General features: G+C 37.5%; 5 protein-coding genes and 2 non-coding genes across 7 annotated transcripts in view; 2 read left to right on the top strand and 5 right to left on the bottom strand.

Annotated features, from left to right (window-relative positions):
- LOC126802186 (uncharacterized) overlaps positions 1–2,988 on the bottom strand; it is a 5,351-nt gene extending 2,363 nt beyond the window's left edge. The window contains exons 1-7 of the mRNA XM_050529766.1: positions 2,804–2,988; positions 2,396–2,450; positions 1,989–2,024; positions 1,854–1,898; positions 1,314–1,397; positions 530–595; positions 295–333 (exon numbers count right to left, since the gene is read on the bottom strand). Of these exons, the coding sequence (XP_050385723.1) occupies positions 295–333; positions 530–595; positions 1,314–1,397; positions 1,854–1,898; positions 1,989–2,024; positions 2,396–2,450; positions 2,804–2,988 (510 nt within the window). The remainder of the gene's footprint in view (positions 1–294; positions 334–529; positions 596–1,313; positions 1,398–1,853; positions 1,899–1,988; positions 2,025–2,395; positions 2,451–2,803) is intronic.
- Positions 2,989–8,904: 5,916 nt separating this feature from the next.
- On the bottom strand, positions 8,905–9,011 carry LOC126804276 (small nucleolar RNA R71). The gene has a single exon (XR_007673230.1). It is a non-coding gene; the product is annotated as a small nucleolar RNA R71 (small nucleolar RNA).
- Positions 9,012–17,368: 8,357 nt separating this feature from the next.
- Positions 17,369–17,994, bottom strand: LOC126803441 (zinc finger protein ZAT9-like). The gene is made up of 2 exons (XM_050531250.1): positions 17,524–17,994; positions 17,369–17,407 (listed from the first exon to the last, which is right to left on the bottom strand). Exons 1-2 carry the CDS (start codon positions 17,992–17,994, stop codon positions 17,369–17,371), a joined length of 510 nt encoding a protein of 169 aa, XP_050387207.1.
- Positions 17,995–23,658: 5,664 nt separating this feature from the next.
- On the top strand, positions 23,659–27,749 carry LOC126802176 (uncharacterized). The gene is made up of 6 exons (XM_050529747.1): positions 23,659–23,950; positions 25,546–25,618; positions 25,719–25,812; positions 26,089–26,211; positions 26,357–26,414; positions 26,754–27,749. The coding sequence occupies exons 1-6, from the start codon at positions 23,918–23,920 to the stop codon at positions 27,225–27,227; spliced, it is 855 nt and encodes a 284-aa protein (XP_050385704.1). The 5' UTR covers positions 23,659–23,917; the 3' UTR covers positions 27,228–27,749.
- A 1,541-nt stretch (positions 27,750–29,290) lies between these two features.
- On the bottom strand, positions 29,291–31,775 carry LOC126803440 (rust resistance kinase Lr10-like). The gene is made up of 2 exons (XM_050531249.1): positions 30,900–31,775; positions 29,291–30,385 (listed from the first exon to the last, which is right to left on the bottom strand). The coding sequence occupies exons 1-2, from the start codon at positions 31,773–31,775 to the stop codon at positions 29,291–29,293; spliced, it is 1,971 nt and encodes a 656-aa protein (XP_050387206.1).
- Positions 31,776–32,491: 716 nt separating this feature from the next.
- LOC126801720 (dihydroxy-acid dehydratase, chloroplastic) lies at positions 32,492–36,555 on the bottom strand. The gene is made up of 14 exons (XM_050529163.1): positions 35,989–36,555; positions 35,828–35,899; positions 35,468–35,515; positions 35,131–35,285; positions 34,826–35,020; positions 34,645–34,756; positions 34,422–34,491; positions 34,282–34,340; positions 34,031–34,154; positions 33,849–33,919; positions 33,504–33,605; positions 33,132–33,212; positions 32,880–33,038; positions 32,492–32,801 (listed from the first exon to the last, which is right to left on the bottom strand). Exons 1-14 carry the CDS (start codon positions 36,505–36,507, stop codon positions 32,751–32,753), a joined length of 1,818 nt encoding a protein of 605 aa, XP_050385120.1. The 5' UTR covers positions 36,508–36,555; the 3' UTR covers positions 32,492–32,750.
- A 10,510-nt stretch (positions 36,556–47,065) lies between these two features.
- Positions 47,066–47,172, top strand: LOC126804271 (small nucleolar RNA R71). Its single transcript, XR_007673225.1, has one exon. It is a non-coding gene; the product is annotated as a small nucleolar RNA R71 (small nucleolar RNA).
- The last annotated feature ends 4,125 nt before the right edge of the window (positions 47,173–51,297 follow it).

Genomic DNA, 51,297 nt, shown 5'->3' with positions numbered 1-51,297 from the left:
TTTAACTTCAACACAAAATATTAGATGGGAAACTTGTCCTGCTTGACTACTTGTAATCTTAGACATGAGACGGATTTGGTATATATAGACTTGTGTCATTCTCATGGTTCATATACATTGAAATTTGAAGGTACATGATAATCAAACTCGGTGGACTTGTATATTAAAGCCAAATGAGCTAACAGAAAGTCGATGCAACTGATATTATGATAAAATGTCTACCACAAGTTTAAATCAAATCTATAATAAAGTTAATGAAATGTCCATTAAAAGATAAACAATAGGACTCATCACCTTCACAATTTTTGCACCAGCATTATAGGCAGACAAAATCTGAATGAGTCAAAACACAAAAATTAAAGAAAATAACATGATACAAAAGAAAATGCTGACAGAGTTATAACTTCTCAGTTTCCATAACAATCCATACAGATCAAGAGACAAAATATATTCAGCATTTGAAGCTGAAGTGAAACTTCATTTAAGCCACGGGGATCACTAGGAGTTCAAGCATAAGAAATTACTTCACCTCTGTGGGAGTCATAACTCCAGGTATGTACAAAACATCCCAGCACCGAAAATCATCCATAATATCCTGAACCACGTTTTGAGTTGAGATTATTAGCTGGAGACATATCCTAATACATTAAGATGCAGGCCATCATGTAATAGCTCGAAAGTACATAAGATGAAGCTAAGAAAAGTTCAGAAATTGGAAGGAGTGGTAATTAAGTGGCATTAATCAAGATATATCTTAATTTCCTTAGGGTTTACCATGGATGACTTAAGTATTGAGGATCTAGGAGACTAGGACTAATGTATGACCAAAAGGAAAAAAAAACAGTCAAAAAATGAGGACTGTTCAAACAAGCACTGTAAGCAAACTTGTAGTGACCCAAAAGCTAAGCTCCAATATTACCACTTATCCCGATAAACCATATGCTGACAGACCTCCTTATCCCCCTATTAGCCCCCAAAAGAAAATTAAAAGGTAGCAGGTGGATCTGCAGTGCAAGGTCGATCATCGTGAACTAAGCTGAACATAAATTTCATCTTTCTGTGACAAGTCAGCAGAAAGGAGAGGGGTATCCTCAGTCCAATAAAAGATGCATCTCCTCACCCAATAATAATTGACTAACTTTAGATAAACTAACTTTACAAGGCCAAACAGTAAGGTTGCCACTCCTGACACGATACTATTGTGTGGTATGTAGAAAATTACAGGTCTATAAGGACTAAACAAAAACAATACACAAAGAAAAGGAGGCAATACTAGAACTAAATGAAGAGTGACAAATTTTGTAAATACTTACCTTCACAATAGCAGGACTCATAAGAAACTTGGCTCCAGCTGTCACTGCCCTTTCCGCATCGACAATGTTGAGTACCGTCCCTACCTGCAAACTTGGCAGGTTCAGAGACTAATTGTAACAGTTCTAATACACAATGGTGTGCTTGACAGTTCTTGAATCAACTAACATTACCGATGCATGAGCCGGAAACATAGTTCTTAGGAATTATTTCAGATTGGTCATTTACAATGCATCTAGTGGGATATCACCAGCGGAGATGTGATTGCATATTTAGAAAGAGTAGTTAATGCTTTCTGCTAAACCCGATCTTGTTGAAGAACACTGATGTTAAACAAGGCGCATATCATGTACATCCCAAGAGATGAGGACGCAAAATTTCCCCATGAACCAATAGTTGTCTTAAGCAATGCAGATACAGCACTATCGATCATTTTTATAAAATATTGGCTCATTCTTGTATCATATACCCTTGACATATAATCAGGAACAAAAACACAATGCATATAAGAGATCAAGATATCAAGAGGTCAGAAGACTTACTCCTAGGACTCTTGTAGGATAGTTATGTACCAGCTGTTGTAGAACCTGTGAATGCGAAAAAACAGAAATGAAAAGTAACACACATAAGCTATGAAGCCAAGCGACCATACAGTCAACTTTGGAACTTCAAACAACCTCAAACACCCCTGGGGTCGACATCACAATCTCGAGCTGCATATCAAATTGTATACAAATTTCAGAAAAGCCATCATTTGTGATCCAAATGAAAATAAACTATCACACTACGCATCTCCTAATTAATGCAACCATATATGTCAGTGTAGCACCCTGGCTCTCATTTGGAAATGTGCTATAACATAATGTAGGTCAGCAATATAAACAAAGGGGATAAGAATTTGAGAACATATGTGGCTTATATATTCTAGAAGGCAAATATCATGTACCAACCAACACCCTTAGATATACAGATGCAAAGCTGAAAATGTAATATTTTACCAATATATGTGAACGTGTTTGTACTTCCAAATTAATGAAAGATCTTTCTTTTAATAACGAAAATTTCTTCGAAAAGGAGAACTCACAACTGAAATGCCACCTTCAAGAGCAGCACAAGCAGCTTCAAATGCGAGCTCCGCACTATACAGAATAGGATGAGACAGTAAGTTCTTAGCAAATATTGGGTAGAACATGGTTTAAATTTACCCAAAATACGAACCCATTCCTAATTAACATCATGGAGGACAAGCTTATAACTTTATAATCATGTTTTTTCATTGTTGATATTTTACAAGGCAAACCTAACCAAATAGAAACTGAAAACAAGGACGAATAAGAAATATATAGTACCATCTAACCATAACGTCGTTCAAATGGCCAGAACAACAATCACTCCAACTATATATTTTTGCACTTAATTAACCCGATTTAAAGTTAGTTTTAGAAGATTGAACATGGAAGCCAGTGCTATAGAGAAACTGAGTTGGAGGAACCTGTTGGCACGAAGACATGCGATGACGCCTGAGCTATTAATTTCCGTCAACGTTTTCTGGATAGACGAGCAGCGAACCCTAAGGCGATGTGACCGGCGCGGGAATGGAGGTGGTGAGGTCTGAGTAGTAATGGCATTACTGAGAGAAACGAAAGGGCTTGTCATCAAACTCGGAGCAGTCGCCATATCTGGTGAACTGAAGAATAGATTTTTTGGGCGGGACGATAACGATAAGTATTCCAATGTTTTCTGCACCTCACGTGACTCACGTAATGGCCTGTTTTGATTTTTTTTTTCTACAAATATGTACTGGTTTCAAAAGGTTAAAGGTTTGTATACGATTGTCTAGACTTTTCATTTATCTCATATTTACTTATTGTTTCTAAGATGTCTCATCACTCTCATGTATTAAATTTGTGTTCGGAATGAGATGAGAAGAAGTTCCTTCCTAACATTCGATTTTTTATATCTCTATTAATTAAGGCAAGTCATATGAAACTGTCATTCACCATATTTCTATAATACCCATCTGAAATAATAATCAACTCAGATAACAGAATAGTAGAAGAGTAAACCTAAAAGTCCACGACAGATAAACAAACAAGAATGCAGTTTTAGTTTCACAAAACAACGTACTCCCACTTTCCAAGAATACCCATGTTGTTGTAGTTAACGCGGTCATCTCTAAAGTGTGGAAATGCGCGCGGACTACGATCATCTCTTTCTCTTGTGGTCTACTTTGTGCACCGCCTGTTATACTTCAAAATACAAAAGTGTTTATTTTTTATTTTGAAAACTACCGAAGTGCTTATTAATGGCAAGTAATTCGTTCTTAATTTTCAAATATAACTTTTTGATATGGGATGTATAGCTCAATGTAGTAGAATTTTCCTTCATGTCATAAGTGTTGCATCAGTTACAATTTTAGCACATGCTAATTCTTTGTTAGATTCAAATAAATTATTTTGACTCCGTATTTTTGTAAAATCTTGTTTATAGTTTTAGCAACAGTAATCAGGAATAGATCTGGCATGAGTAAAGAAAGAATATACAAAAAAAATGCGAGAACTGATAGTCCGGAATGAGCACCATTACCTAGGAAGTGGGCTATTAGGTCTTGCGTTCGAGTTACCACAAGAGAATAGGTTTGAAATCCTTTGATCTCCTCTTTTTTTAAGAAAAAAAAAGATGCAAACAAAAAAAATGAAATGGAAATCTAGTCGTTTAGACGTAAAGTGAGTGAATAAGAGTTGTAATGAGTAACATGAATAGCAATCTCAAGGTTATTTTAGTAATTTGAATGGACGTCTAGAGAACAAATGTTTCTATTAAAAAATAAAATGGATGTATATATAAAAGGCATGTGAGGTCTAGTTATTCCAGATGTGTTCATTTTGATATGCTTGTATCAATGTATATGCTCTTTTTTGTAATGATGCTCTTCTATTAAGCTTCTTTATTGAAGAAAAGAATTTGATCCAGGCAAGTCAATAAATAGATATCTAAGAGAATATTGATCGATTAGGTCAATATCAAAACTGACACAAACCTAGAGTACTCAATTACTCATGCTCGATCGATCTGTTCAAACAATCATAAATACTCATGTGCCTAATCCTTTTGGAGAGCACATCACTATAAATAAATTTGCCGACCATCCTTTATTTTTTCATTTTGTGTTCACTATTCTAAACTCATGTCATATGTCCAATTGCTCAATTATATCTAAATATGAGTTGTGAAAAGACACATGACATAAGTTGAGAAGGGTTGGCACAAGATAGACAAATGAATGGTGATCGGTAAATTTGCTTCCGCACATCACCTGTGCTAAAAAACCATGTGCCGACTATGTGCCGCGAGTAATATTATGCCACGTGTTGTCACAACAATAGAAATTAACCCTGTTACATCTATTTCTTTTTAATATTTTGTATTAAAATAAAAATACCTGGAAAATTTAATTCATTGAAATCCTACATTGAACACTTCGTCTCTCCTCTTTTCTAGTTCTAAAATGAAGTAAGCACAGACAAACAAACCATCCTCTATTTCCTTCCTAGTTCCCTCAATCCTCTTTCTTCAACTTGCATCACGATAGGTGTTTAAATCTGACAATGGTTTAAATTTGAGGTGGTCGAATTTTGTTTGGATTCAATTTTCCATGCCTGAAGGCTGAAGCCTCCATTGCCCAACACTTTTTTCTCCATAGCCATCATATGATTCATATCATCCCCACTATAATTTGGCTATCAGATTTCTTAAACCAATAAAAATCTACCATCAGTTTGAAGAGAACAAAATACATGTGACCAAAATAAATCTGGATTCCTTTGGAAAACGATGATTGCAGCCTCAAAGTTTTTCTTTTATATAAAGCACACGATGGCTTTCCTTTTTCTATGAAGAACATGATCACAATTTGTTATCGAAGAAAACCAGGAGTCTACGTCGCAGACTTTAAAGGTTGATATGCATCCACATTTTAATTTATTTATTTGTTAGTTTTAAACTTTTAATTGAAAAATAATATAAGTTAAACCAACATTAAGTTGACGTTTGTGAGGAGAATACGTGGCACAATATTACTCGTGGCACATTGTTGGCACAGGGTTTTCTGGCAGAGATGATGTGCTCTCCTAATTTTGATGGATTACAAACCCTTAATTAATTGGGAAATAAACACAGAATTAAGACTTTAGATCAAGCCCTGCATTAACAACACAAATCTTTTTGAATTTTTTTTCAGTGTATATTTTGAATTTTATTATGACAAATTTGAAAAGATAAAGAAAGACATTATAAATGAGACCAACAAATCAATCTGATGAAATACATTAATCTAACCCACAACATCGATTATAATCTAAAAGGAGTAAAATGTAATAACTTTCAACATACTCTGTGTATAACTTAAAAATAGAATAACAATAAAGTTATAGCTTAAGCGACAGATCGATTCCAACACCATCTGGTTCACATATAGGAGGCTCTGCTCGCCAGAGAACATTAACACCACTTGTTGGCAGCACCTTGTTGTTTACTGTTGAAAAATTCGAACCACCAAAGTTCTGAAGACCACCAGTACTTGCAGTTCGTGCAGCAGCAAGCCCTAACTCATTGATGCTATTCTGTAGGCCTTGCAAGTTTAGCCTTTGTCGTTCAAGAGTGTCGATGAGGTGATAGGAGCACAAAGTGTGACGTTCTTAATGTTTATATGCCCTATTCTTATGCTTTGTTACTTCTTATTTAGTTGTTTTAGATTCATATTTGTCATATGTATGTTCTAGGTAGAGCTATTTCGAATTTAGATGATTTGATGATGAAATTGTGCTAAGTGTTAGAACTCCTGATTGAGCTAGGATTCCTTACTCGACTAGGACTCTACTTTCCTAATTTCATTCTTTCCTATTTCTTAATCGACGATTTCTTTTCAGGAAAGACAAATCATATTTGGAAAGAAAGGAGAGTTGCCGAGTTGCATTCCTAGTTGAACAAGGAAATCATATTCGAGTTGAACAAGGAGAAGAGGAGGCCGGCCTAGCTACTCCTAGTTGGACCAAGAGATTGCCGTGCAGCCCTTAAAGAGATCTCCCTATTGGACTTGGTTTCCTACATCAAGTTGGATATGGAGTACATAAATCAAATCCATAACAAAGAGGATTTCAGTTTCCCAATTGGATTCTATTTCCTTATGGCACGGCAAGAAGGCTTCCTACACCTCTATATATAGAGGCCGGCCTCTCCATTCAGCAACATCATCAGCCCTACACACAAACACAAGCCATAGCTCTGCCGAATTCATCCTTCACCCTTCCAAGAAATCCTAAAACCGATTCCATCATTCCCCACCTATCAATAGCCTTCAAGCACGCTTGTGAAGGAGGTTTCATCCATAGAAGTCTCGGCTACACTTGTGGATTGCTTGATTTATAAAGTTTAACCATGATTCACTCTTGTTTAATTTCGGTTTTGGTTTTATTCTTGTTCTTGGATGAAGCTTGTGATTTGAGTTGTGCAATCTTGTATCAATTTTGTCTATGAAATAGCTACTTGATTCAATTTATATAGAGGATTTGAAAATTGTTTTGGTTTTATGAATTTCTGTTTTTGGTTTCTGCCGAACCTAGCTATGATCAATTTTCGATTTCTAAGTGTTATGACTATGCTTGTAGCATGATATTTAGGTTGTTGGATTAAAGACTTATGCTAAGAACATGTTTATTCTTGTTTATGTGATTTTCGAATTGCATGGTTGTTGGTTAAGTAAGTGACATACTTGATGAATTCAATGTGCATGGCTTTGAAGTTACATGATTAAGATGAACATGTTAGATTTCGATTATGGCTGCTTGGTTTTGATTGAATGTGTTAAGTGTCTATGTGTTTAGGTTACTGCTTAGAACCCTAAATGCATGATCCATCCTTGGTTGCTCATTACATAGTCTCGGCATGATTCAATAAGAAGTTATAGAACTTATTTCGATTCCCTTTGTATGATTTGTTTTGGTGATTGTTATTGTGTTGGTTGGTTGATCACATGTATATATTAGTTTAGGTTTTATTTACTGTTTTTATGACTCAATCCAAAATCTATATCAAACCTTAAACCCTTTATGAATTCGTGTAAGTATTGTGATCCTAAGCCCTGGCTGGATCCCCGGTTTGTGAACGATACCCTCTTGCTTTATACTACTAACGATGCTTACAGGGTTAAATATTGATGTCGAGTAATCGAGCACTCATCAAATGGCGCCGTTGCCGGGGATCCATTAGAGATGGATCCCTAACTTTTACTACGAATTCATTGTGAATATTGTACATTTGTATATTCTTATTCTTATTTCGTGTAACAAATAGTAATGTAACTTAGGTTGTTGTTTTGGTGCTTGAGTGAATGATTGTTGTAGGTTGTAAATCGAACGGAATAGGTAAAGTCCCTTTTGTTAATATTAGCCTTAACCCTTCATGCTAGCTCTCGAGTTTGCATGAGGTCGAGGGCGGCTTTTATTAACACTTGGAGATTTGTCTAACACATGAGGTTAAGTCCAGCTGAGTAAGGGGCACGCTCTTTTATTACTCTGGTGCATGGGACCAAAATTGGATCTCAGAGAACTACTGACTGACATACATCTCGGTGATGGAGTCGATAGGGAGTTCGCTCTCCGTAGTTCAACAAATGAGTCCTACCATGTTCACTATCTCTGATTGAGCTAAAGGCCTTCTGAAACAAAGACTTGATCTTGTGTCTAGGCATCCATACTTAGGCCGCACGTCCACCTTGATTTACAACTTAGAATCAATCGATCATTCAATCATTGAAATGGCAAAAAGAACTTGTGAATTGTATGAACTTGTGAAAACGTAAAGAACTAACTCTTGTAAACTTGACATAGTTGCCGTGCCCTTCCCCCATAAGTGTGCGTGTATGACTAAGGGAAGACACGAATTTTATGTATCCATCATGTATTCTTCAATGCTAACTCGTTACCTTTCATACAACAAGTACTATGCATGTCCGAATTTTCTAAGAAGACACAAGAGCTCAAGGATCGAATTCAAGCACTTAGAGACTTAAACAACTCTTTCATAAGTAGACCTTTGAATTTCGAAACATCTCCAAGCAATTCAATCTTAAACTCTTCAATTAGATCAGAAGAAGAGGAAGATCTGTCCTTTCCCTTCGTCTTAAATTCAGACTTAGACACAATTGCGGGCCGTGACATAATTCCTGTTGGTGCTCCAATGGCACTTAAGAATGCATTCATTCCCACCACCCCGGAATCACCTTCATGCATTACTTTCACTCCACCTGATGAAGCTAACTTCTCCATTCCTGTTCAATTGCTTGGGCAGCTGCCTAAGTACTCTGGTTCATCAATGGAAGACCCTAATGTTCACCTTAGGGAGTTCTTGGACATTTGCAAGCTCCAATCGATTCATCACCTTTCTCAAGAAGGCTTGAGGTTGCTTTTGTTCCCATTTACCCTTAAGGATGATGCTAAATGTTGGTTATATTCTTTGCCTGCAGGAATCATCACTACATGGGACGAAATGACTAGGAGGTTCTTGAAGCAATTCTTCCCTGCTCAACTCACGAAAAGACTTAGGAGGGAGATTCAGAACTTCACTCAAAAAGATGGTGATTCACTCTATGAGGCTTGGGAGGAATTTCAGGAACTACAAAGGAAGTGCCCTCACCATGGTATTTTGTTGGATGACTTGGTGCAATTCTTCTATGAAAGACTCGACACCACCAATAAGAGCATGGTGGACTCGGCATGTGGCTGCACCTTCATGAACAAGACCGGTCAAGAAGCTTACACCTTGATCGATGACTTGGCTGACAACAATCGCCAATTTAGTTCCAAGGAGAAGAGAGGAAGCAAGAGCCGTGGGGTGTATGATGTTGATGCAAGGAATCAGATGGCAACTTTAGAAAGGAAGCTTGACGTGCTAGTCAAGGCATTCAATGGTTCGAGCATCAACCCTCAAGCATGCGGCATTTGTTCTTTCAAGGATCACACGACTGACAATTGTCCAAATGGTGCAATGACTGAAGAAGAGTTGAACTTTATGGGGCAACAAAGGCCTAGGTACGATCCATACTCGAACACATACAACCCTGGACTTAGAGATCATCCAAATTTTCGTTGGAGCAACAATGCTCAACCATCCAATGCTCAAGGTCAAGGACCTCGTCCTTCAGGTTTGTTTGTGAGGCCTCAGGTACCTCAAGGTTCTGCTCCCTTTAACTCTAATGTTCATGGTTCGAATAATGCATCTTCACCTAATTATGATGAACTTTTGAAGTCTCTTGCTCAAGGGCAACAAAATCTAAACTCTGCTACTCAAGCTTTAGTTACAGGTCAACAAGCTCATTCTAAGGATATAACCGAGCTTAAGAAGCAGATGGGACAAGTGATCGATTTCATAGGCAAGATCCATGAAGGAGGGAAGTTGCCAAGCCAAACTGAGCCTAATCCGAACGTAAAGGCCATGGTGACACGAAGTGGGAGGACCTTGGATGCTCCAATGCAGCAACACAAGAAGGTCGTGCCTTCTAAAGGTAAGGAGGCCGAGAATTACAATGTCAAAGACTTAGAGAAGGACCCTGCCTCCTCTAAGGCTAATGATGCCGTGCCTCTACCAAAGGAAGATCGTGCTTTGCATGACAAAGGTAAGGATCCTAACTCTAGTGGTTTGGTTTCAACTAATGATCTTCCTCGTGTTCCCTTCCCTAGTAGATTTGCAAAGCAAAAGAAGGATAACTCTGATCAAGCCATGCTCGACATTTTCAAGAAGGTGGAAGTGAACATGCCTCTTATTGAATGCATACAACAAAATCCTAAGTATGTTAAGTTTTTGAAAGAATTGTGCACCAACAAGAGGATGACTCGAGAGAAGGAGGTTGTTACAATGAGTGAGACGGTTTCTGCCGTGCTCCAAAGGAAGCTACCACCAAAGCTTAAGGATCCAGGGAGTTTTTCTATCCCTTGTACAATCGGAAACATGACATTTGAAAAGATAATGCTAGACTTAGGTGCATCTATCAATGTAATGCCGCACTATATCTATGAGAACCTAGGTCTAGGTGATTTGAAACGTGATAATGTTGTGATTCGATTGGCTGATTGTTCCAACACAGTCCCTTTGGGCTATGTTGAAGATGTTCTTGTGCAGGTATCGAGCTTGATCTTTCCTGCCGACTTCTATGTCATAGACATGGAGCCAACGGAGGCAGATGACAAGGAGGTTCCTATCTTGTTGGGCCGCCCCTTCATGAGGACTGCAAGAACAAACATAGATGTGTTTAGTGGATCACTCACCTTTGAGTTCGATGGTGAAGTGATTAGCTTCAACATCTTTGAAGCTATGAGGTATCCTCTTTCGGAGTTAAGTGATTGTTTTTCAGTTGACATACTTGATTCCCTTGCAGATAACTATCTAGATACCTTAGCTAATGACGAGTTGGCACTCACCATTGCCCAAGGGGCCGGATTTACAAGTGATGGTTCTAACATTTCGGTGCTAGAAGCTAAGGAGGCCGTGCCATCCTTCATTCATGAAACCGTGACCTCCCTTGAGGTTGCACGTGAGGTAAGCTTTGTCTCTCCTAGTCCAATTCTCTTAACTACTAACAAGAATCTTCCTTCTGTGGTGCAAGCTCCAAAGCTTGATCTTAAGGTTCTTCCGGACCACTTGAAGTATGCGTTTTTAGGAGAAGAGGATACATTGCCGGTGATCATTTCATCTTCACTAAATGAGGAGCAAGAAGAGAGATTGATTGAGGTGTTGAAGAGACACAAGACGGCAATAGGATGGACCTTAGCCGACATCAAGGGGATCAGCCCGACCATGTGTGTGCATCGAATATTGCTAGAAGATGGTGCCAAACCAACCAAGGAAGGTCAGAGACGCCTTCACCCACCAATGATGCAAGTTGTAAAGGATGAAATCACCAAGTTGCACGATTGTGGCGTGATCTACCCCATCTCGGATAGTAGGTGGATCTCTCCCATTCAAGTTGTGCCAAAGAAGTCAGGCATCACTGTGGTGAAGAACAAGGACAACGAGTTGGTGCCTCAAAGGACAGTGACCGGACATAGAGTGTGTATTGACTATAGGAAGCTCAATGCGACAACAAGGAAGGATCACATGCCATTGCCATTCATTGATCAAATGCTTGAAAGGTTAGCTGGTCACTCTTTCTATTGTTTCCTTGATGGATATAGTGGATACAACCAAATAAGTGTTGCGGAAGAAGATCAAGAGAAGACTACATTCACATGCCCTTTTGGTACGTTTGCCTATCGTCGCATGCCTTTTGGTTTATGCAACGCCCCAGGTACGTTTCAACGTTGTATGTATCACATTTTCTCTGAGTATATTGGTTCTAAAATTGAAGTTTTCATGGATGATTTTTCTGTCTATGGTGAAGATTTCGAAACTTGTTTAGAAAATGTTGAACTTGTGCTCAAACGTTGTGAAGAAACTAACTTGGTTTTGAATTGGGAAAAATGTCACTTTATGGTCACGCAAGGCATTGTCTTAGGTCATATTGTTTCATCTAGAGGAATTGAGGTTGATAAGTCTAAAATAGATCTTGTGCGTCACTTACCCCTCCCCACAAGTGTGAGGGATGTTCGATCGTTTCTTGGACATGCAGGTTTCTATCGTAGGTTTATCAAGGACTTTTCCAAGATTGCGAGACCAATGAGTTCATTGCTTCAAAAAGACGTCCCATTTCACTTTGATGATGATTGCAAGCATGCATTCGAGACTTTGAAGAAGCTCCTAACTTCAGCACCGATCATGGCACCGCCGGATTGGTCCTTGCCATTCGAGTTGATGTGTGATGCCTCCGACTATGCAGTTGGAGCCGTGCTAGGGCAAAGGAAGGACAAGCAGCCCTACGCCATCTACTATGCCTCACGAACACTCAATGATGCTCAACAAAACTACACCACAACTGAAAAAGAACTTCTTGTCGTGATCTTCGCTCTAGATAAGTTTCGTTCTTACTTACTTCAATCTAAAGTTATTGTGTACACTGACCATGCAGCTTTGAAGTATTTAATGACAAAGAAGGATGCCAAACCAAGATTGATTCGATGGATTCTTCTACTCCAAGAGTTTGATCTCGAAATCAAGGACAAGAAGGGAAGTGACAATGTTGTGGCAGATCACTTGAGTCGTTTGGTAAGAGATGCCGAGCCCTTGGCCATCCAAGAGAGTTTTCCGGATGAGCAACTCTTTCGAGTTGAGGTAAGTGAGCCATGGTATGCCGATATTGTCAATTATCTTGTTTCTAAGCAATTTCCTGATACATTATCGCATGCTCAAAAGAATAGACTCAAGGCATTAGCTAAGTATTATGTTTGGGATGAACCATACTTGTGGAAACATTGTGTTGATCAAATCATTAGGAGGTGTGTCCCTGAACATGAACATCATTCTATACTTACTTTTTGCCATTCTGAATCTTGTGGAGGACATTTTAGTTCACGTAGGACTGCTCTTAAGGTGTTAGAATGTGGTTTCTTTTGGCCTACGATTTTTAAAGATGCATATCATTTTTGCATGACTTGTGATAGGTGCCAACGTATGGGAAACTTAGGATCTAGAGATCAAATGCCTATGACACCGATTATATATGTCGAAATTTTTGATTGTTGGGGTATTGATTTCATGGGACCTTTTCCTAGCTCAAATGGTTACTTATACATACTCGTTTGTGTTGACTATGTTTCGAAATGGGTGGAAGCAAAGGCCACCCGGACTAATGATTCTCGAGTTGTTGCAGATTTCCTTCGTTCTAACATTTTCTCTAGGTTTGGTATGCCGAGAGTTATCATTAGTGATGGAGGATCTCACTTTTGCAACCGGACCATTGAGGCATTGTTGAAGAAGTATGGAATTAAGCATAAGGTTGCTACGCCTTATCACCCTCAAACAAGTGGACAAGTAAAGCTATCTAATCGTGAGATCAAGAGAATTTTAGAGAAGTCTGTTGGACCATCACGCAAGGATTGGTCTCAACGATTGGATGATGCTCTTTGGGCCTATAGGACGGCATACAAGACTCCCCTAGGCATGTCACCATTTCGATTAGTCTATGGCAAGGCGTGCCATCTTCCCGTGGAGCTTGAACATTGTGCATGGTGGGCTGTGAAGAATTTTAACATGGACATTGATGAGGCCGGATTACATAGGAAGTTGCAATTGCATGAGCTTGAAGAGATTATAAATGAGGCATATGATTCGGCAATGGTTTACAAGGAGAAGACTAAGACATTCCATGACCGCATGATTAGGAAGAAACACTTTGTCGTTGGGCAGAAAGTTTTTTTGTTTAATTCTCGACTTAGATTGTTTCCGGGCAAGCTCCGTTCTAGGTGGCTTGGACCGTTTGTTGTTACTAATGTTTTTCCTTCTGGTGCTATTCAGATCAAAAGTATGGTGCATGGAAAGGAATTCACGGTCAATGGACATCGCTTGAAGCCGTACTATGACAATTTCGTGGAACACAATGTGGAGGAGACGTCTCTCCTTGATCCTACGGCAAGCAAGTGATGCAAATGAAGAAGTCTAGGCTATAGACTCTAAACTTAAGCCAATGAAGGAGCCATCAACGAGTGTTTGCATTTTCTTATCCCTTAACTCTTTCTAATTTCCGTTGTTTATCATATTGTACATTGAGGGCAATGTAAGTTTTAAGTGTGGGGTGGGGTATACATCATTCGTTGAATTCTATTGTTAGATGCTTATGTGTTTCGATTTTGTGTTTTGATTTTCGAATTTTAGTGTCATTTTGGTTCTGTTTTTTGATTTTTAAGTTGTTTAGTTGTTTTGTTTTTGTTTTGAGTCCTAGGTATGCCTTTAACTGTCTAGGATGAGTTGATCTTTGAATTTATGGTTGATAGATGATCATGATATTGGAATGAACTTCATTGTTATTTGATGGTTAATCGATGTGTAGATTTTGTACGAACATGTAGTATATGAGGGTTTTGAAACTTAGGTACAGAATGAGCATGTTCTTTACTTGTTTAAATTCATGTAACCTATGTGAGATTCGAGCCATATAGACTTGTGCTTTCTTTGGAGAGTTTATTCTATCGTTTCTTGGCTATATAACCTCATTACATCTATTTTGATCAATTCATATGCCATAGAATTGCAATGAACTAGAGAATGCTAGAACTTACTTTGTGAAACTTTCGAAGCTTTATGTCATAATATACTCTGATTTTGAAAAGGATTGTTGGATCTTTTTAGGATTTCCACCACTTAAACCAAAAAGCCGTATTCCCTATTTGAGCCCTGCTTGGGACACCTTAGTGTTTACCCCCTTGAGCCTACGTTAAGTCTTTTCTTTCATTACCAACATGTTATATCCTTGCTTAGTATAGTTATATCTCTACCTTGTCTTTGAGGCTTGGCAGAGCCGATTCTGGATGTTAATATGGAGTGATGATTTGATTTGATTCAAGTGTGGGATTATGCTATTGTATGTATGTTATGCCGTGAAAAGAGAATGAAAAGAAAGAAAAATGTATTGATGCCGTGTGAAAAGAAGAAGAAAGAAAACATTCATATACACGGCAAGAAAAGAAAAGAAAAAGAAGAATGGAAAGATCTCGGCATACATACTGTTTTTGGTGAATTTGGAGTTGTGATGTATTTGTTGAAGGCTCAATAATGTTATACTTTAGCCTTTGTTCGTTTTCACGATGTTTAAAGTGAAGAAGGGGTCCAACATGATGATATTTGACCCTAGTTTTATAGAGTATGGCGACATAAGGTGGATGCTTTGCTCTGCTAAGTCTTGAGGATGACCTTTGTGATGCCTTTACCCTGAAAAATTGATATCAATGCCGAGCCTAAGCCTACCCTTTTCTAAAGATCCGCATGATTCTTAAAATGAGTAGCTCTTGATCTGTGGAGTTTGTTTCATGAGTAAGCTTATGGTTTATGTTCATTTGTGCATATGATTGCTATCTTTCATGAGGTTTTTCGATTTCACTATGTTCATAACTCTTGTGTGTGAAAAGCTTTTAAGCATATGCCATGTTCTTGAGAGAAAAGATTTAGAGTGCATATCCCTTGTGAGTTGAATTTGAACTTGTTTTGAACATGTCGAGCTTAATTTCACCTTTGTTTCTGCCATGTCTTACTTGTTGAACGAAATTTCATGTTTATTAACCATTGAATTCATCTTATCTATTTCGATTAAGTGTTATTCTTGATGCTATGAGTTTGAGGATCTCTGAGACAAAATGTTGAAGGCATTAGAATGTTGTGTCGTTAGTTTTAGTGTTTTGATTTTCGTTTTATGTTTTGATTTCTCTTTTTAGTGTTTGCTAAGGGACTAGCAAAGTCTAAGTGTGGGGTTGTTGATAGGAGCACAAAGTGTGACGTTCTTAATGTTTATATGCCCTATTCTTATGCTTTGTTACTTCTTATTTAGTTGTTTTAGATTCATATTTGTCATATGTATGTTCTAGGTAGAGCTATTTCGAATTTAGATGATTTGATGATGAAATTGTGCTAAGTGTTAGAACTCCTGATTGAGCTAGGATTCCTTACTCGACTAGGACTCTACTTTCCTAATTTCATTCTTTCCTATTTCTTAATCGACGATTTCTTTTCAGGAAAGACAAATCATATTTGGAAAGAAAGGAGAGTTGCCGAGTTGCATTCCTAGTTGAACAAGGAAATCATATTCGAGTTGAACAAGGAGAAGAGGAGGCCGGCCTAGCTACTCCTAGTTGGACCAAGAGATTGCCGTGCAGCCCTTAAAGAGATCTCCCTATTGGACTTGGTTTCCTACATCAAGTTGGATATGGAGTACATAAATCAAATCCATAACAAAGAGGATTTCAGTTTCCCAATTGGATTCTATTTCCTTATGGCACGGCAAGAAGGCTTCCTACACCTCTATATATAGAGGCCGGCCTCTCCATTCAGCAACATCATCAGCCCTACACACAAACACAAGCCATAGCTCTGCCGAATTCATCCTTCACCCTTCCAAGAAATCCTAAAACCAATTCCATCATTCCCCACCTATCAATAGCCTTCAAGCACGCTTGTGAAGGAGGTTTCATCCATAGAAGTCTCGGCTACACTTGTGGATTGCTTGATTTATAAAGTGTAACCATGATTCACTCTTGTTTAATTTCGGTTTTGGTTTTATTCTTGTTCTTGGATGAAGCTTGCGATTTGAGTTGTGCAATCTTGTATCAATTTTGTCTATGAAATAGCTACTTGATTCAATTTATATAGAGGATTCGAAAATTGTTTTGGTTTTATGAATTTCTGTTTTTGGTTTCTGCCGAACCTAGCTATGATCAATTTTCGATTTCTAAGTGCTATGACTATGCTTGTAGCATGATATTTAGGTTGTTGGATTAAAGACTTATGCTAAGAACATGTTTATTCTTGTTTATGTGATTTTCGAATTGCATGGTTGTTGGTTAAGTAAGTGACATACTTGATGAATTCAATGTGCATGGCTTTGAAGTTACATGATTAAGATGAACATGTTAGATTTCAATTATGGCTGCTTGGTTTTGATTGAATGTGTTAAGTGTTTATGTGTTTAGGTTACTGCTTAGAACCCTAAATGCATGATCCATCCTTGGTTGCTCATTACATAGTCTCGGCATGATTCAATAAGAAGTTATAGAACTTATTTCGATTCCCTTTGTATGATTTGTTTTGGTGATTGTTATTGTGTTGGTTGGTTGATCACATGTATATATTAGTTTAGGTTTTATTTACTGTTTTTATGACTCAATCCAAAATCTATATCAAACCTTAAACCATTTATGAATTCGTGTAAGTATTGTGATCCTAAGCCCTGGCTGGATCCCCGGTTTGTGAACGATACCCTCTTGCTTTATACTACTAACGATGCTTACAGGGTTAAATATTGATGTCGAGTAATCGAGCATTCATCATGAGGCTCGAGCCTAGCCTCGACCACCCAAGAGCGCCTCCACCACCGAGGCCAAGGCCAAAGTGGCCGTATGTTGAGGACCATGGTGTGTAAGAGGGCTTATGAATCAGGGAGTCCATTCTGACACCAAGAGAGGACCTGTTGTAAGATCCATAGAGAGAGTATGTGGAAAAGCCTGAATATGAGGTGTAATAAGGAAAGTATGAGTGCCCTAATCCACCACCCATAACGAAAGCTTGGCCACGCCGTTTTGCCATCTGGCGCTCCTGCTTGTGGGCGTTCTGGTGCCCTCCCAAGGCTTGGGAGGTCAAAAATGTCCTCCGGCAGAAGTTGCATTTGAAAACCCTAGGCTCCGTCTTCTTATCACTCTCCCCCGGGTTCTCATCCGAGTCCTCCTCCACCTCTACCACCTCCTTGTTGTAAGGCATTGGCTTAGACGATAAAGAGCTGAAAAGCGCGAGTTCTATATTGGATCCGCATGGAGCACCATGATTGGGAGGAACCATATGAAGCAGGAAGGCAGAGCTAGCATATCCACCCATTGCAGCCTCATCCTCCTCCTTCTCTAGTGATTTTTGCGACTCGTCTAATAAGACAATTACTTTCTCCTTCATCTTCATATTTCTCTTAAGGTCGTCATCACCACCTTCTTTGGGGGGTAGTGGTACTTCAGAGGCCGCTGGGTCCTCTGAAGGGGTTGTTTCCACTACATTTGGTTTCTCCATCATCAAACTGAGATTAGTTGGGTTTGATGAAAAGATTGGAACACATGAACTCCTTTTTTTATTAAGGGTTGAATTTAATGTGCATTCATTCAAAAATGGAATGCAATCTCAGATCATAATTCTGATATGGAATTTTAAAGTTGGAGGATTGATTTGATGACAAAGGTTTCCTTGAGATTTGGTTTTTGGACAACCATTTGCCCTCTCAGTTATTGCATTTATCATATAAATATTTTCCAAGTACAATGTGTTTCAACTAATTACTCAAATATTTGTATAACGTAACCTTCCATTCTGAGTTTTCATTTGTTATTAATCAGTGCATCAACTTTATTAAGTAGTTCCATATTGCAATTTGAACATGATACAAATTAGAAATTGAATTAGCGCACAAGGTAAAAACCATTTTTTTTAGAAGTTTAGTTGGTACTTTGATACCTTGTTCCATGTATTGTTCTTATAATGGAAAGTCAGCACAACTATGACTCTGGCTACCTTCTCATATAGGTAAAAAAAGTTGGAGCGGATTCAATCATAAAAACTTACACATGCCCACCAGGGTAAAAGTTTGTTATATGGAAAAGTAGGTATATTTTTTTCTCCTTCAAGTTTATCATAGTTTTTAAGATATATGGTAAATGCAAATTACACGTTCATGCACATTTGTAGATTGATTATTTTGATTAAGTGCGTTAGTCAATGGTTGAGAAAAAGCTATAAACCCAGTTACTGAACTATTGTCAACTTATTGCACACAATTAAGTTAAAAATAATAACATTTGGAATATTCGACATTCTACTACTACTACTACTAATTTACTATATATTATACGTGAGTTTGTTTTGGAACTATATAGCTACAATAGTGAACAGTAGCGGCTTGCTGGGGTGGGTTGTAGTGTGGCTGTTAGGTTACGCGTGGTCATTTGGATACAGTAACGAAAAAAATGAACAGTAACGTCAGTAGTATAGGTGAAGTGTTTTAGCTAGGTCATGAACAGTAACATCATGGGGTGAGTAGGGCCGGTTGTTTGCTGGGGTTTGGGTTAACAACTATTGAGTTTTTCTTTCTCCACGAATCCTCAAGCATCATTGTACTCTCTCTCTCTCTCTCTCTCTCTCTCTCTCTCTCTCTCTCTCTCTCTCTCTCTCTCTCTCTCTCTCTCTCTCTCTCTCTCTCTCTCTCTCTCTCTAATAAGTTCACATAAGAGAATTAACTAAAAACCAATCTAAGATCGTTCATGAATTCAAGCAAGCTTCTTATTTGTTTTAATTGGTTTTATTTCAATCCTGCAATTTTAAAAAGTCTTGAAATCTCAAAATTGATCGAATGAAGTTTATCTATGATTTACAACCCGCAGCAAAGCGCGGGAACATTTGCTAGTGTATTTGAACAGGTTAAATTTAAATCAAAGACAGACTGACTCCGTGCATAAATAGAACATTTAACTTGACTCGATTTAGAGTTAGTTTACCTCTATATAAATAAAGTTTCCCTCTAAGCAAACTTTAAAAGTAAAATTGCTTTTTTTTTTTGCTTAAGGTCGACTGTTTTTTTTCAACGCAATGAGAACTCTCTCACATTTGAGGCTACTGTCAAACCAAGGGTTCAACATCTCGAGGCACCGGATCTCTGATCTCCATCGGAAGGTTCCCCAGTTGGTCTTCCCCAGACCATCTGCTCTCTCTCTCTGATCTCCTTGTGAGATTTGAGATCTCCTAGCATCGACATCTTCCTCACATTGGGCAATGGTGTTGCACCTTGGTGGTCGACGATTTTGCTGGTCAAGGAGCTATGTTTTGGCCTCACTGGTGTGGAGTGGGATCAGATCAGTGGCGCACAAATTTGGGTTCAGGTTTGGTGAATTTGGGATCTCAAAAATCTAGCTTTGGGATCTTGGGCCGCATGTTGTGCTATGCAATGTGGCATTGGTGAGGTGGAGGTTTCTTGTCTTTCCGCCGTGGGTGTGGGCTCTTCCAATTGTTCGGAGTTTGGGGCAGCCTATTGTGGTGGAGGCTTTTAATGGAGTGCAACGGCGACAAGCTCAGGTGTGGTGAACGTCGTCGAAATAAGATGTTGTCGGCGAGAAGCACGAGCGTTAGTTGGCACTACCTTCAAGTTGGGTGCCCAGAGGGGATTTTGGTGCTCCACTGTGGGTTTGGGTCAATATGGGCCTAGTTGGAGTTTGGGCTTCGAGGCCTATTCATAGTTGTATTAGGATATAGGATCCAGGAGGCTAGTTTTGGCAGATCTGGGTTCATTTCTTTTTTAGTTTGAAAGCCCAAAATAATTCGTGGTTCTTATTCTTGACAGTTCGACTGCTAACGGACTCCCTCTCGAGGAGACTTAACACTCTTGGTCGCATCTCGTTTTCCTTTTACATCATATAAAGTAGCCTTGTGACAGTTATGGTTCTGGTTACGGTTATTATCACAAAACTTTCATTGCTTTGACTTATGTAATGCAGCGATGTCGTGCGACATCAAGTCCTCTGGTTACAATCATATTACGACGTTCTTATGCGTCTTCTTATCTATCATTGTTTTTACTAATACACTTGTGCATTTCGTTATTTGTTAAATTAATTTGATATCACTGCATTGCTTTGTGTACTTTCATTTTTAGTTCAATATAATTGTCGTTCTTCCTAAAAAAAAAGGGTCGAATGTTTTTTTAATCGGGAAAATGTTCATTGATAAATGAACAATACAAAGAATTTGGAACGGAAGGTAATCACACAATTCCAGACCAAAGAAGCAGAAAACCTCGTTCAACAAAATCCCTAGGGATGGAGCGAGGAACTAAAGACATGGGGGGCCAGACACAAAAGATTCGTAATAATTTTTTCTTGTATTTTTTTTTCATCGTAAATCCATTAGATACAAACTTTCCTCATGACCAAGCAAATAGCCATAATATTGAAATTTCCTATAGCATAATATATATATATATATATATATATATATATATATATATATAAGGATGGGATGCTAAGAATTCAATAAAAAAATATAAGAAAAACCTCTTAAAATTGAGACTGTAAGTAGCCATTTAACTCCCTGCATCAAATCTTATAGTTATTAGCATGAGTAAAGTCAGCCAAAAGTATCCTAATATTGATGTTACCAAATGGAAACAAAACAAACAATTAATTTGGGGGTGCCAAATTGGATAGTTTTCATTATTTTCCAACAGATTTGTATAATTGATTGAAGAAATCAAATGTGTCATTACATGATTGGGGGGTGCCATGGCACCCTTTGGTCCATTCATAGCTCTGCCTCTGAAAATCTCATATACACAACACAAACTAAACAAATAGAAAACTATTCCAAGAAGACAAGATCCACAAAAACCATAAGCCGAAAAAGGTCCAGTAAACTTAACAAAGTTCACCCAAGAGCCCAATAGTGAAACACAAGCAGATGCAATGATTAGCAGTTGAGCACCACATGGAACAAATTAGGAAAACTTAACAAGTTGTATAATGTGGTGATATATGCGGTGCAAAAGCGATGGTTGATGTTATTTAATCACATGGTCTCCCATTTCAACATTCTCAATATGTGGGCATTAAGTCATTCATTTTTCTTACTATGTTTCACTTTACATTTGATATGTCTACATCGCCCCATGAATTTTAAAATTATATTTAATATAATGTTTTTGTTTCAGTTAAAGAAACATATAAAAAGGCCGATTTGCACCCCAAACTTGGTTATAATTGTCAATTTTCATTTGAACTTGCATTTGAGTAAATTTACTTCCTAAACTTGGTAAAAATTGCCGATTTGCATCTTATCCGTTAAATTTAATGTTTTCCATCCAATTTTAATCACATGTCATGCATTTGAGGAACAATATTGTCATTATATATTTATTCATATTTAATAATGAAATAAATTAATAAAATTACTTAAGATGAACACTTGTTACACTTTATTTTTTCGAAACATGATTGATTTATATATATATTATTTTACGTGATATAATATGTTAAAAGATATTAGAAAAATATAAATAAATACATTGAAAATTAAAAATAAAATGTGTTCTAGGAGAATTACTATTCTACCATTGTGTGTGTCTTAGCCTTATTAGGTTTCCTGTTAGAGATAGATTCACATCTCTATAATAGATTATGACTCCGAATCCTACGAGGTTGTAGTTATGTAATGCCTATATATAGGTCTCATTATCAATAATTAAATAGTTATGTTTTGTTCTATTACGTCGTTATTATTCTCGTTTCGTTCCTCCAACAATGTATACATATAAATATATATATATATATATACACAACACACTATATTTAAATGAGTGAGTATGTTGAATATATAATTCGAAGTAGGGTTAAGTATGTAGAAAAAAGATGTAAATAAATAATTTGATTAAAAAATAATTCTCCTTTTAAAGAATATTTGTATTTATTTTTAAGGAAAATATAAATAGAAAATGACAACATTACCCCTCATGTGCATGACATGTGAAGCAAAATTGAATAGACCAGTTAAATTTAACGAATGTGGTGCAAATCGGTAATTTTTATCAAATTTAGGAAGTAACTTGACTCAAATACAAGTTTGAGGTGCAAATTGACTATTTTAGCTAAATTTAGGGTGTATTTTGGAAATTTTGCCTATAATTAAATATTTGTACTTAAGACTTCATTTTGAATTTGAAACTGTTTTGTTCTCAACGATTTATTTAAGTATAGTTGTTTTGTTTTCAAATTTTGAATGTAAATCTGTAGGCAAGTAAGCATGAATCTCCTAGTCCGACAAAGTCAACTGAGTTTATTAAGCAAGTGTAGAATCGAGATAACCCACCTTTATGAGTTGATAATAAGTAAATGCCATGAGTCGATCATTCAAACTGTCATTGGCGACATCGATCAGACCCTTTATGAAACAACTAACCAAAACAAGGCTACATGCATATTCGTTAGCAAAGCCAAGAAATACTCACTTTTTAAAACCGTTTAAAGCACTAGAACATAAAACAAAATGGTGTAGAAGCTATAATAAAGAGTAACAATCTGCGAGCCGATATAATTCACTACATATCATTAGATGAGGGATCACCCTCACTTATATCTTCTCACCTAAAGCTGAGAGCTCCTATTTCATAGGTTTTTCTACCTGCATACCACCATCATAACCCAATACTTTTCACACTCGTATCTATTATCGAACAAGAAATATTTATACTCCACCGACATAACCGACCTAGTAACAAACATAATCCTAAGAAATAACTTTTATTGTCATCACTTTCAGTATATTTTTGTTCTCACTATTGCTTACCGACTACTTATACATGCATGCATTCGACTTTCGATTAAAAGAATTTCAACATCTCCAAAAATCAATACTCATGGAACTGATAGTAGAAACCAGAAAGGGCTCAAAAAACAAGGCTGGTAAAGAGATTAACTATCACCCATGTGTCAGGATCCTAACGGCTGTAATATTAAACCGGTTAAAATCGATAGGCTAGTATTGCCCGGGGCATAATCCTTTGAATCTGGTCAACTGCCAATCAAAACCGGACACGTGAAACAAAACAGAACAACTCTGAAACTAAATAACCCGACCGGAGTTGGAAGACGACTCCCTCTGTGGTTTTCTGTTTTGTTTTGTTTTGAATTAGAAACTCTCGGATATTCTGTTTTGGTTCCAAAAAACAAGCCCGGTTCTATTTCTTGGTTCGAATATATTCATTTTCATTTTTACTTTTATATATTTTTTATGATTTTGTGAAAGTAATTAAGATTTGGGATCTGAGGAGGAAGGAGAGGAAAACAATGATGGTGTCAACCATTCTGCGATTCTGATTCCCTCTGTTTTATTTTGTTGTTTTTCGCTTTTTTTTTTCTGATTTCAATTAATTTAATGCTTCTTCAATTCTGACCCTCACGCCATGAGGAAGAAGCTCGATACGCGTTTCCCTGCTGTAAGTCTTTTTTTTTTCCTTTTCTTCTCTCTTACTCGCATCCTGCTTTAATTTTGAAGCCCAAAAGCGGATTTGGCTGATTCGAATTGTAATTGGTTTAAGTGTTTGAGTTTGGATTTGGGGGTAGGAATTGGTTTTGGATTTTGAAATTCAATTGGGATATATGGTGGGAATTGGTTCCTCTGCTTTTTCTGATGCATGTGTTTTAACTAGATTGTGATGACCTGTAGTTAAATCTGATCTGGTTTTGTTGATATTTTTTCCGGATGGGGATTTGGTTTAATTGTTGCGGAAATTAAAGGAAAGAATGGGTTTGCACTTACTGTATATGAGTTATTGAATAGCACTTTCAGGATTTTATGTGGATGAGAATTGGGATCGGGTGTGTAGATATTAAGTATAGAATTTTTGGAAAGAAAGAAACATCTTAGTAATTCGGCAATTGCAAAATTCGTGATTGCAAGTAGACATGTGTGAAATACAATTTGGTAATTCGTGCAGTGTTGTTGGTTATTAATAGTTAGAACAAACACAGAGGCCAAGATTGTATCTCTGCTTGAAGTTTTAGAAGTCATTGTTTCGTAACATTTTGCATGCTATTCAATTTTGCAATGTTAAGAGGTATATTGTCACTGAAAAGTTCTTCAATTTGTACTTGATATTTTCTTAAAATTGCTACTAAGGGCAAGAACCTTCCATCATGTCTGGTCGTCAATACTACTCAGTCAAAGTTAGCTCAAACAATTTAGATATCATATTTTTTTTGGGCCGATAGTTCAGTTCGTCTGAACTTGGGGGTTATTGTGATGTAGAATAGACAGGGAAGGGACTAGAGTTTATGCAATAAAATTTAACATAGTAGAAAATGATAGAGAACAACACTGAGAGCAGAAAATATTGGTTCAGCAGAGATCCCCACACCTCTGTTTTTGAATTAATAACACTGTTCATTTTCCAAATGACAGAGTTACATGCTGTAAGTAGGTTGTAGAGACCCACTAGAACATTCTAGTCACCCTGTACAAGACATAAGTTAAATATCAGCTCTAACGACTAATTTATCATCCAAACATGACTTGATTTTTAAGTACATGACACCAAGAATAAACCTCTAGACCTTTGTCAGAACAGCTTTGAAAACTGCTGCAACATTTATGGTTGAATCAAGCTAAATGCTACCAGGGCTGCTGTACCCTCATCCCCCCAGATCCCATATTGACCCGAGCATGCTATCTTTTCTTAGTCTATTTATGAAGTTTGATATGGGACTGGTTAATGTCCTATCCTTTCCATGCTGTAGTGTTTGATTGGAATACTGTAATGTTAATTGTTTCTTGGTGGGGGCTTTATGTCCCATGTATCGGTATTGATTCATTTTGCAGAAAGTTTGTTTCCTATCAAAATATGTACTTGTTTCCTTATGCTTCCTTTGATGGATGATTGACAATTAGGTTCTGTATATTGAACTCCGCAGTGGAATTATTCAGCAGGAGTAGCTACTTGTTTTTTAGTTTTGCTATCTAACGTTTTACATCATTCTAATCTGTGAGGCCTTATCATATAACTTAATCTAATATAATGTTTGAATTTTTCAGGCCCGGATTAAAAAGATTATGCAAGCTGATGAGGATGTTGGCAAGATAGCATTAGCAGTGCCTGTTTTAGTTTGTGAGTTGCTCTGATTTTTTCTAGGGCATGCTGGATCATTTTCTCATATTATTTTTGTTTCTTATGTTGCTTATCATTTTCTTCTTGGATATGGATCCAGCTAAAGCATTAGAGTTATTTTTACAAGACCTTTGTGACCGTACATATGAGATAACTCTGCAAAGAGGAGCTAAGACCATGAATTCAGTGCATCTGTAAGTGAAAGATTAAGCTATACGTTTTCTTGATTTTTTATTTTGACAATTAACAGACAATTTTAAATGAAAAAAATTACTTTGTGTATGAATGAACTGCACACCCGATGCGTTTTAGTAAATTCTATTGGCTACCTGATAATTCAAATCCTATGATCTTACTGTCCCTTGCAATATATGAACTCTGGAACTTGTGGATCTTATGAAACATCAAGTGTCATAAAATTTTACACCGCATCAGACATTTCATAACTGAGTACTCTACATCAACTGCAGAAAACATTGTGTACAGAGCTATAATGTGTTTGATTTTCTACGAGACATTGTCAGTAGGGTGCCTGACTATGGTCATGGTCATTCTGATGCTGCTGCTGATGATCGATCCATCACTAAAAGAAGGTATAGATTATTTATTTTGTTATTTTGCCTTTGGTTATATCTCTATAGATGCATTTGTGGAGTGACTGGAGTCTACTCTTCTGTTTTTTCTTAAGCAAAGTATTCAATCTACTTAATGAATCTATTTTTCATCTCTATCTCTCAGAAAACCACCTGGTGATGAATGCATTGACAGTGACGAGGAGTTGAAGAGGAGCAAGATGGTAACTTATGGCTCGGATACTTCATTTTATTTATCTTTTTAAAAATTCCGTATATTGGCATTCAAAGTTTGTGAGCTCTTTATTTTATATTTCTGGTGCTTGTTAAATTGACTACTCTGAATTACTGAGTGCTCTTTGATTTTATGGTACCTTCTTTTGTTTCATGACCGGAAAAAGTTCAACTGCTATAATATTTCTTTTGTCTTTTTAGGATATATGAATATCTGTAATGAGTTTCTTATGGATTTGCTACTTGGGTTGATTTATCTGATAATTTGCATGCAAGTATTATGTGAAGAATTTGACTCATGGCAGATTCTTCTTTTTTACTTCTTACAGCTTGAGGTGAGCCATGGAAGCAGCAGTGGCAGGGGACGAGGACGTGGTCGGGGACGAGGCCGTGGGCGTGGTGCTCGAACAACTGAAAGAGAGCCTGTGCATCATGAGACTGAATCTGATCCCTGCACATCTCTTCAGCAGAGCAGCAAACCTAATATAAATCCTGCTACGGCAGTGGATGATGTTTCTGAGTCAAAGGAATTGTTGAAGGAAAATGCCAGTGTCCCTGATGAATCTGATCCAACAGTTCGAAATTTTGACTTGAATGCTGATGTGCATGAGAATGAGGACACAAAAGCTGCAGCGGCTGCAGCCCAAGCCTCATCCACTGCTCCTACTTCTGAGACTAAACATGAAGAATACCCAGGGTGGTCTCTTTCAGACGTGGACAAAATGTCCATTGACCCTCTTCAACTGGCGCAGCTGAGCAAAAGGCTGGACGAGGATGAGGATGACTATGATGAAGAGGGATAACCTTCACTTGATGGGGGACTTATTGTCCCAAAATTAGCTGCAGACATCAATGTCAATGGGAGGCTCATGGAGGAAAGTTCAAATAAAAGTATACAAAAGCTCGAATAGTGACTATTCATTGAAGATGAAATGGCCTATGCACTAGTCCTGATGAGGACTTGGAAGTCTTTTCTTATAGCATTTGCTAACATCCATTTCCAGAGGTAGCTTTTGCTGACAGTGGCAGAGAGGTTAGCCTCTGCACTTTGACTCTTTAATCAGTGTATCAGAAATATGGCACCCTTAGATAGTGGTGGATTAACCCTCTTTAATTTTTAATGTTTGTTTTAGAATTTGGTAAAATTTGTAATGCTGCTCACTGTTATCTTCTGCAAGTAATAGTTTACAGTAGACCTTTGGTGAATCTGACCTCTGATGGATTTGTGTCCCTTGGATTCTTGGCTCCTAAATAGGTTATTGAACATGTTTCATATAGTATGCCCTCACAGGTACTTTTAATGAAATTGGGATTCTTGGCTCTTATATAGGTTCTTGAACATGTTTCATATATTGTATCCTCAGTATTTTTAATGAAATTGGAAGGTGCAACTAGGTGTAAGACGTTCATATGCTACCATGTATAACAGGAACAATCTTAATCTGGATAAAAGTTATGCACATTGTGAATTCCTTCAAAGTAATGACTGTTAGAAATTTAGTGATCAATGCGACTTTAATGTCTAAAATGAGTAATGCCTGAGTGACTATGCAAAAAAAAAAAAAAAAACCAAAAGTCCAACAACGAGCTAGTCCCTGGAAAGTAATAACAACAAAGTGCATATAATTCTCCAAATTATGTCTAGAACGTAATAGCAGACCTTCATGCATATAATTTTCAAAACAGTAGTGAAGCCATCAGAATACATAATAAACTTTCTTAATACCAGGAAAATTATCCCAGACTGGTAATGTACTGACAGCAACGACCACCCAAACATATATTAGATCACTTGATCTCCAGTTTGAAGTAAATGATCTGATCATATGGATTGATGAAACGATAGTGTAGTGACCATGGTGTTTCTGAATCACCTTCATCATCCACTATTGGTTTGTGTTCTGGATATAGGGCAGGCTTTGGGGGCATTTGAAGGCGATCACTACCACTTTGTTTATTAACTCAGGACGATCTTTAGGATTCATTTGTATCATTGCATGCACCATAATGCTGCGATATCATTTTTATCATCAACTTTTCCTCCTCAGTGGCATCACCTATGTCTATGTCTTTTCCTTTCATTGAATTGGTCATCGACGCAAGACGAAAGGAAAGTTTGGCTCGAATGCGCTGCATCTGCATTAAAGTTGTTCCTTCTCCTGCAAATTCCATCAGCAACTTTCCAAAATTGTAGATTTCAGCTTTGTTCGAGAGATACTGCTTATAGTTTTGTAATACAATCCTGCAGCCATGTATCCAAGCATCCTCTAGCAGCAGTCATTCTTATATGATCTAATTGACATAATCTTGCCAAGCCCAAAGTCAGAAATCGATGGAACAGAGTTATTATCAAGAAAAATGTTCTGTGGCTTGATATCGATATGCAAAATTCTCACGTCACATCCTTGATTTTAGTAGTCAATACCCCACAAGCTACTAGCAATTTGAAATGATCACATTCTGGCCAGTAGGCAAAACGACATGAACATTCTACAAAGGAACCAGCAATTTAAGTTGCAGAGAAGAATTTCATATTGCAATATTACACTTGGAGTAGCAGCTGAGTGCCTAACGAACCCAGAATATACATTATGTTGTTATTTCTCACGATCATTTACATCTCAAACTGAAAGTTATGCTTACAATTGGAAATCCAAGAAAATTGCAGATATAAAGCACATGAACTACAGAGTTCCAGAAAATTAAACATACAGACAGCATAGGATAAAGTTGACTAGTACCATCACATGTATTCACCGAGTATGCATGGAAGAACACTAGTACATACAAATATTAGCGGATGCTACCTCACAGAGATTGAAATTTGAATTGAACTGAGTGACTCGTTTTAACTATGCTTCATCTTTCACTGCATTGAAGATGACAAAGTTGTTCCCAAACCATCTTCATAGGTAACAACTGGCGTATCTTGTGGATATAAGAAAGGCTTTGGAGGCATTTGAATGCATTCAACTTCTCCTTCAAGCATATCTACTACTTTACTCATCGAACTAGGACGGTCACTTGGCTTCATTTGTATACACCACAATGCTGCCATGAACATCTTCTTTGTTTTCTTCTTATCCTCATCAGTTGCATCTTCGATTTCCATCTCATTTCCTTCACTGAACTGGTCATAAACCCATGAAGGAAAGTAAATTTGTCTTGAATGGGCCGCGACTGCATTCAAGTTCTTTCTTCTTCCTGCTATTTCCATCAGCAACATTCCAAAACTATACATGTCAGCTTTATTCGACACACCTCCAATATTCTTGTAAAACAATTCCGGAGCTATGTATCCAATGGTTCCTCTTGCTGCGGTCAAAGTTAAACTGCTGTCATCTAAGGGGCACAATCTTGCCAGACCGAAGTCTGAAATCTTTGGAACCAAATTCTCGTCAAGGAGAATGTTGTGTGGCTTGATATCAAAATGCAGAATTTTCATGTCACACCCTTGGTGCAGATAATTAATACCACGGGCCACTCCTAGTGAAATTTCAAATGCTTCCTTGCAGCTTAAGGTAATGAGTCCCTTAGAAAATATGTGCTTATCAAGAGACCCATTTGACATGTACTCGTATATAAGAGCACGCTTTGTTCCCTCAGCACAATAACCGATCATTTGCACCACATTCACATGATGAATTCTTCCAATGGTAGCAACTTCATTCATAAAATCCTGCCCGTTAGCTTTGGCCTTTCCCAACATCTTAACAGCAACCAGGCGGCCGCTTCGAAGCTTCCCTTTATACACAGAACCATAACCTCCTTCCCCCAATTTGTCCTTAAATCCTTTGGTCATCTTCTTGATATCAGAGTAGGAGTACCTTATTGGCATGAGGTTATTGTGACTCTGTAAGAATTCTTCAATAACGTTGTACATTGATAAATGGCGTCTTCTCAACTTGAAGATTAGAAACACAATCACACAAGGAACTCCAAGTACAGCTTTCGTCACAGTCCATGAAAGCACTGTAGAAGAATTAAAAACTAGTCATAATGTTGAAGCTAGCTAGTATAGAAGGAGATAATTAGTATTTTTCTTGTTTACAAATCAGTATTGTTATTACTTATATTTACTTTCGCTATTCTAAAACATAAGAAAATGATTGTAAGCTGTTAGAACTACTCTTAAAGATCAACTATTCAAATCCGTCTGACTTTGTATCTACTGGAAAGAGTTGCACGAAATGAAAAAGCTCACCTGCGGTTAGAATCAGGTCTAGTGACGCTGCGAAAATGAGAGAGAACAGTTGTTATGAGAGTTGATGACTGAATATGGGATGATGAAAACAGTAAGACTGAAATAGTTATTAGTCACCTACTTAATACATAGTTCGACGTATCAAAGTTCATGCTTAACCCTGCATCATAAAAGACAGCAACATACAATATCAAGGCATAATAACTCAACTCGATCAGCGAACAAAAGTAAATGTAAATTGAATAAATGTAGACATGAATGGCTTATTGTGGATGATATACTTACCACAATCAACTTTGTTGGTATCACTGTCAACATAGCAAGTCGATTTAAGAATATGCCATTTCGCAACTCTATTGAAGCTCTTCAACCATGAAAGTTCAAAGCCGTAGAGCAGCTCATTGTGGATGTCTATGTAGGAACTGTTTATGCCCTTTGTACCATTCCAAGATGTCAAAACCATCAACTCTATCTTGCATGAATCCAACAACTCCGAGGCATATAAGCTTCCGGTGTGAACCAAAAAACTCACACTGATTGAATCAATATTGCAAGGGGCAGTATCAACAAAGAAAGATGAATTCACTGGCGGAGTTTCGCATGTCATGAAAATGATAGGCTTTGACAGTTTGAAGCTATGTGTGTTCCATATCTTTTTACCTTTCCTTAGAGAAATGCTATATGGATCCTCATGACTGAAGTTATAGCCGGACAACGAATAATGAGGGATTGAAGAGCAGTTACCCTTATGAACATTGGCATCCACAACTCGAAATGTGGCGTTTTCATAATTGATGGCAAGCACATAGTATTTTCCTGAATACAAGTGTAACACAGTGAGATTGTTCTCACAAGACAGATTATACCTGGAGTCACCGCACTTCTTCGGATCATCAATGAGTCGAAAAGGGTGACTTATATTACGGATGTTGCCGCAGGATGAAGGCTGACAGTGATGGTGATCCTTAGCATTGCAAGCTACACAGCATAAACCAAGTACCAGAAAGATAGGTATGAATCTTGGCGGTAAGGATGGTACGCTTAGTGCAATTTTCATGGTGGAACTAATCAGAAGTCTATTAGCATTCACCGGAAAAATTTCTGATCTGGGCATTTGATCAGTGATTTTGCCATTGGTCTTTTTCATAGCTAGGGGCCTTGGACAGAAGAAGGTACAAGGAAAGCTCACAGTAAAAGTAACCGCTGATAAAATCTGTAACTGATAAAAACTAAAACTAAACTTTTGTGGTCAAGAAGGCACAAAAATGGAGAAGTCAAGCAACAACTCAAGGGACTCAACCAACATCGACGATTGGGTCGATTATCATTTTTCAAAGTGAGAACACAGCTCGATCACCCTCGATGTTGATTTATTGGTCAATAATGGCTTAGATGAAAACGATATAGGCAATGCAGAAGAATTGATTATTGCGGTGCCTACATTTTTGTACCATTTCTTTGGAAACCGAAACAAAGGTTCGTTTATTCGAAAAAAAAAACAAAGGTTTGTAATATTGTTGGCACAAGTATGCATTTATACATATTCAGATTTTTTTAGTTAAGGAGGTCTTTATTTATTCAAATGATGCGGATTTCTTATTTTGGCCAATTTTTTTTATCATATTTTGGCCAATTGGCTGGTGATCTATATATAAGGAGTTAAGATCTAAACGGTTAAAATGCAAAATTATCATCGAAAAATTAGCCAAAATAAGAAATCTGCATCATTTGAATAAAATAAAGATCTCCTTACCCAAGAAGGCCTGCATACATATTATTTTATTTTAGAATGGATGCATTCATCAAGTTCTTTCTTGATTAGATATACATCAAATCTTTACCATAATTTGATATTGAAACGTATTTAAGAAAGCTCATTGAGAATTTTATTAACCCAGCAACCGAGATGCAAATACAAGAAAAGCTTAAGTGAAAAGAAACCCAGTCCCAAAAGAACTAATAACCAAATGGACACCCTATCCTAAAGAGCCGCAATAACGCACATTTGTGCCATCTCTATACCAAGTCGTTTCCTCCAATCCCCACTAAGCTGCGAGATTGTGGCACATACATATTTGAAGCTGACTGCAATTCTTGACAGATACTGCTTCTCCAATCTCCACTATTCATCCGTCACGCATCCATCTGAAGCTGTTTGTACATTCTTGATATACTGGAGATACAAAAATAATATTGTTTCTTAGACTCAATGACAGCCATAATGAGTTGTACTAGGAATGGTTTAATATACCTTGTACAGAACTCCACGGTTAGCCTTGTACGGAGGAGCAACCCAATTCTTTCTCCGAGTGTTCATCTCTTGATCTGTCAACTGAACATCCAATCTTTTCTTTTCGACATCAACGGTGATGATGTCCCCATTTTCAATTAATCCGATAGGACCACCTTCCTGAAAACCATTTAAAACACATACCATTAGTTGCACTAACTACTGTATGATACCAAGACAAGGCCTATTCAATGACAAAGACACTAAAATAACCTGTGCTTCAGGACATATGTGACCAACAACAAATCCATGAGAACCTCCTGAAAATCTACCATCAGTCAACAGTGCTGTTTCCTGCAACTCAAAAGCAATACCAAAGGAACCATCATTAGGGAACAATGTGTTGTCAACAAAGCTGTGTGATATAGCTTGAAAGAACCAAGGTCGAATTACTTGTATCATTATAATATATAAATAAATTAAGATCACAATCCAAATTGAGAAAAAACCTAATCATAAGTAATAAAGTAAAATCACCGTTGTAGGTAGTACAAGAAAGCAATTGAACACACTTCAGGTGGTGAAAACACTCACATTAAATGTTAACTTAAAAGTTAAGCAAGAGCCAAATGTAAGTATAAATACCTTCCCAAGACCTGCACCCATTATTGCACTGGTAGGTGTTAACATTTCAGGCATGCCTGGTCCTCCCTTCGGACCTTCTCCTCTAATAACAACTACTTTTCCCTGGAAAACAACAAACAAATACACAGTCAGGTATGCTATACATGAGATCAATTGAAAACAAAACATCATGCAGTTTAAAGTCGTCAATCAGATGCAAAAAATAAAAAATGCCTAGAATGCATAAGAAAGAAAAACAATTTGAACCTCGCAGTTTTAAGCAACAAGTCTTAGACTAGGATTTTCCAATTTAAAGTTCGACAATATATCATTGCTAGGTACAGGTGAAGTTAAAAAAGAAATGACCTTGAAATTCATTGGATTCTCTGTGATAGCTTCAAGCATAGCTTCCTCCCCTTCAAAGACAAGTGCTGGACCTGAAGTATTATAATAATTCATCAGCAATGGGACTTTCAATAAAAAAACCATTAACTTCAGGATAACAAAGAACACTGTAAATACAAATAATGAAAAAATAAAAGCAATACCAGAGAAGTATAGCCCTTCTTTTCCTGTAATCTTTGCTACAGAACCCTTTGGTGCCAGGTTTCCATATAGTACTTGGAGGTGACCTGTTTTTTTTATAGGATTTTCCAAGGGTCTTATTATATCCTGAACGATGAGAGGAAAAAAGCATGAGAAAAATGAAAAGTTGTCTTCAAACATGAAATTTGTAAAGAAGAAATAATGGCAACATTTCAAACACTGAATTTATCTTCAGGTTAGAAAGCTGTCAAACCTGCCCAGTAGACAAGGGAAGGAAGCTTTTGGCATTCTCAGCCAGTGTCCTCCCAGTAACTGCAGAAAGAGTAACATCACTACATCAATGTTATGAGAATTACTTGAGCGGTGGTTTCTAATCATGCAAATATCACGTACCAGTTATACAATCCCCATGCAGAAGTTCATTTTCCAATAGGTACCGAAGAACAGCTGGCGTTCCGCCAATCTATTAACATAATTAGTCAGTACTTGTTTTGAGAAGGGAAATAATAAATAATGAGAATCATTCGAAAAATGACACTTGCATGATATGTACCATATTAAGCAAACACCAATAAATAAACAGTTATTAAAATAAATAAATCACTAGAATTTAGACCTTGTGTACATCCTCCATGACATACTTCCCACTAGGCTTAAGATCTGCAAGAAACGGAATCTTATCACTGACTCTCTGGAAATCATCTAGAGTTAACTCCAAGCCCACAGACCTGCCAAGAATCATGTCAATAAAGCATTTTCATTTCCAAATTTACTAGCATTGGACGCTGGTTTCTGACCTGGCAATAGCGATTAAGTGTAACACGGCATTGGTAGATCCACCCAATGCCATGACAGTGACCATAGCATTATACAGCGACTTTGGAGTAATAATATCTCGCGGTTTTAAATCCATTTTCAATAATTCCAGCAGATATTTCCCAGCCAAGCGGCACTCGTCCAACTTTAACGGATCTTCAGCAGGTGTAGAAGAGCTTAAGAGAAAGCAGAAAAACAAAATAGAAATCAGATATATTGGTCACAGAAAATAATGAGAGCTTTTTTATGCACTTAATTTTATTTAGAGTTTTGGAGACATCTTTACCTGTAAGGTATTGACATTCCTAAAGCTTCAATGGCACAAGCCATTGTATTAGCCGTATACATTCCACCACAAGCCCCAGCACCAGGGCAGGAGTTACGAACAACATTCTTTCTATGCTCATCACTAATGGATCCACTTACATACTCTCCATAAATCTAACATCAATAAAAATAATAAAATATATAAATAAGATTACTAAATATCTCAACCAATGAATATTCAAGTTAGCAGATATTGGATGGAGAAGTAGTTAACGAGGACACAAATATACACAATAATCCTACAGACCAAGTAAGAAGACCAAAATCATCTTTTAATAACAATTTAAGAGGCTTACCTGAAAGGCGGATACTATATCATATGTATTGCCTTGGAAATGCCCAGGCTGCAAAAAAGAACAGAGAGAAGATAAAGAAAACATAACAATAAATTTCTAAAAGATAGACAATATAATTAACCCGGTACAACTATGGTCTACAATCACAAAAACCCCAAACACCACCGTAAAAAGAAAATGGAATAATTCCAAACTTTTTTTTTTTTTATATCTCAGAGTCACCAAATTCATTGATGAAGGAATCAAACTCAAACATCACTTTTCAGAAATCCCATAATCAACCTGGTAGCATCCATTGAGTAACTTAACCTATCATCCTATTTCAAATTATCGTAACCATTCCAAACAGAGATGTCGAACCTTGATAGTGCCACCATAAATCATGATACTCGGTCGGTTGATCCTCCCCATTGCCATTATAGTACCTGGCATCTGCAAAAAAACAAACAAAACATAAACACCACCGCCAATAAACTCACAACCGAATCAAACTAAAACAAGAACATGAAGAGCAGACTCACATTCTTATCACAACCCGGAATGGAAATGTTGGCGTCGTACCACTGAGCCCCCATGACAGTCTCAATGCTGTCAGCAATCAAATCCCTAGACTGCAAGCTGTAGCACATTCCCCTAGTCCCCATAGAAATAGCATCACTGACGCCGACCGTGTTGAACCGGAACCCCACCATTCCGGCCTCCTCCACCCCCTGCTTCACCGCCTCCGACAAGCCCAGGAGGTGCATGTTGCACGTGTTTCCTTCGTACCAGACCGAGGATATGCCGATTTGGGGCTTGGACATGTCGGCGTCGGAGAGGCCGACGCCGTGGAGGATGGCCTGAGAGCCGCCCTGGGACTTCGGCTCGGTGATGCGGGAGCTGTACTTGTTGAGCTTCGTCTCTTCCGCGGCGGCGATGGCGGCATTGGGGGCGGAGGCTCGGACGGAGAAGAGAGGAGAGGGCTTGGTGCTCCGGCGAGGGTGAGGAGGTGGCCGGAGTACGAAGGTGGAGGTGGTTGGGGATATGAGAGCGCCTTGCATGGCTAAGCAGGGTGGCGGCGGCGGCGGCGGAGGTTGTGCAGGTCAACAACGTCTCTAATTTTGTTGACGAAATAAAGAAGAAGAAGAAGAAGGAGAAGGGTTTAGGGAGGGGATAGAGTGTGATGATGTTCAGCAAGGGAAGCAAGTGATGGACTGCCACGTGGATAAACAGAAATCAAAGGCGAGGATTTAAAGCATAAATGTTCACGAGAGAGATGTACGAATTTAGAAAGTTATTTTGAGGGCTCTGAGAGAAGAATATTTTGGGTAGAGTACAGGTGGCCGGGTGCGGGTGCCAAAGGTTCAAGAACTCTTCAATGTTTTTTTCTTCGGGGTCTTGTCTTTTAATTTTTTTTTTCAACTTCGCTAACTTCACTGTTATCAACTCTTAACTCTCTTCGATCAAAAAAATTAAAAAAAAAAAAACTCTTGATTCTTGCCCATGCAAAGGAAGATTACTAGGTATATTACAATGTGGTGCTCTGGTAACAATGAAAATTTCCTCCTTGTACATGTCGAGTTATTGACCAATAACTTAGCTTGATTATAGCGGTTTTAACCCACTATAGTTTTCTCTTTCCACTTTAAACCTTAATTTTTTTTCTCCCTCTCTCCTATGATGCACGACTAGGGTGCGGGACACGAACATGGGTACGTCGTGACAAGGGAAATGTTTTTTCTCAAAAACGAAAAAAAGGGAAGACACAGACACACTGTGTATACATTTTATAAAATAATATATGATATATAAATATATGTTTCTTTTAATAAAAAATAGGTATGAAATAACATGAACACATTCTTTGTAGATTACGTTAAAAATGAAATGTGCAAAACAAAAACCTAGACCCTAGCTAAATATGTGTTGAATCTCTTAGACGAGGCTCATAAGAGTAACCAAATTATAGACTATGTTAGCACGACTCAGTTATTAAGAGCAAAAGGAATAAAATACACAAAAGAAGCACTCCATGAGGAAACCCATCAACTACCATAGACTCATCAACTACCATCGGGCTTGTTGTAGGCACATCATCAACCACCAAAGGCCCATCATCAGCCACCAACGACTCTTTAGCAAACGTATCATCAACCAGAGCCAATTTTCACTTCTTGGCACGTTGAGGACCAACACTCACAGTCTGGGATTTGAGTTTGTGATTGTTCTTTGAACCGGGTGGGCATCCCACCTTCCACTTCATGTTGGGTGTCATAGACAAAGGCCATCTTGATGGGGCAAACTGAGGTCCACCGCAAATGTCAACACCAATGGTGCCTCCACTGCCGCAAAAGCCTTAAACTTGCCACGCTTACACAAGGAACATATATCAAATGTGTCATATCCTTGAAACCGATCAAAGCACTGGGCGCCAATATCTCAATAATAATCGGAACTTGGGGTACAGTTGGCGGCTCTACTAAGGACGCAACTCGTCCAAAATTTAAATTCAACTCCGTCAATGTCACATCTGGGATCGAGAAGATGATAGGTTCGATTACTTGACATCAATATTAACCATATAAGCATCGTAAGTAGTATAAAGTAAGAGAGTATCGTTCACCCGGGGATCCAGCCAGGGCATAGAATCACAAACATTTAATAACAAATTCATAAGAGTATAAAAGGTTTGATATAGAATCGGTATCAAAACAGAATTAAAACCTAAACTAATATATACATGTGATCAACTAACCAACACACAAACCATCACCAAAACAATTCATATTAAAGATAACGAAAACAAGTTCTAGTCCTCCTTTTAGAATCATGCCGAGACATACTCATGAAAAACTAAGGTTGGATCATGAAATTAGGGTTCTAAGCAGTAACCTAAACACATAGACACTTAACATATTTGATTCTTCCCAAGCGGTCTTAATCGAAATCTAATATGCTCATCCTACCATGTAATTCCAACGCCATGCACATTGAATTCATTAAGCATGTCATCTACTTAACCAACAATCATGCAATTGGGAAACAACTAAGGCTGCACGGCATCTCTCCTTATCCAACTCGGAAATAGCTAGGCCGGCCTCTCCTCTCTCCTTATCTAACTCGGACATGACTTCCTTGTCTCACTAGGAATGCATCACGACATCACTACTCCTTGTCCAAATATGATTTGTTTTTCTAGAAAAGAATTCGACGATTAAAGAATAGGAAATAATAAAAATAGAAAAGTAGAGTCCTAGTCGAGTAAGGAATCCTATCTCAATAAGGATTTCTAATACTTAGCACAATTTCATCATCAATTTATCCAAATTCAGCATAGCTCTACTAAAACATACAAATAACAAATATGAATCTAAAACAACTAAATAAGAAGTAATAAAACATAAGAATATGGCATAATCACATTAAGAACGTCACACTTTGTGCTCCTATCAACAACCCCACACTTAAACTTTGCTAGTCCCTTAGCAAACACTAAAAAAGGAAATCAAAACATAAAACAAAAACAATACCATTAAAATTAATGACACTAATGTATTTAATATTTTGTCTCAGAGATCTTCAAACTCATAACATCAGGAATAACACTCAATCGAAATAGATAGGATGAATTCCATGGTTAATAAACATGAGATTTCGTTTAACAAGTAAGACATGGCAGAAACAGGGGTGTTATTAAGCTCGACATGTTCAAAAAAAATTCAAATTCAACTCACAAGGATATGCACTCCGAATTTTTTCTCTTAAGAACATGACATATGCTTAAAAGCTTTTCACACACAAGAGTTATAAACACATAGTGAAATCGAAAACCTCATGAAAGATACCAATCATATGCACAAATGAACTAAAACCATATGCTTACTCATGAAACAAACTCCACAGATCAAGAGCTACTCATTTTAAGAATCATGCGGATCTTTAGAAAAGGGATGACTTAGGCTCGGCATGGATATCATTTTTCAGGATTAAAGGAATCACAAAGGTCATCCTCAAGACTTAGCAGAGCAAAACAACCATCTTATATCGCCGAACTCCATAAAACAAGGGCCAAGTATCATCATGTTGGACTCATCCTTCACTTTAAACATTGCGAAAACGAATAAAGGCTAAAGTATAACATTATTGAGCCTTCAACAAATACAACACAACTCCAAATTCACAAAGAAAACATAGCTATGCCGTGACTTCTTCTTCTCATTCATTCTTTTTCATTTTTTCAAGCCGTGTATCATGTATCTTTTTCTTCTTTTTCTCAAACGACATCTTTATTTTTTTTTCATACTTTCATACTCTTTTCATGGCACAACATACATACATAGTATAACCCCACACTTGAATCCAATCATCACTCCATATTAACACCACAAATCGACTCTGCCAAGCCTTAAAGAGAAGGTAGATGATAGGAGCACAAAGTGTGACGTTCTTAATGTATATATGCCCTATTCTTATGTTTTGTTACTTCTTATTTAGTTGTTTTAGGTTCATATTTGTCATTTGTATGTTTTAGTAGAGCTATGCCGAATTTAGAAGAATTGATGATGAAATTTTGCTAAGTGTTAGAAATCCTTATTGAGTTATGATTCTTTACTCAACTAGGACTCTACTTTCCTATTTTCATTCTTTCATATTCCTTAATCGTTGATTTCTTTTCAGGAAAGACAAATCCTCGTTGAACAAGGAGTAGTGATGCCGTGATGCATTCCTAGTGAGACAAGGAAGTCATGTCCGACTTGGATAAGGAGAGAGGAGGCCGGCCTAGCCATTTCCTAGTTGAAGAAGGAGAGAGATATTGTGCATCCTATGTGTTTTCTAATTGGATTTGGTTTCCTACATCAAGTTGGATTTGGAGTACATGAATCAAAGTCCATATCAAAGAAGATTCAGTTTCCCAATCTGATTCTATCTCCTAATTGGGACAACATGAAGGCTTTATTGACTCCTATATATAGAGGCACGGCATCATTGTTCAAGCATCATCAACCTTGCACACATACTAGCCAAAACTCTACCGAATTTCATACTCACCCTTCCAAGAAATCCTAAAACCGATTTCACCATTCTTCACCATCATTCTTAGCCTTCAAGCACGATTGTGAAGAGGTTCCATCCCCTTAGAAGTTACGGCTACACCTTGTAGGATCGATTGATTGATAAAGTATAACCATGATTCTCTCTATGTTTATTTCGGTTTTGATTTTCTTGTTCTTGGTTGTGTATGCGATTTGGATATTGTAACCTTGTTTCGATTTTGTCTATGAAATACCTACTTGATTCAATTTATATAAAGATGCGATTTCAGGTTTTGGTTTTGTGATTTTTGGTTTCTGCCGTGACATGTTCTTGATGATTTCGATATCTAAGTATTATGTATGCGATTGTAGCATGATATTTAGGTTGTTAGATTAAAGACTTATGCTATGAACATGTTTATTATTTTCTATATAATTTTCGGAATTGCATGATTGAGGGTTAAGTAGGTGACATACTTAATGAATTCGATATGCATGGCTTTGAAGTTGTATGGTAAGATGAACATGTTAGATTTTGATGAAGCCGATTGGCAAGACTTGAATGTGTTAAGTGTCTATGCATATAGGTAACTGATTTGGAACTTAATTGCATGATCCAACCTTAGTTGCTTAAGATGATAACTCGGCATGATTCTAAAGGGAGAACTAGAACTTGTTTTCGGTTTCTTTGTATGAATTGTTTTGGTGATGTATTGTGTGTTGGTTGGTTGATCACATGTATATATTAGTTTAGGTTTTATTTTCTGTTTTTATCTTGGAAAGTCGAACCTATATCAAAAATCCTTAAACTCTTATGAATTCGTGTTATATGTTGTGATTCTATACCCTGGCTGGATCCCCGGTTTGTGAACGATACCCTCTTACTTTATACTATTAACGATGCTTACATGGTTAAATATTGATGTCGAGTAATCGAGATGATCAGTAGAGATATAACTATACTAAATAAGGATATTAACATGTTGGTAATGAAAGAAAAAGCTTAATATATGCTCAAATGGGTTAACACTAAGGTGTCCCAAGTATGGCTCCAATAGGGATATACGGTTTTTTGGCATAAAATAGTGGAAATCCTAAAAATATCTAACAATCCTTTTTAAAATTAAAGTATATTATGACATAAAGCTTTGAAAGTTTCATAAAGTAAGTTCTAGCATTCTATGGCGCATATGAATTGATCAAAATAGATATAATGAGGTTATAAAGCCAATGAAACAATAGATATAATGTTTCCAAAGAAAGCACATACATGGCTCGAAACTCACATAGGTTACATGAATTCAAACAAGTAAGGAACATGCTCATTATGTACCTAAGTTTCAAAATCCTCATCTACTACATGTTCGTACAATTTCTACACATCGATTAACCATCAAATAACAATGAAGTTCAATTCAATATCGTGATCATCTATCAACCCATAAATTCAAAGATCAACTCATCCTAGACAGTTTAAGGCATACCTAAGACTCAAAACAAAAACAACTTAAAATCAAAAAACAAAACCAAAAATTCAAACTAAAAATCGAAAATCAAAGCAACAAAATTGAAACACATAAGCATCAAACAATAGAATACAATGAATGATCCCCACCCCACACTTAAAACTTACATTGCCCTCAATGTACAATATGATAAGCAACAAAAATTAAAAAGAGATAAGGGATAAGAAAATACAAACACTCGTTCATGACTCCTTCATTGGCTTAAGTTTAGAGTCTATAGCCAAGACTATCTCAAAAAAATCACTTGCTTGCCATAGGATCAAGGAGAGAAGTCTCCTCCATGTTATGCTTCACAAAATTCTCATAGTATGGCTTCAAGCGATGTCCATTGACCGTGAATTCCTTTCCAAGCACCGTACTTTTGATCGAATAGTACCATAAGGAAAAATATTAGCAACAACAAACGGGCCAAGCCACCTAGAACGGAGCTTGCCTGGGAACAATCTGAGTCGAGAATTAAACAAAAGAACTTTATGCCCAACAACAAAGTGTTTCTTCCTAATCATACGGTAATGGAACATTTTAGTTTTCTCTTTGTAAACCATTTCCGAATCATATGCCTCATTCATAATCTCTTCAAGCTCATGCAATTGCAACTTCCTATGCAATCCGGCCTCATCAATGTTCATGCTAAAATTCTTCACAGCCCACCATGCACGATGCTCAAGCTCCACAAGAAAGATGGCACGCCTTGCCATAGACTAACCGAAATGGTGACATGCCAAGAGGAGTCTTGTATGCCGTCCTATAGGCCCAAAAAATATCATCCAATCGTTGAGACCAATCCTTACGTGATGGTCCAACAAACTTCTCCAAAATTCTCTTGATCTCACGATTAGATAGCGTCCTATAACCTTATGTCTGATTCCATACTTCTTCAATAACGCCTCAATGGTTCGGTTGTAAAAGTGAGATCCTTCATCACTAATGATAACTTCCAGCATACCAAACCTAGAGAAAATGTTAGAATGAAAGAAATATGTAACAATTCGATAATCATTAGTCCGGATGGCTTTTGCTTCCACCCATTTCGAAACATAATCAACACAAACGAGTATGTACAAGAAACCATTATAGTTAGGAAAATGTCCCATAAAATCAATGCCCAACAATCAAATTTTTTGACATATATAATCGGTGTCATAGGCATTTGATCTCGAGATCCTAAATTTCTCATGCGTTGGCATCTATCACAAGTCATGCAAAAATGATATGCATCTTTGAAAATCGTAGGCCAAAAGAATCCACATTCTAACACCTCAATAGCAGTCCTACGTGAACCAAAATGTCGTTCACAAGACTCAAAATGGCAAAAAGTAAGTATATAATGATATTCAGATTCAGGGACACACCTCCTAATGATTTGATCAACACAATGTTTCCACAAGTATGGTTCATCCCAAACATAATATTTAGCTAATGCCTTGAGTCTAATCTTTTGAGCATGCGATAAAGTATCTGGAAATTGCTTAGACACAAGATAATTCGCAATATTTGTATACCATGGCTCACTTACCTCAACTCGAAAGAGTTGCTAATCCGAAAAGCTCTCTTGAATGGCCAAAGGCTCGGTATCTCTCACCAAACGGCTCAAATGGCCCGCCACAACATTGTCACTTCCCTTCTTGTCCTTGATCTCAAGATCAAACTCTTGGAGTAAGAGAATCCATTGAATCAATCTCGGTTTGGCATCATTCTTCGTCATTAAGTACTTCAAAGCTGCATGGTCAGTGTAAATAATAACTTTGGATTGAAGTAAGTAAGAACGAAACTTATCTAGAGCAAAGATCACGGCAAGAAGTTCTTTTTCGGTTGTGGTGTAGTTCTGTTGAGTATCATTGAGTGTTTGTGAGGCATAATAGATGGCGTAGGGCTGCTTATCCTTTCTCTGCCCTAGCACGGCTCCAACTGCATAGTCGGAGGCATCACACATCAACTCAAACGGCAAGGACCAATCCGGCGGTGCCATGATCTATGCCGACGTCAAAAGCTTCTTCAAAGTCTCAAATGCATGTTTGCAATCATCATCAAAGTGAAAGGGAATGTCCTTTTGGAGCAATGAACTCAATGGTCTCGCAATCTTGGAAAAGTCCTTGATAAACCTACGATAGAAATATACATGTCCAAGAAACGATCGAACATCCCTCACATTTGTGGGGAGGGGTAAGTGACGCACAAGATCTATTTTTTTAAACTTATCAACCTCAATTCCTCTAGATAAAACAATATGGCCTATGACAATGCCTTGAGTAACCATAAAATGACATTTTTCCCAACTCAAAACCAAGTTAGTTTCTTCACAACGTTTGAGCACAAGTTCCACATTCTCTAAACATGCATCATAATTTTCACCATAAACAGAGAAATCATCCATGAAAACTTCAATTCTAGAACCAATATACTAAGAGAAAATGTGATACATACAACGTTGAAACGTACCTGGAGCGTTGCATAAACCAAAAGGCATGCGACGATAAACAAACGTACCAATAGGGCATGTGAATGTAGTCTTCTCTTGATTTTCTTCCGCCAACTAATTTGATTGTATCCACTATATCTATCAAGGAAACAATAGAAAGAATGACATGCTAGCCTCTCAAGCATTTGATCAATGAATGACAACAACATATAATCCTTCCTTATCATAGCATTGAGCTTCTTATAGTCGATACACACACGGTGACTAGTCATTGTCCTTTGAGGCACCAACTTGTTATCTTTGTTCTTCACCGCCGTGATTCCAGACTTCTTTGGCACAACTTGAATGAGAGAGATAGGGTAGATGACGACACAATCATGTAACTTAGTGATTTCGTCCTTGACAACTTGCATCGTTGGTGGGTGAAGACGTCTCTGACCTTCCTTGGGTGGTTTGGGACAATCTTCAAGCAAAATTCGATGCACACACGGTAGGGCTAATTCCCTTGATGTCGGCTAGGGTCCATCCTATGGTCGTTTTGTGTCTCTTCAACACCTCAATCAATCTCTCATCTTGTTCCTCGTTGAGTGCAGATGCAATGTTCACTGGAAATGTATCCTCATCTCCCAAAAACGCATACTTCAAGTGGTTCGGAAGAACCTTAAGATTAAGCTTTGGGGCTTGCACCACAGAAGGAAGATTCTTGTTAGTGGTTAAGAGAATTAGACTAGAAGAGACATAGCTTAGCTCATGTGCAACCTCAAGAGAGGTCACGTTCTCTAAAACATATGATGGCATGGCATCATTAGCTTCCAACTCAGAAACGTTAGAACCATCACTTGTAAATCCGGCCCCTTGGGCAATGATGAGTGTCAACTTGTCATGTGCAAATGTATCGAGATAGTTATCTGCAAGGGAATCAAGAATGTCAACTGAAAAACAATCACTCAATTCTGAAAAGGGATACCTCATGGCTTCAAAGATGTTGAAGCTAATCACTTCACCGTCGAACTCAAAGGTGAGTGATCCACTAAACACATCGATTTTTGTTCGTGCAGTCCTCATGAAGGGACATCCCAACAAGATAGGGACCTCATTATCATCTGTTTCAGTTGGCTCCATATCAATGACATAGAAGTCTGCATGGAAAATTAAGCTCAAAACCTGCACAAGACGTCTTCAACATAGCCCAAAGGGACTTTGTTGGAATAATCTGCCAATCGAATCACAACATTATCTCATTTCAAATCACCTAGACCTAGATCCTCATAAATATTGTAAGGCATTACATTGATCGATGCACCTAAGTCTAGCATTATCTTTTCAAATGTCATGTTTCCGATTGTACAAGGGATAGAAAAACTCCCTGGATCCTGAAGGTTTGGTGGTAGCTTCCTTTGGAGCATGGCAAAAACCGTCTCACTCATTGTGACAACCTTCTTTTCTCGAGTCATCCTCTTATTGGTGCACAATTCTTTCAAAAACTTAGCATACCTAGGATTTTGTTGTATGCATTCAATAAGAGGCATGTTCACTTCCACCTTCTTAAAGATGTCGAGCATGGCTTGATTAGAGCCATCCTTCTTTTACTTTGCAAATCTATTAGGGAAGAGAACACAAGGAGGAAGACCATTAGTTGAAACCAAACCACTAGAGTTAGGATCCTTACCTTTGTCATGCATAGCATGATCACTTTGGGGTAGAGGCATGACATCATTAGCCTTAGAGGAGGTAGGGTCCTTCTCTAAGTCATTGGCATTAAAACTCTCGGCCTCTTTTCCTTTAGAAGGCACGACCTTCTTGTTTTGCTGCAATGGAGCATCCAAGATCCTTCCACGTCTTGTCATCATGGCCTTCACATTAGGATTTGGCTCAGTTTGGCTCGGTAACTTACCTCTTTCATGGATCTTGTCCATGAAGTCGATCATTTGTCCCATCTGCTTGTTAAGCTCAGTTATGTCCTTAGAATGAGCTTGTTGACCTGTAACTAAAGCTTGAGTAGTAGAGTTTAGATTATGTTGCCCTTGAGCAAGGGACTTCAAAAGTTCATCATAGTTAGGTGCAGATGCATTATTCGAACCATGAACATTAGAGTTAAAGGGAACAGAACCTTGAGATACCTGAGGCCTCACAAACAAACCTGAAGGATGTGGTCCTTGACCTTGAGCATTGGACGGTTGAGCATTGTTGTTCCAACGAAAGTTGGGATGAACTCTAAGTCCAGGATTATATGTGTTCGAGTAAAGATCGTACCAAGGTCTTTGTTGCCTCATGAAGTTTAACTCATCTTCAGTCATTGCACCATTTGGACAATTCTCAGTTGTGTGTAATCTTTGAAAGAACAAATGCCACACATTTGAGTGTTGATGCTCGAACCATTGAATGCCTTGACTAGAACGTCAAGCTTCCTCTCTAAAGTAGCCATCTGATTCTTGCATCAACATCATACACCCCACAGCTCTTGCTTCCTCTCTTCTACGTGGAACTAAATTGGCGATTGTTGTCGGCCAAGTCATCAATCAAGGTGTAAGCTTCTTGACCGGTCTTGTTCATGAATGTGCAGCCACATGACAAATTCACCATGCTTTTATTAGTGGCATCACGTCCTTCATAGAAGAATTGCACCAAGTCATCCAACGAAATACCATGGTGAGGGCACTTACTTTGTAGTTCCTGAAATTCCTCCCATGCCTCATAGAGTGAATCACCATCCTTTTGAGTGAAGTTCTGAATCTCCCTCCTAAGTCTTTTCCTGAGTTAAGAAGGGAAGAATTGCTTCAAGAATCTCATAGTCATTTCGTCCCATGTGGTGATGATTCCCGCAGGTAGAGAGTACAACCAACGCTTAACATCGTCCTTAAGGGTAAATGGAAACAAAAACAACCTCAAGCCTTCTTGAGACATATGATGAATCGATTGGAGCTTGCAAATGTCTAAGAACTCCATAAGATGAACATTATGGTCTTCCATTGAGGAACCAGAGTACTTAAGCAGTTGCCCGAGCAATTGAACTGGAATGGAGAAGTTGGCTTCATCAGGTGGAGTGAAAGCAATGCATGAAGGTGATTCAGGGGTGGTGGGGATGAACGCATTCTTGAGTGTCATTGGAGCACCGGTAGAAACTAGGCCACAGTCCGCAATTGTGTATGTCTCTTAATCGAAGATGAAGGGGAAGAAAGGATCTTCACTTATGATCTAGGTGAAGCGTTTAAGATTGAATTGCTCGGAGACGATTCGAAATCTAAGAGTTTACTCGAGCTAGAGGTTTGTAACTTTATGAGTGCTTGAATTCGATTTTTGAGCTCTTGTGTTTTCTTATATATCGTGGACATGCCTAGTTCCTGTAACACGAAAGTTAAAGGGTTAGCATTGAAGAATACACAATGAAGTCATGAAACTGTGCCCTTCCTTAGTCATATACACGACACATTTATGGAAGAGGCACGACAACTAAGTTGTCATGATTACAAAGAGTTAGTTCTTTACGTATACAAAGTTCACACAATTCACAAGTTCTTTTTGCCGTTTCAATGATTGAATGATCGATTGATTCTAACTTATAAACCAAGGTGGACGTGCGGCCTAAGTATGGATGCCTAGACACAAAATCAAGTCTTTGTTTCAGAAAGCCGTGTAGCTCAATTAGAGATAGTGAACATGATAGGACTCATTTGTTGAACTACGGAGAGCGAACTCCCTATCGACTCCATCACCGAGATGTATGTCAGTTAGTAGTTCTCTGAGATCCAATTTTGGTCACATGCAACATGGTAATAAAAGAGCGTGCCCCTTACTCAGCTGGACTTAACCTTGGGTGTTAGACAAATCTCCAAGTGTTAATAAAAACCGCCCACGAGAGCTAGCATGAAGGGTTAAGGCTAATATTAACAAAAAGAACTTTACCTATTCCGTTCGATTTACAACCTACAACAATCATTCACTCAAACACCAAAAAAACAACCTAAGATAAATTTATTATATGTACAATGAAACAAGATAAGAATATACAAATGTACAATATGAACAATGAATTCAAAATTAAAAGTTAGGGATCCATCTTTATGGATCCTTGACAACGGCGCCATTTGATAGGTTCGATTACTCGACATCAATATTAACCATGTAAGTGGCGTAAGTAGTATAAAGCAAGAGGGTATCGTTCACAAACCGGAGATCTAGCTAGGGCATAGAATCACAAACATTTAATAACGAATTCATAAGAGTATAAAGGTTTGATATAGAATCGGTATCAAAACAGAAAATAAAACATAAACTCATATATACATGTGATCAACCAACTAACATACAAACCATCACCAAAACAATTCATATAGAGATAACGAAAACAAGTTCTAGTCCTCCTTTTAGAATCATGCCGAGACATACTCATGAAAAACTAAGGTTGGATCATGAAATTAGGGTTCTAAGCAATAACCTAAACACATAGACACTTAACACATTCGATTCTTCCCAAGCGGTCTTAATCGAAATCTGCATTGAATTCATTAAGCTTGTCACCTACTTAACCAACAATCATGCAATTTCGAAACTACATAGAAAAGATAAACATGTTCATAGCATAAGTCTTTAATCCAACAACCTAAATATCATGCTACAAGCGTATACATAACATATAGATATCGAAATCACTCAAGAACATGTCACGGAAGAAACCGAAATTCACATAACTAAAACTTGAAATCGCAACTTTATATAAATCGAATCAAGTAGCTATTTCATAGATAAAATTGAAACAAGTTACAATATCCAAACGCATACTCAACCAAGAACAAAGAAACCAAAAACCGAAATAAACATAGAGAGAATCATAGTTACACTTTATCAATCAAGCGATTCTAGAAGATGTAGTCGTGGCTTTCTAAGGGAGTTGAACTTCTTCACAAGCGTGCTTCGAAGCTAAAGATGATGGTGAAGAATGGTGGAATTAGTTTTAGGATTTCTTTCAAAGGTGAGTATGAAATTCGGTAGAGCTTTGGCTAGTGTGTGCGCAAGGTTGATGATGCTTGAACAATAAGGCCGTGCATCTATATATAGGAGTCAATAACATAGCATTGTCGTCCCAAATAGGTGCTAGAATCGGATTGGGAAGATGAAATCTTCTTTGATTCGTGTACTCTAAATCCAACTTGATGTAAGAAACCAAATCTAATTAGGAAACAACTAAGGCTGCACGGCATCTCTCCTTATCCAACTCGGACAAGACTTCCTTGTCTCACTAGGAATGCATCACGACATCACTACTTGTCAAAACAAGATTTGTCTTTCTTGAAAAGAATTCGACGATTAAAGAATAGGAAAGAATGAAAATATGAAAGTAGAGTCCTAATCGAGTAAGGAATCATAGCTCATTAAGGATTTCTAACACTTGCACAATTTCATCATCAATTTATCCAAATTCGGCATAGCTCTACTAAAACATACAAATAACAAATATGAAAACATAAAACAACTAAATAAGAAGTAACAAAGCATAAGAATATGTCATATTCACATTAAGAACGTCACACTTTGTGCTCCTATCAGAAGACCAGCCGTCATAGGAGGATCGTTAGAGGAGCTTGCATGGTTGTAAAAACTCATATCACCCATAGCCACCGTAACCAGTGGCGACATCGATTTAACACGATTTTGCTCTACTCCTTAATTGCAAGGGCGTATCAAATTGAGCATTGAATCCATCAATCACTGTGATAAGAATTTTGGGTGCTAAACAATAGAGCGAAGAAAATCTCGAGAAACACATAAAAGAGAAATATTATTTACACATCCTAAAATACTCAATACACCGTCAATCATATTTTGTATTCAATCTTTTCCTTTTACACATAAATGGCTAACATTTGTTCAATCTGTGACCTTTAAGTCGGTTGTCCATTTAGCCATTTTACTTTCAAATTAATTTTTATAGAGTTACATTAATAAGTGAGTCAATTTTGATAAAATTTTAACTTTTGATTTTTGTTTTGCATATGAAGATAGGTCTCCCACACATTGGTGTAGGGCATTTTTCAATATAATGAGAAACTATGACATTATGGACAAAACATATGTGAAAGCTTCAATTCATTGATTGTGGGAGCTAGATGTAAGCCACCAATCAACATGTTTGAAGAAATGCGATGAAAACATATCAAAAGAATTCATTTAAGAAGGGAAACAAAATATCCAAGTATGAAGATGTAATCTGTCTTAGGCCAATGATATCATTGGAGAACGACAAGATAAAGACTGCCACATATTATATTTCAATTTTTAATGGTGGAGATGAAGCTGAAGTTGATATTTTGACAAAAGTAAAAAATATCGTCAACCTTAGGTTGTGAACATGTAGTTGCTGGAGATGGGATTTGATCGGAATATATACCATGCAAGCATGTAATATCAGCCATATATGAAAAGAGGCATAACCCAGAAGATTTTATTGTTGATTGTTTGAATAGACATACATGACAATCTACAACAATTTCATAAGCCTAATAAACAGTATGGACATGTGGTCAAGGTGTGAAGATCCACCAAATTTTGCCTCCATCATATTCAAGGCAGTTTGATAGATGCATTTGAAAAGACATAATGTAAATTGGGAAATAAGCAAAAATCTCTTACTTGTAGCAATTGTAAGCAAGTAGGGATAAATGTGAAAAATATGCAAAACACATTTCCCTCAAAAGGAGAATACAAAGAGAGCTGCTATCAAGAAAGGAGGCAAATGTTTGATTAGATATGTAAGCTCATTATTCCATTACAATTATGTGTGACACGACCCATCCCAAATATTACTCTAATATGTAGAGTGAGTCGTGCGGGGACCACTATCAAGGAAGGTATGTTAAAATTTTAGCATAGTCTCTC

This window comes from Argentina anserina, chromosome 7, assembly GCF_933775445.1.
Source record: "Argentina anserina chromosome 7, drPotAnse1.1, whole genome shotgun sequence".
Taxonomy (NCBI): Eukaryota; Viridiplantae; Streptophyta; class Magnoliopsida; order Rosales; family Rosaceae; genus Argentina; species Argentina anserina.
Note: the sequence above shows the minus strand (reverse complement) of the source record. Positions and strands in the feature narration are given on the sequence as shown.

Coding starts and splice junctions, on each gene's coding strand:
- LOC126802176 (XM_050529747.1), top strand. CDS start 23,918: ATGAGGAAGAAGCTCGATACGCGTTTCCCTGCT. Junction 23,951..25,545: donor TCGATACGCGTTTCCCTGCT/GTAAGTCTTTTT, acceptor TGAATTTTTCAG/GCCCGGATTAAAAAGATTAT. Junction 25,813..26,088: donor ACCATGAATTCAGTGCATCT/GTAAGTGAAAGA, acceptor CATCAACTGCAG/AAAACATTGTGTACAGAGCT.
- LOC126803440 (XM_050531249.1), bottom strand. CDS start 31,775: ATGAAAAAGACCAATGGCAAAATCACTGATCAAATGCCCAGATCAGAA. Junction 30,386..30,899: donor ATTGTGGTAAGTATATCATC/CACAATAAGCCA, acceptor GTGCTTTCATGG/ACTGTGACGAAAGCTGTACT.
- LOC126803441 (XM_050531250.1), bottom strand. CDS start 17,994: ATGGAGAAACCAAATGTAGTGGAAACAACCCCTTCAGAGGACCCAGCG. Junction 17,408..17,523: donor ACAAGCAGGAGCGCCAGATG/GCAAAACGGCGT, acceptor ATCTTACAACAG/GTCCTCTCTTGGTGTCAGAA.
- LOC126801720 (XM_050529163.1), bottom strand. CDS start 36,507: ATGCAAGGCGCTCTCATATCCCCAACCACCTCCACCTTCGTACTCCGG. Junction 35,516..35,827: donor TTTATGGTGGCACTATCAAG/GTTCGACATCTC, acceptor TCTTTTTTGCAG/CCTGGGCATTTCCAAGGCAA. Junction 34,757..34,825: donor CACTTAATCGCTATTGCCAG/GTCAGAAACCAG, acceptor GATTCTTGGCAG/GTCTGTGGGCTTGGAGTTAA.